The sequence below is a fragment of the Bufo bufo genome, chromosome 3, assembly GCF_905171765.1.
Source record: "Bufo bufo chromosome 3, aBufBuf1.1, whole genome shotgun sequence".
In the NCBI taxonomy this organism is placed as follows: Eukaryota; Metazoa; Chordata; class Amphibia; order Anura; family Bufonidae; genus Bufo; species Bufo bufo.
The window spans coordinates 100,571,591-100,643,679 of NC_053391.1; the positions used below are offsets into that span (position 1 = coordinate 100,571,591).

The 72,089-nt window shown below is 44.3% G+C and overlaps 1 protein-coding gene across 1 annotated transcript; it reads left to right on the forward strand.

Moving 5' to 3' along the window:
• The first annotated feature begins 3,673 nt into the window (after positions 1 to 3,673).
• Positions 3,674 to 40,575, forward strand: TRAF4 (TNF receptor associated factor 4). The gene is made up of 7 exons (XM_040423404.1): positions 3,674 to 4,073; positions 30,197 to 30,248; positions 32,659 to 32,763; positions 34,593 to 34,754; positions 36,571 to 36,732; positions 38,332 to 38,487; positions 38,821 to 40,575. The coding sequence occupies exons 1-7, from the start codon at positions 3,931 to 3,933 to the stop codon at positions 39,451 to 39,453; spliced, it is 1,413 nt and encodes a 470-aa protein (XP_040279338.1). The 5' UTR covers positions 3,674 to 3,930; the 3' UTR covers positions 39,454 to 40,575.
• Positions 40,576 to 72,089: the final 31,514 nt, after the last annotated feature.

A 72,089-nucleotide genomic window follows, 5' to 3' on the forward strand; every position in this document is an offset into this window, starting at 1 on the left:
TTCACTGGTAATTCCTATTATCAGGTAGTGGCAGTTGTCAATAGAGGGATTCTTCTAATGCTGATACTTTACAGGCAAGGATCCTGGTGGTAAGCCTAAATTCACTCTTTATAACACTCTGGCACTAAAGATGCTATTATCTATTTATTTAGGAGTTATCCTATAAGGGCGTTCCCCTCACGGCAGGCCAACACATCTGCTTCATTCTTTGGCAGGAAACTCTTCTAGAAAGGGTTTTGGTTTTCACTACTACCCAGAAGGTTTAGTTAGTGATAAAGACAATTCTGCGCACTAACTGTCCATTTGTGTCCAGGCACTCGGAAAGCTACTCCTGGTCACTTGTGCTGATGAGGTCCATAAGCCATAGTTAGCTGTTACCCTCGCTAGGCTCTCTGCATCTTGGTGTATAGACTTACTGTCTGGTGCTTGGTTTCTATAGTTATCTTCTCCAGGCTTGATCAGGGCCCAGAGGAAAGGAACACAGCTGCATGGTGACTTTAGCTTGTCTCTCTCCTCCATGAACTTGCTTCTCCTCCTCTCACCAACTACTTCCTTCTCTACAGTCTACTCTACTCTGCTCTAAGCTAGACACACCCCACTATATATATTACATGGTGCCAGCACCACCTAGAGGCGAATGGATGTAAATGAAATTGCCAGCCAGATAATAGAGAATGCCATAAAAATGCAAATAAACACATGTGTATACATTAAGATGTTTGAAGTGTCCCATTTACACACATATGTGGGACGCTGCACTATGAGGCTACTGGGGGCTGCTATAAGGCTACTGGGGGCTGCTATAAGGCTACTGGGGGCTGATGAAAGGCATGGGGCTCTTATCTGAGGTCTGATTAGGGGTCTGATCTGAGGTCTTATTGGGGTCTTATTAACATTGGGGATCTTATTAGGGCTGTCAGCTGAGGTCTGATTAACATTGGGGGTCTGATTGGTGGTCTGACCTGAGGTGTAATGAAAAATTTTTTTTTCTTATTCTTCCCCTCTAAAACCTAGGTGACTGGTGCGTCTTATAGGACGAAAAATACGGTACTTGCTTGCTCCTCCTCTCGACCTCCCCTGCCCTTTGCGTACGCCGCACGCCGTGACGTCACGTGGAGGTACTGCAACGCTAGGGTGAGCCGAGCCCTGGTCCCCTTCCTGAACTGGAGAGCGTGATTGCATGTTAGGGTGTGGGAAGGCAGGATCCAGGGGGCCCAAGTAAATTCTTGGCCAGGGTCCAATCAATATTAAAGATGGCCCTGCCATCAGGTATTCTCTCTTGAGGAGGAAATCAGACAGTCTGGATTTTATTTAATTGATTAGCAGTTCTGGGGCCTGCTGAAATCCATGCTGCAGAAGGAACCCCTATTCACATCACTGTCAGATCCAGGGGGGGAGGCAACGGGGCAAGCGCTCATCTCCATAGTCATCTGTATTGCCGTTCTCAGGACAGCGATACAGATGGCTGTGTTGTTGCGGCAGGGGAGGGAGAGGCGTGTCCCTTCCCTGTTCCTCTGATAGCCTGCCGTCACTAGGCCGGCAGGCTATCAGAGGCCGGTACAGGTGGCGCGATGACGTCATCGCGCCGCCTGAGCCGTACAGCGCGGGACACAGGCCGGAAGAAGAGGTCTGCATCGCATCGCTTACATGGAGGTAAGTAGAACGGTGTTTTTTTTTTTTTTTTTAATATGTACAATAATTTTACTGGCACATGATGGGGGGGGGGGCTCTTGTTACTGGCACATGATTGGGGGGCATCTATGGTGGCACATCTTACTGGCACATGATTGGGGGGCACATTTTACTGGCACATTATTGAGGGGCATCTATGGGGGCACTTATTACTGGCAAATTATTGGGGGCACTTATTATTGGCACATTATTAGGGGCACTTTTTACTGGCACATTATTGGGTGGCACTATGGGGGCATTTCTTACTGGCACATTATTGGTGGGCACTATAGGGGCATCTACTGAGGCCACAAAGAAGGGATATTTTATATGGGGGGCTCTGTACACTAGCATTTTATACTGGGACACATTATGGAGGGTACTATGGGGAAGGGGGGAGAGGAGTACTATAGGGTCATCTACGGGTGGCACTAAGAAGGGGTATTTTATACTTGCAAATTATGGGGGACACTGAGGGCATCTACTGGGGCACTATATATGGGGCATTTTATACTGTTACATTATGGGGGCACTAGGAGGAAGAGGGAGAGGAGCACTATGGGGGCACTATATAGGGGTATTTTATACTGGCACATTATGGGGACATAAGCTCAACTGGGGGCATTACAAGGGGGTATTTTTTGCACTGTCACATTATAAGGAGAATTATTTCTATTGGGGGGGGGGGGGGGCATTATGGTGGGCTTTATTACTCTCCCATGGTATGACCCCCTAGTAGCAGCACCAGCCTCTCCCTGCTCTGCTATCCCTCTGCCCCTTCTCCAAATCCTTATTCTGAAATCTTTCTCATTAGGATAAAACAATATACAGTATACCTCTACACTGTGCCCCACAATATACAGTATACCTCTACACTGTGCACCACAATATACAGTATACCTCTACACTGTGCACCACAATATACAGTATACCTCTACACTGTGCACCACAATATACAGTATACCTCTACACTGTGCCACACAATATACAGTATACCGCTACACTGTGCCACACAATATACAGTATACCTCTACACTGTGCCACACAATATACAGTACACCTCTACACTGTGCCACACAATATACAGTATACCTCTACACTGTGCCACACAATATACAGTATACCTCTACACTGTGTAGTCTGTTCTATAAGCACCATTATTTTGTGGCGGTGGACAGAAAATAATCTGGAAGTGCCCCTCCCGAGACCAGGCTCTTGATCCGCCACTGATTCACATGGAAGTTGTGGATTTTTCATTCCTAGTAAGGCTACTTTCACACTAGCGTTTGTACTGGATCTGGCAGGGTTCAGCAAAAACGCTTCCGTTACTGATCATACAACCATCTGCATCCGTTATGGACGGATCCGGTTGTATTATCTGTAACATAGCCAAGACGGATCCGTCATGAACTCCATTGATAGTCAATGGGGACGGATCCGTTTTCTATTGTGTCAGAGAAAACGGATCCGTCCCCGTTGACCTGCATTGTGGGTCATGACAGATCCGTCTTGCTCTGCATCCCAGGACGGAAAGCAAACCGCAGCATGCTGCAAACCGCTCTCCGGTACGAGAACGGAATGGAATGCATTTTGGAGCATTCCGTTCTGTTCAGTTACGTTTTGCCTCCATTGACAATGAATGGGGACAAAACGGAAGCATTTTTTTCCGGTATTGAGACCCTATGACGGATCCCAATGCCGGAAAATATTAATGCTAGTGTGAAAGTAGCCTAATTTCTGCGACAAAACTGACGTGTGTGAACATGTCCTTGCACCTTTTGTACCTTGAATAGTTTCTAATTTACATGAATACTAAAAGAGGGAGCCTGGAGGTCTGCACTGACTGCAGCAAGATGCCACAGATGGGAGGATGGGTGTAGTAACAGCAGTAGTAGTGTACGGCTGTGGTGGTGTGCTGCAGCGCCACCTGGCGGGCGGCGGGTAGAGCGCCGGGCTGAGTCTCCTCCCTGCAGCCGGGCGGAGGAGGGGCGGCAGGCAGGGCTGGATGTACCTTGAGCAGCTGAGCTGGAGCAGACAGAGCTGGAGAGACAGCTGGAAGGAGAGCCGTGTCTGGGGGAGAGCACCCGGTCCTGCCCCCGCTCTGCTGCTGCTTGGATACCCTGCGCTCTACTCTTGGAGGGGACCTCTACTTTCTAGATGCCCCCAGGTGTAGGGCAGCCGGCCAGTGACACAGGCGACCTTGGACGTGCCAGCCGCCTCCCTCCCCTCCTCTGATCGTCGTGCTCCTGCTGATCCAAGATGCCAGGCTATGACTACAAGTTCCTGGAGAAGCTCAGGCGCAAGTTCCAGTGCCCACTATGTGGCAAGGCTATGAGGGAGCCGGTGCAGGTGTCCACCTGTGGGCACCGCTTCTGTGACACCTGCCTGCAGGAGTTCCTCAGGTAAGCAGGAGGGGGAGGTGCAGAATGAGCCTTTCACTGGGTCCATGCCAGCCTGCCCCTTATTATGCCCACCCAATGTTACAGGCATGGTGCTGCCAAGGCGACACTTTGCGACAACTTTGCTTATGTGACATGAAGGTTGTTGTCGTGCTGCGACTAACTGTGACACAACTGTCACCAAATATCCAAACCTGACTTTTTTTGGCCGTAGGCTGCAAATCAAATGCGACTTTGCCATCGTAGACCGCAACGTAAATCATACGTTCTTGCATCTTGTCTGCCTTTAAGGCTGGGGCTACACGGCGACTTTTTGTCACTATGTAGCAGCGCAGCCTGGAACAGGACAGGGTTCCAGCACGACACGTAAATGGCCACGAAAAAAATCCAACACCTGATTCTAGATTTGTTGCAACTTGTGGCAGCGCTGCCGCCCCATGATGCCACGAGGCAGCGCCGTAGAGCCTCAGCCTTACAGGGTCCGACCAATGGAACCCTCCATCCAGCGCAACCAGTAATGAACCCTGACAAGGGGAATTGTTGCATCCAGCAGAATGCAAATCTTCATGGAAATTCATAGAAAGGCTCAAAAATACTGGATTTATTTCAGTTTTTATGGAAATGTTCTGTGTGCTTGGGATGAAGACCCGGATATTTGAAAAGATAGGAGTGGTGATTTTCATGCAGGGGATTGTTCTTTCCACTGGTAATATCCTTCTTGTGCATTGCTTATATCCTTCTTGTGCATTGCTTATATCCTTCTTGTGCATTGCTTATATCCTTCTTGTGCATTGCTTATATCCTTCTTGTGCATTGCTTATATCTTTCTTGTGCATTGCTTATATTTTTCTTGTGCATTGCTTATATTTTTCTTGTGCATTGCTTATATCCTTCTTGTGCATTGCTTATATCCTTCTTGTGCATTGCTTATATCCTTCTTGTGCATTGCTTATATCCTCCTTGTGCATTGCTTATATCCTCCTTGTGCATTGCTTATATCCTTCTTTCTCGTGCATTGCTTGCATCCTTCTTGTGCATTGCTTGCATCCTTCTTGTGCATTGCTTGCATCCTTCTTGTGCATTGCTTGCATCCTTCTTGTGCATTGCTTGCATCCTTCTTGTGCCCTAGTTCTAACTCTAGCATAGTAGCATTATAACCAGTAATGACCAAGAAAACTTCCGTCCAGTAGAGGACTCGACCATAAACCCAATGTCTTTCTCACCGTAGTCGATGATCATGTCTGTGGGCAGATTTCCACCTGCCGGTTTTGTATGGAAATATTTTCAAGTAAACTCTTCCTGGGCTGTAGTCAGGGGATGTGAATGTCAATGGAGCCACAGGAAGTTCATTGTGTGACATTGTTGCTGGTTGTCACCAAACACAAGGCTTCTGGAAGGGCCATGTGTTGTGATGTGAGCATGGGAAACGCACATCAATGCGCAGAACAAGGTGCTCCTGCTCCCTTCACCTTGATCCTTTGTTCACGTTCCTGCTTCCTCTTCCAGTCTCCTCGGCTCTTCTGCTGCTTGTAGAACTGCCAAAATGTGTGGTACCAGAGCTATCCCCCGGGTGCTCTCCTACCCTGCAGCCAGTGGGATTCCTCTTATTCATTTTTCCTAATCGGCTTTGATTGCAAGCTCTTGTCATTCCGCTCCGCTTACATGATATCACGAGGGCGAGTATTAGTATAGATTGGGTGAACCTTGTTTGTCGTGTGCTCTTGGCATGGAAAGTTGGGAGAGTCAATGACTAATGGTTGGTGGGTGATCGGGTAAATGTGATCACTCCTCACTGCTTGGTCATTGACCAAAGCCATTAAAATGGGCTCCAAAAGTATTTATGGTACAAGTTGTGCCTCTATCGAGCAGTGACATGGGTACAACTTGTACCATAAATCTTAACCTATCTGGCAGCCATTCATGTCATTTAACCCTATAAGTGGAGTACCCCTTTAATTCGCCTTATTCTTCTGTATTGGCAGCAGCATTTCCTGAGTTAATGGGTATGATACTGTTATGTAATTCCCGATCATGGCGCCTGTCTTGTCCTCATAACTTTTCGAGCTGACCTAGATGCCTGCGCTGCGTCATAGTTATGTAATGTGCCTTTGGACCAGGGAAGAAAGGTTTACGTAGCTCTGACGTCTTTAGCAGTCGCGTCACCTGCTGGTCTGTCAGTTTTTACTAGGATATAGCAGAGGTCAGTCTGGGAGGTATGTACCCCTGTTGTAAGCAGCCATTCATTAGTGGCAGGATTTACAAGGTGTGTACGTCGCGAGGGATGGTGACCCGCCAGTGCATTGATCTTGTGGAGTTACAGGTACGTTATGAGTGAGTAACGCCACAATCGTCTCCTCTAATGGCCGGGATCCACCCGAATGCCCCCCAGACATACACCTCATTAGGGAGGAGGAGAGCACTTTCCTGCTTTACTTTGGCTCTGGGAAGTAGTTACCCCATGTAATCCTTTAATATGAGGAAATGAGTCTTTTCAGAAACCGTCTAATGACAGTAGAACATTTGACATCAATTCTCTTTCCTTTTGATGCAAGGAAAAAAAAAATCAATGACATCTTCACATAGTAAATTCCAATGATGGCGACCAGAGACAAAACGTGTGGTGCCTTGTAGGGGAACCGCTGAAATCTGCACGTATTAACCAGAGACGAAACGCGTGGTGCCTTGTAGGGGAACCGCTGAAATCTGCACGTATTAACCAGAGACGAAACGCGTGGTGCCTTGTAGGGAAACCGCCGAAATCTGCACGTATTAACCAGAGACGAAACGCGTGGTGCCTTGTAGGGAAACCGCCGAAATCTGCACGTATTAACCAGAGACGAAACGCGTGGTGCCTTGTAGGGGAACCGCCGAAATCTGCACGTATTAACCAGAGATGAAACGCGTGGTGCCTTGTAGGGGAACCACTGAAATCTGCACGTATTAACCAGAGACGAAACGTGTGGTGCCTTGTAGGGGAACCGCCAAAATCTGCACGTACTAACCTGTGGCTTCAGATTGTACCCTAAGGCCACCTGCACACGTTGCAAATAAATGCATTTTTTCCACGTGGATTCCCATGCGAAAAAACCCACAGCGTAGTGCAGTACCATCAAAGTGTATGTGATTCCAAAAATCTCATGTAAACTTAGTGGATTTTTTTTCTGTGCGGATGGACCCACGGGGCGGATTTCCAAATCTGCTGCATGTCAATTATGTTTGAGGTTTTAGCTGCGGATTTCACACTTTTTCAATGAAGGGCGAGATCTGCGGCAAAACCGCATCCTAATCCGCTCCAAAAGACGCTGTTAGAAATTGCGGAAAGTCGTGTAGATCTTCTGCAGGTAGACCTGCACCCGTGTGCAGATACCCTTACAGTACAGTAGGTGAATGCCGTCCTCTTTCTGTGCCAAAAACATCAGGCTATGGATTATATGTAGCGTTTACTATATAGTGCATGGACATGAGATTTGTGGCCGGACCTGTCAGTAATCTTCTAAGAGGACCCGTCCCCTCTCCTGACATGTCTCTTTAAGCAACGATTTGCATTCCCCATGTAATAACAATTTGGGAAAAAGTATTTTTATGACTTTGTCGTAGCAATCCTTTATTATTACTGCTAGAAGTTATGAATGAATTGCCAACAGTCTGTAATGAAGGTCCAGATGGGTGTTACCAGTTGGGGGTTTGTCTCTGCATATTCTGACTGATTGAATATTGTCAGACTGTGCAGGGACCCCCTTCCCCCCCCCCCCCCCCCCTTCCCAAACTGGTAAAACCCAGTTGAACCTTCATTACAGACTGTTGGCAATTAATTCATAACTTCTAGCAGTAATAATAAAGGGTTGGTATGACATAAAGTCATAAAAATACTTTTTCCCGAATTCTTATTATATGGGGAATGCAAGTAGTTACTGAAACAGACCTGTCAGGAGAGGTGACGGCTCCTCTTTAAACTGGATCCTTTGTTTCTACTAGAGATAAGCACCACCAGAGATGTCCGGCAGCCACTTATCACTCTACACCTATGGGAATAAATCTAAATGCTCTGTCAGTCCTGGGGGAGTTGGGCAGGATAGCCATTGAGCCAGCAGTTCTCTTAAGGCCTCTTTCACACGACCTCGTGTCCCCCATGGCCGTATTGCGGCCCGCAATACACAGGACGCAAATCTGGAGATGCGGTGCGGAACGGAAGCACTACGGAGTGCTTTCATGGGGTTCCGTTCCGTGCTTCCATTCCGCAAAAAGATAGAACTTAGCCTATCTTTTTGCGGAACTGGACGGATCGCGGGCCCCATTCAAGTGAATTGGGTCGCGATCTTCATGCGGCTTGCCCACGGTCGGTGCCCATGCATTGCGGACCGCAGCACGGGCTCGTCCAGCACACGTTCGTGTGCAAGAGGCCTAAGTGTATTTTCTAGTCCCTGAGCTCTGAGGGTGAAGAGTCATGGCTGCAGTGGTGACATACGTCCATATATGCTCAGGGGGACGGAGGGGATTTTTGTATTTTTGTCTGTCTATGTGGATGAATGTTTGTAAAGAAGTGATCGCCACCCCCCTCCCTGCTAGAAACCTAAGGTTCTCGTACCCTTTAGATACATGTCAGACAAACCCGGTGATTTTGTTGGGACTGGGCGACCATCTGACATGTAGGGGGGTGTTCTGACTTGCCCAGGATGGCAGATATCTGGGGAAAGACGGAACGGGTATGTTTCATTTCACCATGCCCAATTCCTTAGGACTAGTGTTGAGTGAACTTGTGTTTTAAGTTCGGCGTCGGGTTATCGAAGTATCCCGTTATGGATTCTAAATTCCGTTCTAAGTTCGCTCAACACTACTTAGGACACCTTCACACTCCGTAGATTTTGTTGCAGAAACTTCCGCAAGTAAACATCAGTTCAGCTCCCCAGAATGGGGCTGTGTTTGCCGCCCCGTTCAAATGAATGGAACTGATTTTCAGTCACAGAAATTTCTGCAACAAAATCCGCAGTGTGTGAAGGCCTCCTTATTCACATGGGAGATTTGGTTGTAGATGGTCAGGTATGACCCCTTCCATTCTCAGCCCTCAACCTTCAACTGCAATCACCGATGCCAGACAATAGTCCCATTCAGAATGCCAGCCTCCAAGTCCAGTCCTACACCCCCAAGCTGGACCTATAGACACCCCTGAAATGTTTTGGCTCCTTTTGAGGCATTCACTTGGTAGCCACTTGTAACCACGAGTGGTCAGAGCTAAATTAGATGGACGCTGTTGGATGTAACGGGGCGCCGACCACTAATGACCCAGGATTCCTCATCTAAAACCTGAGCGCCGGTCCTTTCAGAGACGGATGCCTGACATTCTTCACTCCACATGGGATTATTAATAAGGCAGAGTACAGAGATGATGAATATGTAGTTGCCGGTGAGCCGGCCACCTCTTTATCTAAATGCAGGTTGTATAAATTAACCCTTTGGTGAACCTACAGACATATATATTTGAAATCTGTTTGGCATAAAATAGCAATTTCCTATTGTACATGCCGCAGCGTCACCCTGCAAATCCATCAGTGGTCACGGGCTGCCCTTGACTGATGGGGGAGCTGTGGAAGTTCTAGGCTAGGGTATATTCACATGTGGCAGATTTGGCGGTGAAATTTCTGCAACTGTCACATTTGTCTAAATGCTGCCAATTCAGATGCATAAAATGCAAATTTCTGCACCAAATCTGCCATGTCACTGGTGAAGAAAATGAGGTATCGGAGTGAGTGGAGTCATGATGGAGCCGGGTACAGCGCTCTACTAGCTCTGGCAGTCCCAGGTAGATAAATGGAGAGGCCGGGCGTTGTCCCAGCAGTCGGACCGCCACCAGTTAGATGCTTATCATGTGGATAGATAAGTTCTTAAGGTTGGACAACCCCTTTAAGGTTGTACTCGCATGTCACAGATTTGCCTTTGGCTGACCCATGGCTTTCTACCAGGATTGTGCAGTATTTATTCTGGCGGACCAACATCTTATATGGGTCGTTTATCAAGGGACTGGCGACTTTTTTACTCAGAAAAATAGACACAAGTCCCAGCAGGGCGATATTTTGTTGCTTGCCCGGTTTTACGCTGTGCTTGGGGTGTATTGGGGGTCACATAGCCCCTGGCCCCATCAAATTTACTCACATTTACGCCTGGAAACAGGCGTAAATGTTAGCGAAAAACTACTTTACACTTTGCGGACAGGCTGCCGTAGATGCGCCTAATTTAGGACGAAGTGCACACCTCATCATAAATTTGCCAACTTTTACGGCAGAGCAAGGGGGAACTAAAACCGACATAAAAAATGTCTTAAATGACCCCCAGTGGGTCTAATCCATGTAGGGAATATCTGCGGTCTCTCCAGGCTAAATCCGCAGGTTAGGGTAGGTTCACATCTGCGGCAACGAACTTGAGTAGTCTGTTCCGGCAGTATGTGTCTGTGGCTGAAAGGCAGCATTTATGCCAGAGAGGTATGAGGCTATGCCGGATACGGTAAACTCCTCTGCCGAGACAGACTACTGCAGTTGGTTTCTGCAGGTATGAACCTACCCTTACAAGTTCCTTTGGTGTGGAATCTGCACCAAATACCTCATCAAATTAGGAACTTGTGAACTGGGCCATATTCTAGTGGTGAGGAATTGTTGTTTAAGCGGTTCCATATTTGTGTCGATTCATCAAAGGTCAAGCAGCTCTTCAAAGCGCTCTTCTTCTTGAAATTATTCCTTGTTCTGTTTAAGTTATGTGAAACCGTTCAACCCGTGCAAATATTTGCAGATATCACCAGCGAGTTCATCCACAAGCGTCCTGCTCCGTGTTCTCAGAAGAACCCGCTCCCACCGTCCGGGCACACGCAACCTCTACGAAAGTGAAGCCGAAACTCTCTGGTTCTTAGGCCTCATGCACACGACCGTATGTATTTTGCGGTCCGCAAAAACGGATCCACAAAAAATACGGATGACGTCCATGTGCATTCCGTATTTTGCAGAACGGAACAGCTAGCCCCTGATAGAACAGTCCTATACTTGTCCGTAATGCGGAGAATAATAGGACATGTTCTATTTTTTTGCAGAACGGAAATAAGGAAACGGAATGCGTATGGACACGGAATGAAAATACGTTTGTGTGCATGAGGCCTTAATGTTTTAATTATCCTTTTCTCGGCTGGTGGGGCGGGAGGGATAATCGCTCATAATGATAAATCTGTCTGTCCAGGGATAAATTCATATTAAGAAGCTTGTACATCCTTGGTAAATATATTGAAGTCTGGCAGTGGCCTACTCCTCTCTCTCCACAGTGAGAATACATGCATGCTCGGCCAAGCCATGAGTTCAGTCGGCAGCTGTCTAATGTGTATGGGTCTCTGTCCCACATAAAGCTGTGTATTTGGGATCCACGAGATACAAGATTTCCGACGGTTGATTCTGACATGAACAGACAATCTCACAACGGTGAACCGTTGTCCTCTGACATTAGAGGCTCTCCATAGCTGGGAATATACCATTAATAATAAATCAGGTTGCCCTTTAAAGGGGTTGTCCGGAAAATCTGAAAAATATGACTGCTTTCTTCCAAAAACAAGACCACCCCTGTCCACAGGTTGTGTGCGGTATTGCAGCTCGGCCTCATTCACTTCAGTGGAGCCGAACTGCAATACCAGACACTGCCCATGGCCGGGTGTGGTGCTATTTCTGGAAGAATCCAGCCACTTAATCCTGGACAACCCTTATAACACTTAAGACTATTCAAACTAGCATCATGGCTTTCGTTATCGTTGGGATGGATTCTCCCTAAGGGTACACGTACGGCTTTCAAAATAGAAATTCCATGCAGATTTTGGTTGGTTTCCGAACTGCATGTCTTGCTGTGAAATTCTAAATCTGCACGGCAGGTCAATATCCCCAGGTCAAACATATACTTTGTCTGTACTGTCTGTATTATGTTGCAGTTTTTCCATACGAAACTCTGCATGGGAAAACCGCAAGTGTGCAGGTACCCTGAGTATCCCATTGACATTGGTCAGCTTTCCAATAATTTGGATAGCATAAAGAGCGTTTCAGACAGCCTGACAGAACCCCCGGTGCTAGTGTGAATACGGCCTTAGAAGATGTAGACAGAACCTGATCAGAGATGAAGTGGAGGTTGATTATTATACATTTATTATGGCTCCATTGTCATGTGGCCTTTTAAACTTTGGCGTGCTCCATTGGATTCTGTACGCCATGAGGCTCCATACTCCGCCATACAGGCTTGGTGTACACAGCTGTGTCTTGTATAAGAGGTGCACAAGTAATGTGTATTGTTCCTCTGTAGCTAGCTGGCCTTTCCTTGAGCATAAAGGGGTTGTCCGGATTCAGAGCAGAACCCGGACATATCCCCATTTTCACCCAGGCACTTCATGCTCCGATGCTCTCCCTTGCCCTGCGCTGAATCGCACAGGACAAAGGCATTTTTTGGAGATCTGGTGACGTACCGGGCTCTCCATAGGGGCTTCTGCACCAGCTGTGAGCCCGGGGACGTCACCGGCACTAATGGGCGGGCTTTAACGTAGCCCTAGCCTGTAAAACGTATAGGGCATAGCTAAAGCCCGCCCATCAGAGCCGGTGGTGTCACCGAGAATATTGCTAGGCGGAAGCCTCCGCCTAAGGGTCCATTCACACGTCTGCAAAATGCGTCCGCACCCGTTCCGCAAAATTTTAATAGGAGCTGCAAAAGATGTGGACAGCACACTGTGTGCTGTCCGCATCCGCACTTCCGTTCCGCGGCCCCGCAATTAAATAGAACATGTCCTATTCTTGTCCGCAGAACCGGACCACAAAACAGTTGCGAACGTGTGAATAGACCCTAAAAGTGTGAAAACATAAAGAAGCCCTTGCCCTGCGCAATCCAGGGGGGCCGGAGAGGTGAAGATGGGGTTATGTCCGGGTTCTGCTCTGAACCCGGACAACCCCTTTAAGTTGTATAGTTATGAAGACGCCCTTTTTATTTTGCGCAATGCTATAGGCCAATCTGGTGTCTTATGGTCATTATTTTCAAGTTAAAACGAGCTACAGGAAGAGATTTGCAAGATCTTGTCCCATAGAAATGCAGAGATAATTGATCCTGGTTGTGCTGGGGTTGCATGATGACGAAACTGCTGAATTTTGCTAATTAAGAGGTCCTAAGCCCTAAGTCTTTAATTGCATGCATCAAATCTATTAGGTCATGCCGTACATTTCCAAAACAAGCCACAGCGTGAGGCCACAATCCTTTTCTTTCTTTTTTGTTTTTTTAATATATTATATTGTTTTTTTGTTCTTTTAGTATTGAAAATACTTTCCTTTTACGATTTTATAATTTTCTTACGACTGCACGTTACACACGTGAGGGGGGGGCGTTTTGGCCCTTGAGAAATTCCACCATTTGAGCAAGGCTTAATAATAATGAGGTGTTCTCTGGATAAGCAGAGGGCTGAGCATAAGAGCTGCCTAACCATTTATTGAATACCCTCCCCCACCTTTGTCTAGGGCCTGATGAACATCCCCTCTCAATCCCTGACTTCATTAAGTGCCACTTGGCTGACACACAATGGCTGCGGCGCGGTGACTGACGCGGGGAGGAGTTGGATATATACATGGAAGGGAGGGGGGGAAGCTTATTTAGCAGCTGCTACTCATATTGCTCCCTGCACACGTGGGCACTAATGCCCCCAGCTCACCCGTAGGCTCTTTCTACACACTTGTCAGTCTGATTAATGCATTTCCGCACAGTTGTCTAAGATTGTGCATCAGGGTGGGAGTATTATATTCTGCTGGTTCAGCACACACTCTTGTGTCTGTTCACACTTGACTACTGGGGGGGGGGGGGGGGTGTATTTCAGATTGATGTGAACACCTCTACCAAATATGATGAAGCTACAAAAAAAATATGCCTACTTACGCAGTGCCGCATCGTTGGCCTCTTGAGGGGTCTAGGAAAGCTGGATGACCATCCTTATAACCCTTTGTTCTCTACCGAATTGGGTTTTAGGTTGAAAATTTGGTCATACATCATGGCACACAAGCTAATTCTCGTGGGCCATGTGTCTACGGTTATCACGTGACTGCGATAACCTTGGTCAGATATCCTGTGAGCACATGAGAACCACCAGAGAAAGAAGCTGGCCACATTCAGCTCTGCAAGGGTCTCTCGTTGAACGTGGAAGCTTTTTTTTTTTCCTAATCCGTTTTGTTGATGGAGAATTTTCTGCCCGAAAGGTAAAGTATGGGCTAATTTTTGGTTCTGGTTATTCATGGTAGTGTAAATTCTTGCTATAATTTAACATATAGGGTCACCTCAGGGAAACACAAAGGAGATATTTTACTAGAAAGAAACCATTTCTTTAGAGCAGGTTAGGGAGTGAGGAACACAATGTTTAGATAACAAGCCACAGCCTTCAAGCCGTAGCTTCTGAAAATGACGCCCTGGCCTATGGGGAGAACTGCCTGGCCCTGATTTATATTAATCCCACACGGCACATCTCTCAAGCCCTCCTCCTCTATTCTCTGGCTGTATGCACCAAGTGTGGGGAGCAGGCCCTGTCTTGTGGAAGCCTCAAGTGTTGAATGAAAGCGTGAGGAGCATAGAGGAGGCCTGCTTGTACCTGCCCCGATATCGCCAAGGAACTTGACAGCGATACACATGGATGCACGTTATGCTTCTGAATATCTACTGAGAAGAAACCAAGGGGATTTCATGTTCTCCCTGACATTGTCTGCAGTCTCGCGAGGACAATGCTGTTCCTCAGTCTTTTGGCTGAGGACTTCATAGTTCCTCAATTCCAAACTCCCCATAACCTTAGTAGTCTTCCTGTCTTGTTCATTGCCGTCTTATTTTTGGTTTATTCAGCATTCACGGTCTTTGTTGTATCTTATAAACAAGGGAGGATAGATGTGTGAAAGCATCCATTGACGCCGAGCAATGATGACATATGCAGGGGAATGGCGGTGTCTCCAGTAACTCATGCCTTCGCAGATATTGAAAATATACTAGAGTATGACAGCCCTGGTTGGTGGATCTTGTAGGTCTTGTTGGGGTTTCGTCCCGTACTTCCGTTCCGCAAAAAGATAGGACATGTCCTATCTTTTTGCGGAACGGCCGGATTGTGGACCCATTAAAGTGCATAGGTCTACGATCCGCTTCGGCTGGCCCACGGTCGGTGTTCGTGCATCACGTCCACGGGGAGCACACGTTTGTGTGCAGAAGGCCTTCTTGTGGGCGTTGTTTTTTTTTTTTGTGGAATTAAAAGCCAGTGTACTTTACCAAAAACCTCACGTACTTATTGCACTAAAACTTGGGACTATCCTAAACCCCTGCGTGAACCCAGCATCGATGGAAAAGATCCAGGTTAATTGCAGAACAACAAACTCCCAAGGTATGCTAATGGCTGCCTCCTGGTTAGGTTTGCATAGGTTGCAGTTCCTGGCCATGAACGGGTTCTGCCTAGCAACAGATGGTGTAGCTGTGCTGACATCTGTCTGCTCGGAGTAGGTGTGAGGAAGCAGACCTAGGCTTTGTTCCGAAAGCCTATGCTCAAACAAAGGACATTACGGGGCTTTTTTTTTTTTTTAATTATACACACAAATAGCAGTTATTATCATTCGATTTTTATTAAATTTGCGGTATATAATGTTACAGTCCGGTAACTGGTATATCGTATCTATATTTGGTGTTACTTCTGCATCCTGTTAATTCAAGGAGGATGCGCGGCTCAAGTTCAGCCTCCCCAGAGTGAAGACATCAGGGGAAGATGCAGGACGTGTAAAGTGATCCTCAGTATCATGTTAATTTCGCTGAGAGATCTTGAAGGTCTGTGTTCTTGCAATATGTCGCCTCCTTCTGTGTCTGTGCCGAGGTCAAAGGGGCAGTATCACTGAAACTCGCACTAATGGCAGATAGGCACCATGTGTCCCCAGCAGCACTTTTTGGTACTGCTCACAGATTTATTATCTAAGCAAGGCCAATTCAGACAAGACCTTGTACTTGCTAAACGTATTTTAAAAAATAAAATAAATGGCCTTGTGACCACTAGCAACCAATCAGAGTTTAGGTTTTATTTTCTAAGGTTACTTGCACACTAGCGTTTACATTTTCCGGTATTGAGATCCGTCATAGGGTCTGAATACCGGAAAAGGAGAATAGCTCTTCCGTTTTGTCCCCATTCATTGTCAATGGGGCACAAAACGTAACTGAACACCTACGGAATGCTCCAAAAAGCATTCCGTTCCGTTTGGTTGCCTTCCCATACCGGAGAGCAAACCACAGCAAGCTGCAGTTTTCTTTCCCTCCTGGGATGCGGAGCAAAATGGATCAGGCATGACCCCCGATGCAAAACGCGCATGACCCAAGATGCAGACACAATAGAAAACGGACCCGTCCCCCATTGACTTTTAGTGGAGTTCATGAAGGATCCGTCTTGGCAATGTTAAAGATAATACAACCGGATTCGGTTATAACGGATGCAGACGGTTGTATTATCAGTAACGGAAGCGTTTTTTGATGATCTCTGCCGGATCCAGCAAAATCGCAAGTGTGAAAGTAGCCTAAACTGCATCGGATACATCTTTAGGGGGTGTACTCGTTCGCTAGGAGACCTAGCAGGTGTATTGAGTCTTACTTACAGACTTTGCACCATGGGTAAAAAGAAAAAATATGCTAATTACTTCCTTTCCAGAAAGAAGAAAATCATAAAAACCAGACTAGACACCCATCTGCATGTGGCTTTTTGGGGTTCTTGACACAGGATAGGCCATCAATATCTGATTGGTGGGGGTCTGACTCCCAGCACCCCCACTGTTGTTTGAAGAGGCCGCGGTGCTTGGCTGAGCGCTGTGGCCTCTTCCTGGTCCTGTGACGGCACCGTCCTTGGTCACATGACCTAGGCGCAGCTAGGACTGAGCTGCAATATCATCATAGCCGCTATCCAGTGGACTGCGCTGTGCAAGCCCCGAGGAGGCCTCGGTTGGGGTGCCGGCAGCCCAACGCCAGACGATCTGATATTGATCAATATTAAACTCTCAGGCATCTCCTTTGATAATAATAATAATTTATCATAAATAATATGTAAATGCTGTTTTCATGCATCCGCAATTTTGTCCCATCCGTCCAGTAGCCATAACATGCTATTTTGCACTGCGACAAGTGGAGGATAAAAGGAGTCCTTCACGCCGTTCCCATCGCGACAAGTCTACAGTACCGGTTATATCCGTGTACACATAACTTTACCAAGGGTGGAATTGCTGTGTCAAATATTCACATGAGACCGCAGAGATATTTACTCGCTCACAAAGGATACTCTGTTTCATTCACATGCACTAAGGTTCTGAGTCTCTTCTCTATTAACCAGCACATCTGTGATAACAAAGCAATTGTTCTGGTCGGTGGAAATCTGCTCCATCACTATGGGGGGAAATCTTTACTCTGTGGATGGTTATTATACGGAACTTGTGCCCAGTGAATAGTAATTGAACCAGTTATGTCTTATTATCATTCTATTAATAACTCCACAGATATAATGAAGACTCCTTTCATATAACTTTCCCAGTAGCCTCACATCTACCGGTCACCTCTCCCGACATGTCGTTTACTCCTGCTAGAAAATATGAATTGATTACTAGCACTTTAGAATGCAGTTCCAGTTGGGGGGGGTGTCCCTGCAGAGTCTGACACTATCCAATCAGTGCTGCCAGTGTGGGTAACACCCATCTGGACCTTAGTTGCAAACCGCTAGGAATTAATTTATAACTTCTAGCTGGAATAAAAAAGGAATGGCAGTCAAAATAATAGATGTTCTAGAATTGTTATTACATGGGGGATGCTAGTAGTTACTACAACAGAAATATGAGGAGAGGACTTTATAGACCCATTCTTAGATAAATTCTGCCGCCGCTTTTTGGGATTGGTTTCCCATCCTTCTGAGCCTCTATGGCTGAAGGACCTGTCCTGTCCTGCATTGCAAAGACAACCGACTGATTTCAATAGCCAGGGTGTAATGCCTCATGTGACCTGTGGTGGTGCTGCAGGGAAATTAAACACTCAAGCTGGCCATACATGATGGTCTTTTGTTAGCCGAAGCCGTCGAGAACGGCAGGTTGGGCTGACACCCTAATGTGTGTGGGGAGCTCCCGACTCTTCCCCAACAGATTATGTTTGGAAGAGGGGGGGGGGGGGTATTTTCACCTGATTCTTTGGTTCTCCTGGGAGACAAGTCGGTGCCAGTAGTGCAGCGGCATTCTCTACTCTCCCCATAGAATACACATTCGGCCGAGCCAGACATGTATGTGTATGGAGGAGGGAATTCAGGAGTCATCGAAGCTGTTGAATGTGTATGGGCAGCAGATGTACTACAAGATTTCCCCTCCCATTGCTGGGGGTCTCAGCGGGGCTGCACTTTATAATCTGCTGGTTGGTAAGGGACCTTCTAGCGGAGTAAACCTTCAATAAAAGCCCAGTCTGGATGAGGATGGCAGCAGTCTTTTGTAGGAACCACTCTTATGTCAAACACAATATGTGCCTTATCAGCGAGGTTTAATGGCTCCATTCACTACCCCAGTCCAGATATGGTCTGTGAACAATAGCATTCTGACTTGTGGATAAAACGCTTTTTATCCTAATGCAGTATAACTCCCTTTCAAAGCAAAGCACTGCTGTCGCCTGTGACCGCAAATATCCTGGCCAAATCTTCAAGATAGGAGCTGTCAGATGTTGGCAGGTAGTGACATTCTTAGATTCTCCTCCGCTTCTAGAGAACAGAATCTCCTTATTGTTCTAGTGCCCCCAAATAACCCTGACCATGGGAAATACTGTCTGCTGGAAACGCGGAGGTGAAGAGGAAGGAAATGTGCACGTTTCATCTGCCACACAACAATAGCGCACTTTCTCCAGAGGGAGCGTGCCGAATGATGCCGCTTATCCTGCACGGCAGGACTGAAGTGTCGGTGTTGACCTTGCACTGGGCAGGTTTTTAGTTGCCATGATATTATGGGCAAGACCAGGCATGATGAAGAGGACAACACGTTCTTGGCATAAACAGACTTCATCATTTTTGCTTGAGTTTCCAGTGGCGCACTTTGTGCCAAATTTATCAAATGTCACCCGGTGGTTAATAAATTTGGCGCATCTTTAAAGGGACATGTCCATCAAATCGCCTATATGTGAATTCTGTTATTTTTGTATTAAAAAATTGATGTTTTACTGGATGCAGTTTTTAGAAGTCGCTCCGTATCTTGCATCCTGTCCTGGCTCTTTAACTCCCTCTTTGTTTGGACTTTCTCAGTCAGACCATCACTGTGACCAGAGAGGAAAGGGGGGATGAGTGACTCCATTAGGGCATCACACTAAATAATGCAGAGCACTTCTGTGGACATCTTTATCTATCAAGAAAACAATAGAGCTGTCATTGAGTAATAAAACCACTTTCCGATGGAAGTGTCCCTTTGAACCTAACACTTAGGGTACTTTCACACTAGCGTTAAAGTTTTCCGGTATTGAGTTCCGTCCTAGGGGCTCAATACCGGAAAAAAAACGCTTCAGTTTTATCCTAATGCATTCTGAATGGAAAGCAATCTGTTCAGGATGCATCAGGATGTCTTCCGTTCCATCCCTTTTACGGTATTTGGCCGGAGAAAATACTGGCCAAAATTCCAGAACACTTGCCAGAATGCCGGAGCCATTGAAATGTATTAATGCCGGATCCGGTACCAAATTGTTCTGGAAAAACGGATCCGGTTTCCCGGTCTGCGCATGTGCAGACCTTTTAAAAATGTGAAAAAATAAATACCGGAACCATTTTTCTGATTGACACCGGAGAGACGGATCCGGTATTTCAATGCATTTGTCAGACGGATCCGGAAACAAATGATCTCCGTTTGCATGTGGATTTCCGGATCCGGCAGGCAGTTCCGGCAACGGAACTGCCTTCCGGATTCTTCTAACGCTAGTGTGAAAGTAGCCTTATCTTAGAACTGCCGCCCCATTTTATATCGCTATACAAAGAAGTGTCCATACTCCTATAGTCTCTGCAGATCCACCACAGGGGGAAGTCGTCGTACAAGCCGTCTATATCAGCAAAACTGCGATCTGAATAGATCTAAATGTAAAGCTTCCACCCTCCTAATTGCTGTGTAAATGTCGCGTGCTTACATTACACCACATCATAATGATTGGCAAATATGGCAGCCGGGCGGCTCTTGCATCAGAAGAAGTGGAGGCGCTGCAGGCCATGGCAAGAATGGAACAATAGGACAATACATGTCTATTAAAGGGCTATTTATACACATTTGAGCTGACAAATGAAAGTTTTTTTTTTTTTTCTGGGTTGGTAAAGAAACCTTCATTCATTGTTTGCACCTTTCTGGTATAATTCACCAAACAATATACCCAATATTACAATATTGTTCCCTGGAGGAAGCTGAAGGGCGAAGCGTACGTCGGGGAAGCGGTGGCGGTTCGATAGCACTGCGGCCTGGATTTATTTGAATTGCCTCCTGTGATGTATTCAATGCTCTGACATACCTGCCATCTGACTATTGCATTTGTGGCTTATATATACAGGATTGACTCTTGTCTACATGTGGATTAAATGAGGTGGTGGGGGGCTTTTATCTTAGCACCCCCATAACCATTTTGACTACTTTGATGGCATGTGTATTGGAGACATGAGGTTGCAGTCCCTCCGACTGATATTCATCATGTATTTGAACCCATGTGGACTTTCTTATCTTATGTTCGCTTGACCATGTGATCTGGGCCGCTATTGTTCCGCCACCTACTGCCACATCGGGATCCAATTGTTATTGAGTATTATTATTATTATCATGTCGTGTGTATCATTGTAATATTTTACAGATGTATTTTGAATAAAGATGTCATTTAATATTTATTAGTGGTGTTACATTTCTGATATACTTTATTCATCTATATCTAACCATTTTCAGTATCTCTGCTTGATGTCTGTGAATGGAAGTATTCTGGCTTGCGTCCAGAGGCATAATTCCCAACCAGAGTATAAGGCCTCTTGCAGACGAGCGAGTATTCCGTGCGGGTGAAATGCGTGATGCGAACGCATTGCGCCCGCACGGAATCCGGACCCATTCATTTAAATGGGTCTGTGTACATGAGCGGTGTTTTTCACGCATCACTATTGCTTTGCGTGAAAATCGCAGCATGTTCTATAATCTGAGATTTCCACGCAACGCTGGCCCCATAGAAGTGAATGGGGCTGTGTGAAAATCGCATCCGCAAGCAAGTGCAGATGCGATGCAATTTTCACAGATGGTTGCTAAGAGATGTTTGTAAACATTCAGTTTTTTATCACGTGCGTGCAAAACGCAATAAATCGCATTGCACCCGCGCGATAAAAACGGAACAACTGAACATGATCGCAAACAAAACTAAATGTACTTGCTTGCGAAATCGCGCATTTTTCACTGAACCCATCCGCAATGCATCCGGACCTAATCCGCTCATGCTCGTCTGCAAGGGGCCTAAGTCTTATCACCCCCAACTAATCCTGAGAACAGGTGTCCCATGTCTCCATGGGCATGCAGGAGGTAGCATAGCCAAATACAGCACTCAGCTATTTCCGGTAGTTCCATAGAGAATGAATAGAGCGGCAGGGAGCATGCTCGGCCTGCTGCTCCATCAGGACAGGGAATGGGACCCCCATTCTAGGATCGACAGGGGACAGACCCCCCAGCGATCACTTAGTTCTGTGGATAGGGGCTAACGTTAATACTTGGCACAACCCATTTAGCATAGCATTGAAGCTCGGCTCTGATAGTGCAAGGGTTACTTCTGAAGCAGCTGTATACATGGAACATGCTCCTCTGTGGCAGTGTGTTTCGCCAGTACATGATGGGATGAGGTAATCACTTGGAAGACTTTGGGCTGGAAAGGTCACTATTATTTCTGGGCTCATTAAATGGATCCTCTGTCTCTGCGCTCTGGATAGTCTCTGCTCTGACACAAGTAATTGGCGCTCGGCGTTGCTGAGGCCTGTTCTGGCTGAGGCCGTCCGCGTGACACCGGGATCTGGCTGCTGTGCTGAGGTAGTGGTTATTGGTCCAAGGGTCTCACTGGCTTTAGTAAAGGAAAAGAAGACGATGGGTTATGCGTTATAAGGGCTCAAGCACACAAACGTTTCGTTTTTTTCCGTGTACGTTCCTTTTTTTTTTACGATATGCGGAATCATTCACTTCAATAGAGCCATAAATAAAACAGAAATGGCTCTGTGTGCATTCCGTGTACGCATCGCCATTCCACAAAAAAATACAACATGTCCTATAATTGGCAGCATTACGGACAAGGATAGGGACCGATCTATTAGGGGCCGGCACTTCCATTCTGCAAAATTATCTCCTATATCAAATTTACAATATGCAAGGGGGTCATCACCCTTACAGTTCACTCTCTATAACAGGTTAAGGGTTTTCTGGACCCATATTTCTTAGGTCCTAAACCTGTGGTGTATGTGGTGCTAATTTCTGAGTTGCCTGCAGGAAACACCCTCCCAACATCATGTGTCGTGAATTGTACTGACATAATGCTGTCAGTACAAATCATTCCATCTGATGTTGGCAGGGACACACAGCATTATAAATCATTATAATGCTGTGAAGTCGCACACGAAACATGTTTCCCACATGCAGCTCATTGGTCTGAAACGTGGGTTTACAGGCCATGCCTAAAGTGGTCACTCGTACTCTCCTGCTGATGTGATTTTAATAGATACAGTGCGAGTATGATCGTAACCTTCGGGTACTTTGACATCATTTATTTCAGAAATGGATAGTTGCCTTAAAGAGGTCCTGAGAATGGTGGGGCTACAGAGGTAGTGGAGTTGGGAATGGGTTAATTATAAAACTCCAAAAAGCAGAAAAACCTCTTCTGCTTAGAATTCCGCTCGTCTTCGAGTGCATCCTGGTAATGTGTGCGGGACTTTGTGAGCCTAGCCATTTTGTCAGCATTTGACTTGCAAAGTGGAATTAATATAAACTCAATATGATCGTCCCCTGGGATCCGGGCATCTGCAGACACATGTGGACCTACGTTCTCCGTTACCTGGATAACTGAGGGGTAACTGCAAATTACGTGGTCTGCTTATTGTCTAGCCTTTAGCAAAACGGTTTAAGACTGGAGATGCTTGTATTAAAAAGGGAGGAGTACTGAAGAGCAGAGGTGTTAGCGGGCACCCAAACCGTGCTGCTATACTGTGCCTGAATATTGCATCTGTACACGTACCGGCCCATACAGACAGCTCCTTCTGCACCGTATTTAGAGCAGTATGTATTTTGCGACTGATGGCTTGCTTCTATTAGATTCCTGTGAATTGCGTGACGGCCCTTCATAGGACAGGTGCCTGAGTATTGACTTATGTAATGTTTCCACTGGGGTTCCCCCCCCCCCCCCCCCACCCCCCGTTATACAGCAGGTGATTGGCAGGAAGAAGATTTGGCCCTTCTTAGCGAAAGTGGAGATTCCAAAAAAGAATTCCCACGGCATTCTTGGGTGTGGAGACGAACAGCTGCCTGGCACAGATTTTTTTAGGACTTTGAAGAGTGTGTTACATCTGCTGTGTTCGTCTCGGAGCCTCTCGACGGTAACAGTTTACTGGGTTAACGGGTCAACTGTTCGTCCATCTTTAAAGAAGTCACGCCATGATTGTATACCTTGCTGAATCAGCTACAATGTGTCACGTACGCATAATTTCTTTGTTGGATAGTCCTTTATCTGTCCAGGGCAGTTTTCATAATATATCATATCAGAGATCTATATTGCATCATGTTATAGTCTGTGAGGAACTTCATATGTCCACCAACCCACTGACTAGGATTCGATTCTTGGCCCCCCCCTTGAGGCCATTTAGCACAGATAAGGGAGAGTCATATGACACCTATCCTTGCAGCCTTAAAGGGATTATCCAATCCTATAAAAAGCCCCCCGATATGCCGGGTCCCTCCACACTGAATATACTTACCCCGCTCCCTGCGCTGCTGCTTCTCCCCGTGCGCGGATGAAAACATCCGGTGTCGGGGTGGGGGGGGGAGCAGCCAATGGTAGGCGATGGTGATGAGCCTCCTTAGTGTCACCCACGATGCTAGTGTCCCCGCCTGCCATTGGCTGCTTCACCACCCCCGACACTGGATGTTTTCATCTGCGCACGGGGTGAAGCAGCGGTGGTGTGGGGACCAGGAGCGGCGCAGGGAGCCAGGTAAGTATATTCAGTGTGAGGGGCCTTTTATTGGATTGGGTAACCCCTTTAACTCCAAGTAAACAAGAACGGTACAGGTTTCTCCTGACTTGATTTGCTCTTCCGGGGGGTCATAAAGTAGATGCAACTGTGCCCACTAGGTTAACTATGATGGTCATTGTATTGATGATGTCTTATTCTTAATCTGGTGACAGGTTCCCATTCATAAATTTAAAGAATTAGGCTGGTATTACACTACCTGATCTTCGGGCAGTGCAAGCGCCAATGGATGATAACACAGCCATCAGCATTTGTTGGCAGCGGCCTGATTACAAAGGCTGATGCAAACTGAATGTGGGAATGTGTGTTCTGTTCATTATCGGCAGAACATTCTTGATGAGACAACAATGTGCTGCTGATAATCGGTCATCTTTCATCCTCCTGAAGGATGCCCATCAGCTAATGAACAAGCGACTAATCGACTGCTGAATTATACGAGCCAATTATCGGGACCTATTAACACTTGTTCCTGATAATTCACCTGATTATTGTGCAGTCTGATAAGGCATTTATAGGCTTCATTGAACTCCAGAACACTGGTTCTCCTTATGGCGGTCAAGCTGGTGTAGGGTGGCTTACAGGCAATTAACTCCAGCAAGAACTATGCAAATTAGCTCTCCTCCAGAAGGAAGAAACTGCCTGTCTAGTGCTACCTATAAAGAGCCTTCAAACACGACTGGGAATATCAGCCAAAACCAGGCCAGCTGGATCAGCGTAAGGAGAACCAGTAGCCCCAAGATGTCAAGGACCTCTCACTCAAAACAGTACCCTACTCTGTACTGATGAGGAGCAGGGACACCAAAACGGCCATCTACAGTATCTCTTCTTTGACCGATATACCTAGTTAGGTTTTAGGACTCTTTAATGAGTCGGACATTGACTTACAGGATAATTACCTATAGGTGGCACTAGTGAGGCAGTTTTCTTGATACAAGTTTTGTTGAATATTCAAGAAAGTCGAATTTAAAAAGATCCGTCTATAAAGTGGCACTATTTACCCGCTAGTTTCTCATCAGACACTTGACTTCTAGATGTAGTCTACCTTGTTTGCCCTTTTGTACTGGGTGTGCTATGCTAGCTGCATTCTTATGTGTCATATCTAGAAAGTGACATACTCGGGGAGGGCCCTATTCCCCTGACAGAAGACAGGAGATGTGAAGGTATGTGCAGCACAGTAATGCCGGGGGTTCTGACTGTTACACCGCGCTGGCCGCAGCTCATTTTTACAGCCGGTCTTTCTGGTCCCGGTGCTGTCACCACTGTGGTTTTCTAGTCTCGGCTTCTGATCTCTGAGGTGGGTAGAAGGATTCTTACTAAGCGCTGAACTCTGTTCCAGTTCAAGAGGAAAAAAGAATGCTAATGTTTGCTTTAAAGTTACAGTAACCTGGGTGTCCTTGTATTTGGCCATTCACATGGCGGTAGGTTAGTGCAATTATTTATTTTCTCTGCAAGGGATAAAGTTAAATATTAGCTTGGTGGGGCTATTGTAACCAGCAGGAGAGACATTGAGGCTGACCGCCAGCTCTCCATGCACATGACTATCTCAAGAGCTTCTGTATTATTCTAGAACGGATCGCACATTTCTCTTTTAGCTTTTATTTTCTTTGTATTTTGTTTTTATAATCAGATATCTCTGTCTAGTTTTATTCCATCATTTTACGCCTCTGTGTGTAATTCTGTGGCTGGTTATTTGGCCCACCCCAGGTTTGGCTACTTATGTGAACCCCTTATTATTACACTGATAGAAACTAAGGAGTCATGTGCTTTTTTTAAAATTATTATTATTTTTTATTTATTTTATTTTTTATATGTTATATCTGCGGCAAGCTGATCCGGCACAAATGCCAGCTGTCGGCCTGGCTAATAACCGTTGCATGCACCGTATTTTGTCCAGGTGAAATGCGGCATTTATGCCAGAAAGAGCCAGATCACCGCTGGACCTCATTACAGTCAATGCCGGAGATGTGAACTTGTCCTCGGACTACAGGCTGTAATACATTTTTGTATACTTACAGGGTTTGTCTGGTTTCGACAGCCACATTTCAGATTGTGGCTTAGGGGATTTTCTGTGCTTATTCCGTCCTGATTTTGCGAACAGAAAATTCCCAGCTTAATACAGAACCACCATTTTACCAAATCTCCTCTACATGCTGCAGAAAATGTGCATGAAATTGGTGAGGAAATGATTGGAGGTGCCTGTGCGTCTTTTCTGTGTGGACCTACCCTGGGAAGGTAGGGGGTAAGCAGCATTGTAGAACACCTATTAAAATCAATTGTCTCGGGTATGGGTAGTGGAAGGGATTAACAAGTTTGGCTTCATACTTATGATGACCGTATTTTGCATCCGTGTCTGATCCGCATTTTTTACGGATTACGCACAGACCCCTTCATTTCTATAGGTCTACAAAAAAACAGACAGCACACAGATGTCATCCGTGTGCTTTCTGCATCCGTATGTCCGTTCCGCAAATTATAGAACATGTCCTATTCTTTTCCGTTTTGCAGACAAGAATAGTCATTTTTAGGCGTGAAAAAATGCAGAGTGTACATGGAAGGCATCCATATTTCTGAGCTCCTTGGTTTGTGGACCGCAGTACAGACGCGGTCGTGTGAGCTGAACTCACAGGATCATAGTGATCCGTGTTGCTGTGAGTTCCTGGCCAACCGCGGGTCCAAATGATGCTGTGAGTATGGGAGGAACTCACAGCATCATAGGTCACATGAGCCATAGTCGGTCTGGGAAACTTGGACCACATCTGACGGACCACATACGGCCGACTGAAGGCAGCCTAAGAGAAATATCTATGCAGTGTTCAAATGTAACATCAATGTAAAAAAAAAGCTATCCGAAGTACTATGGAGAACAGCAAATAAGTACAGTGAGAAGAATGCTATTTACAACACCCTGTTTTTACAATGAGTGCTCTTCAGCCGTAATGTCCACTTGGGGCTTGTGATTTGCATGATGCACTCGGGAGGAGAAGCTAAGTACACGTAGCCCATTGTATAAAGCAAACAAGCACAGTGGTGCAGTGTGGACAGTATTTGCTTATGGAGGGAGGAAGTTACAAGAAAGGGGGGAGAGTTCAGAACAAAAGCCTTTAGCTGCCAGCTGGCAACGTAGATCACAGCAGCATCTGCAAGCTAGTCCAGATGTGCTCTGTAATTGGGATCACATTGTGAGGAACTTGTGTCTTGTAAGAAAGTTCAGCTCTTGCACATCCTCCCTTCGATGTCTACATGACCCTGTGTGTAAAGATGGATGGAAGGTATCTTCACGATCTGTTGAGTTTTCTGAAAGTCTTGATTATGGCACCCACATTTCCTGTGGAAAACCATTAGTATCCAAGTTCCTTTTGATGGAACTGACTGAGCAAAACCATAATGTGATCACATACACGTGAATGTTATCACTGCAGTTATACCTTCTCAATCCAGGCGGTAGATGTCAAACTGTGGTGGCCACATAGTGGGGTCTCCATCTTCTGGTAGACTTCAGATCAGGGACAAGTAGGTGTTGATGTTGGGCCACCATGCTGCTCTGGATCTAAGACTGGGCTCACACTTATCAATTTATTAGTAGACCTCTACAACATGGGATCATAAGACTAGATGCTCTGGAAGGATTATTTAGTTTTTGGATGCAATTATTTAGTAAATTAAAAAAAAAAAGTGTTGAGTTATGACTAGTGTTGAGCTAACTTGTGTTTTAAGTTTGGCGTCTAAAGTTCGGGGTCGGGTTATCTAAGTATCCCGTTATGGATTCCGCTACCATGGACCATAATGGAATTTAGAATCCATAACGGAATTTAGAATCCATAATGGGATACTTCGATAACCTGAACTCGAACTTTAGACGCCGAACTTAAAACACAAGTTCGCTCAACACTAGTTATGACAGGTCTTCTTTAAATAACTAAGACACCAGGAGATATCTTAAAAAAAAAAAAATGTAAATGTTATAAATTGCAATATTGCCATTAGGGTGGCGCGTAGCCTTTCTGCTGCCTGAGGAAAAAACTAGAACGCCCCCCCCCCCCCCCCTCCCCAATGCCAATTTCTTAACCTATCCCCTGTCACAATGAAAGCGCTCATTCCCCATGGCCCTACCACTGTCCCCCACTTGCCCTGGTGCTGCCTGAGGAGATCGCCTCACCTGGCCTCATTGGTGGTGCACCCCTGATTGACTTCCATACCCCAGGTATGCCTGTTCCTGATTATTTTAGGTAAAGTACACAAACTACCTTTCCATCTTTTGTAAATCCTGTGTACAGCCAGTGACGGACTAGGACACTGGATGACAACCCCTGTGGTAGCTGTACTGGTGGCCATACTGGTTATCATCCGGCTCTATAGAAGGGGGTTCTTTGGCACAAATCCATCCCATTATAAAACTTCCATGGCTATGTGTCTTGTCTGTGCCTAAAACTTTGGGAGTAATTTTGAAGGAGCAGCATTCAGTTTTATAACGGCAGGAGTTAATCTGCTTTCACGCGCTCGTGTAATGACTGTGGTGGTGTCACGTAACCTCCCCTGAAGTGCGTCGTAGCCCGAGTTCAGGGTTGTGCCATGCCAAATTGCTTTTCATGCACTATTTATTTGACATAACTTCCAATAATATCATTTCTTGATACTGTAATTATCCTCCAGTAACGTCTCATTCAATACAGTTGCGTGTGATACACATTAATTATACTTTATTACATTATAGAAAAAGCCTAAGGGCCAACTGTCTGGTGGAGTTAGTGCTGTATGTTCTCCGCGCGTTCCCCTCATTAAGTAGAGCAAGTACACCCAAGCCAGGGAGTCATTTCTTTGATGAAAGAGATGAAAACCAAACTCATTTGCTTGAAGGGAAGCAGGATTATGACTAGAGGTTATTTCAAAGCAGATTTTTGGCCACTAAAGATTATCTGCCCTATAAATACAGTATATTCTTCCAACTTGTGCATTTTTGGAAAACGTTCAAAAGCTTGAGTTGTGTCTCTAAATTCAGATCAGCACATGAAGGGGGAACATTAACAATGCGTGGCCTGTAATTTATGCTTAAATCGGTTTTAGGTGCAGTAAACGTATAAAAGACTCCTTCCATTATGTACATCATATAGTTACGTGTAGAGATTTTATGGTCTGTTTCATGCTGCATAAAGACAAATTAAATCGCGCTTAAAAATATTCAGAAATTTTGGTCATTTTTGTTTTAATTTTCCATGTCACACTAATATATATATCCTAACATCGTGCAGGTTTCGCACTGGTTAAAGGTTAAAGTAAAGACTTTTCAGTAGCCCTCTCATTATCATCATAGGCAGGATTAAAATGACTGATATCACCGCTGTATAGGTAACCCAGGATCCACATGTCTGTTTTAGTAACTACTTGCATAACAGCTCTGGAGCATCAATTCCTACGACTCTCTGTTGTCATTCTTTTATTATTTCTGCTAGAAGTTATACGTTAATTGATAGCACTTTGCAATATGTCTCCAGATGGGTGTTGCCAGCGGGTTGGGGGGGGGGGGGGTGTATCCCTGCAAAGTCTGACACTATCCAATCGGTGCTGCCAATGTCAGACTATGCAGGGACACCCCCCCCCCTTCCCCCAACTGGTAACATCCATCTGGACCTTCATTGCAAATTGCAAGTAATTAGATTGTAGAGTGATTACAGCCTGTGTACAGCCCCGTGCACTGTGTGTCAGCACTATGTGAGCTATGAGAAATACCGTATATCTCTCTGGGTCATAAATGTCATGTACTGTACCGGCTTATAGCATGTAATGTACAATGTGTGATAATTCAGTCTGCAGGGGCAGGTTTAAAGGGACAGTGTCTCTAACTTTCTTTTCTCTTGGTTTTCAGTGAAGGTGTTTTCAAGTGTCCAGAAGACCAGCTACCACTGGACTACGCAAAGGTAAAGACGCTTGAAAGGCTTATAACCTCAAGAACTATTTGTGCACTTGAAAGGGAAGTGCACTCATTTCCCTCCTTAATGGTTACGCTCCAGTTCACCTTGCAGTTTATGTCGCAGCAAATCAGGCAGAACATCATGGTCGCCATCTTATCTACCAGTGTGCTGGAGCGTTCAGTCAAATTCCTAAGTGCTTTTGTCAAAATCAAAATTACCAGTAAAGAGAAGTCCTTGTGTTTTCGTGCCGTCCGTGCTGAACATAGTTTATCAGTATCTGATGGTTGAGGTCTGACACCCGGGACCCCCGCCGATCAGCTGTTTGAGTAGGCACCGGGGCTCACAGTAGCGCCGTAGCCTTCTCCAGCTTTGCCTAGGCCAGTGACATCACATTCATCCTTTATGTGGCCAAGGCACAGTTCGGCCCCATTGACGTGAATGGGGCTGAGCGCAGTTCCAAGCACAGACGCTGTACATGGCGCCACCGGTGTCTTCTCAAACAGCTAATCAGCGGGGCTCAGGGTATTGGACCACCACAGATCAGATAATGATGACCTATCCAGAAGATAGGTCATTAGTAGAAAATTCTCAGAAAACCCCTTTAATCACCAAGCTTTCCTCAACAGTAAGGCTGGGGCTGCGTGGTGACCTGTGTTGCATGACTACAAGTCTCTGAAAAGTTGCACAACCCAAAAAAACTTTTTTGCAAATTGTCGTCGCACAACTATTTTCCAGCTGTGATCTGGCTGTAAAAACCCAAACAATTTGACGGCAAGTCGCGATGGCAAGCGTCTTGCATCGTGTTCTGTGATGGCAAAGTGGCGTGCGACTTTCTACGTGCAGCCAAAAATACAACAGTGTTGGGTTTTCTGTGACGGTCACCCTTGCAGCGTGTTGCACGTCGCATTACAACTCTATTGAGATCTTCAAGACGAGTGATACATCACCGTGTAGCGTCAGCCTAAAGCTGGGTTTACACGGGGCGATGCAGCGGCTGAATGTCGGGAAGGAAGCGTTTCTTTCTGACAGTCGGCTGCTCGGTAAAGGAGACCGCGCGTTTACGTGCAGCGATCTCCTTCACAGTATGAGGATGAGTGATGGCTATTGCGATCCCTCAACCTCATACAGAATCATGGCTTCCGAGCAGCAGATCGCTGTTTAGACCACACGATCTGCTGCCCAGAAGCCGTCATCGGTGGTGTCCGCATGAGCGACAGGATCAAGGGTTTCACTCATTCATCGGGTGATCGGCGGCACATTCACATGGGCAGATTGTCGGGGACGACCGTTTGCAGGAACGGCGTCCCCAATAATTGGTGCATCTAAATGCACCTTAAATCTACTTATTCCTGCCCTAAGGGGGAATGTATTACTGTTTAATTTGGGGGGTTTGCCTTTTAGACATCTGGGAAAGCTGGGTAATGACCCTTGCAGCAGGTTGCTTGTCACCTAGCATTTCCTTAGAGATGCAGCTAAGAAATGGCTCATATTTGACTGATGACTCCTTTTTTGCATAAAAAGTGACCATACCACCTCCTAAATGAGCAGATTATTACTAAAAGCCCAACATTTCACTCTTCTCTAAAGGGAGCAGATGTGTTTTCTGTCCCTGGAAGATTTAGTTGGTTTGGAAGGGGAACACGCATAATAGCAGTCATTTGTGTTCTACTTAAGGATCCGTCTACCAAAATAGCCCCTATCCGTGCCGGCCAATGTTGCGCTTGCCAAAGAAAACTTCTCCAGAACCACTGTGCTGAGCCCGGGAGACTTTTCGCCCCACAACAATGCCCGTCTGTTCCAGGCGCCTTTTTAAATGCAGCCCCATCAGGAGCATAAACCATGCTTTTGTGTCTTGCGTCCAAGCCAAACCCAGCACAGGCTGTAGATAAAGCGACGTCAGTACAGTCCCGAGACGCACTGGAGAAAAGGGCCTTTGTGGTGGCTGCGTTAGGAGAGAGCCTATGCTTGTATGTACCAGTTCTCAGGTTGAATGGCAGATTTAAATATATTCCATCACTCCAGCCTACCATTGTCTGTGCCGAACAAAGCTGCCCCCTTTTTTTTTTTTCTGCTCAATGTATACCCCTCCTGTCGCACGTGCTCCATACGGGAAGTTGGAATGTGTCCGCACAATGTAACTTTCTTTCTTTTCTCCCGGCGACATTCCATGACAAATGCCCTGTTGAGTGACTGAGGCACAGCTGAGCCGGCAGCTGTCATGTATGTCTTATTACACATGGTCAAGGACAATTGCCCATGGCATTGCTCATGGTGGCCACACTTGGCAGAGAGCAGGTGCAACCGTGATGAAAATGTAGCTATTGTGCTCGGAGAATGTATTCACTGGTTAAAACACGCCGCTTTGTTCACTTCATCTTACGAGTTTTCTTTTTTCCCCTTCATGTCTCTGGAATAGATTTACCCGGATCGAGAGCTGGAAACTCAAGTCCTCTGTCTGTCCATTCGATGTATACATAGCGAGGAGGGGTGCCGCTGGAGTGGGCAAATAAAACAACTCCAGGTAAGGTGATGGATGACCCAAGGAATTAGTCACCGTCCTATAAAAGTATTGACGCAAATGTTTGGTAGAAATATTCTTACTTTACGTTGATTTTCTTTTATTCTCTAATAATCGGACCTCAAGTTGTTAAAAAAAAAAAAAAAAATCACGTGTCCTGCTTTCCGGGCTCCTGAGGGAAGCAGTTTGGACAAACCCTTTTTTGTTAGAGGGGTCACTAGGCTGATGGCAGAGGATCCAGCCTAGCCTGCGAGTCCTTGGACGGGATACTGATGCAGAATTATCTGTATTTGTCTGCAAATAAGAATATCATACGCTCAAGCCGATGACTTAATTTACCCTGTGACATTCAGCATAGTGTGCCTTTAGCTTTATGCTCTGCTAGCTAAAGGGGCCAAACTCGTGGATTTTGGCAGGACTGGTTGACTGTCATATGAGTATGGAGGAATCCCGATTCTTCCCATGATGTCATGGAATAGAAAGGCTGGAAAAGGGGGTTGAAAGAATTTCAGTTTGCCCAACCCTTGTTTCTTAGGGAGATAAGGTGCGCCCTTAAGATTCCCGGCGGGTTAGAACTAGTACCATAAAGGGCCTCTCTGTTTTAAAGGGGTTGTGCACTAATGTCCAGACCTCTCAGATTGGTGAGACCCGTGTTCGTGATCAACGTCATATTTACCTGATCCCCAGCGCTGGCTACCAACTCATTCACTCCCTGGCCTCCGGCGCTTGTCTTGGTTCCCTCCATGTAAACTTCCTGTTTGATGCTGGTGATCTACTTCCCTTGTGTCATGTGACCATTTGACATAATGCAAGGTGAGCAGCTGCCAGTGATTGGCTGCAGCGGCGTTAAACAAACAGTTTACATAGAGGGACCCAAGACAAGCAGCGGAGCCCAGGAAGCGAATGAGCCAGGACCCAGCGCTTCTAGGGATCAGGTAAGCATGATTACCAATGCGGATCCTGCCAGTCTTCGAGGTCTGGACTCTGGAAATCAGTGCACAACCCCTTTAAGGCTACTGTCACACTTGCGTTTTTGCCTGATCCGGCAGGGATCAGCTAAACGCTTCAGTTACTGATAAAAACAACGGCGCTCTGTACAGTATTAGAATGTATTGGCTCCTATGAGACAAAGTTATTACTTCGCGAAATCTTGCGAGACTTCGCATATTAACTTCATGAATTTATTTCTACTGTAAAAACCGAGTTTGGGAAATGTTTTTTTTTACAGTAGAAATTCATTTATGAAGTTATGCAAAGTCTCGCGAGACTTCGTGAAGTAATAATTTCGGCTCATAGGAGCCAATACATTCTAATACTGTACGGAGCGCTTTCTCCTTACAGTATTCAAATGAAGTATTATGCGAATCAACTTCACATGTTTCATCCGAAGTCGATTCGCTCATCCCTAATCCTTAACACAGCAAGGACGGATCCGTCATGAACACCATTGATAGTCTATGGGAAACGGATCCGCTTTCTATCGTATCTGCGAAAACAGATCCGTCTTGCTCCTCATCCCATGACGGAAAGAAAACCACAGCATTCTGCAGTTTGCTCTCCGGTATGGGAACGCAACCAAACGGAATGGAATGCATTTTGGAGCACTCCGTTCTGTTCAGTTCTGTTTTGTCCCCATTGACCATGAATAGGGACAAAACGGAAGCGGAAAAGAGAAACACTAGTGTGAAAGTAGCTTAGTTTACATCATTCTAACTTGTAGAACTTGATCATATGGGCAATATCCTTTTATCTGTTTCATTGGAATCACATTGTCTGTGAAATCTGCAAAACAGCCTGTGGTTATTTACTTTCTAATTATTCTCACTCTTTAGACTCATCTCAACACTTGTGCCTTCAATGTGATCCCCTGTCCCAACCGATGCAGCACCAAACTGATACGCAGGGATTTGCCAGATCATATGCAGCATGATTGCCCGAAACGCAAGGTCCGCTGTGAATTTTGTGGTAATGACTTCACGGGAGAGGCCTTTGAGGTGAGAGTTGCCTAGATTACAAATGTTTGGTTATGTAGCATTCTGGGACCTCTGCTTTAGACCTTAAATTGTCATATGCACAATAGTTCCACTCTTCAATGATGGCATCTTCATATTCTTTAGACCTGTCCCATCAGTGGGCATATGTGAGCTAGAAACTTCACTGATGTTCTAATCCAGAAGGCTCCTATTTTTACATGTTACCACCTTCCTGATGAAAATGTAGAGAGTCAACCATTTGGTCAAGATATTAATGGTGGTCCCAGCCACCATGGATATGATCTTCTGATATCTCTATTGTTTGTCCATGCTTCGGATGCCTCCTTCATACTAAGGAATGCTTGGATAGAAAAGTACCACAAACGTCATTAATATACTACTACACTTTAGCTGGCTAACCCTAGGTGATGCCTCCAGACTCCACCAACGTGTGTGTTTCAGAGGGAATCTCCAATGAGAGAACTGATGGACATGTTAAAATCCAGCTTCCCTTGTCCCTATTTTCCCTATCATGTGCCAATGGTGGAGAGTCAAGAAGCTCCCATGTACACAATAAGAAAGACAATTGGCACAATGTTTTTCATGTGTCTAGCCAGCTTAAAAATAATTATGCAATATTAGTTGGCAGATCCATCCAATTTTGATAGAATCGGCAGAAGATGGAATGCCTTTGGCGAGCTATACTCATTAGATAGCTGGGAGGTCCAACCAAAATGGCCTGGACAAATGGTTCAGAACTGTGGTCAGCTACTTTCACATTTGCGTTGTGGGCAGATCTGTCATGGATCTGCAAAAACTGATCCATTACAATAATACAACCGCATGCATCCATCATGAACGAATCAGTTTGTATTATCTGTAACATAGCCAAGACGGATCGTCATGAACTCCATTGAAAGTCAATGGGAGACGGATCCATTTTCTATTGTGCCAGAGAAAACTGATCCGTCCCCATTGACTTACATTGTGTGCCAGGACTGATCCGTTTGGCTCAGTTTCGTCAAAGCGGACAGCAAAACGCTGGTGTCCGCCTACAAAGCGGAATGGAGACTGACCGGAGGCAAACTGATGCATTCTGAGCGGATCCTTTTCCATTCAGAATGCATTAGGGCAAAACTGATCAGTTTTGGACCGCTTGTGAGAGTCTCTAACGGATCTCACAAACGGAAAGCCAAAACGGGAGTTTGGAAGAAGCCTTAAACATATGTAATCAAAAGGTGGCCATTAACACTCTTTCCTTGCAGGCAATGTGCCATCATTTTATATTCAGATAATGAAATTATGACTTTCAAAATCAAGAGTCTGAATAGCCACGTGATAAGATGTGGCCTAAACCGCAAATCCATCGCTTGGTCTCCATAAGTTCTAGAAATATCTCTTGTCTATACTGGTATACAGTTTACACCGTGACCTATATAGTATAATTCTTAACACCGATTTAATTGTCACTTTACCCGGTGGTGTCTGTTTTCTGAACGTTTCCCTTTCCACTTCATTTTACCACATTTACATCTTCTTCCATGCAATCTGCTTATAAGGTAATTTTCTAAATCCTCTTAAAAAAGCCCCTGCTCATCATAGCAGCCCCATTGCCTGAGCGAAGCATTCAGCCTCATATTTCACATATTAAGCTAATGACTTACACATTTACAATTTAGAGCGATAATCTTTGATGTATTAGCTGTGTCAAACATTTAAATGCCTCTCCTCTTTCTCACGCCGAGTACGTCTTACTCATTTGTCTAATCGCAGGATATGGGGGAAGCTTTTCTTCTTTTCTTGACATTAACCCCTTCTGTTCTCTATGTTGAACTAGGATCACCAGGGCTCCTGTCCACAAGAAAGTGTGTATTGTGAGAACAAGTGTGGCGCTCGAATGATGAGGCGCGTACTGTCACAGCATTCGCTGGCCGAGTGCCCCAAGCGTACTCAGCCATGCCCTTACTGCAGCAAGGAGTTTGTGTTTGACACTATCCAGGTACGGATGGGTATATGGTATCGTTGGGGAGCTGCTTTATTTTTGTTCAATTGGTCAAAGTTTATGCTGAAATTAAAATCTACACGTATCATTAATTTGTCTTCTGAACCCAGTTTAGCATTAAAATAACCACAGGCTGCATGGGCATGGCTACCAGGATGAGGTGCAGTTAGCGATGACTTTGAATGATTTAAGCAGAACATAAAAAATGATGACCTGATAACTGGAAGACCAAGGGAAAAAATTAGCCTTGCATTGTGGCATCACTATGTGTATTATGGGGGTCATTTATCAAACTGGTGTTAAGTAGAACTGGCTTAGTTGCCCCTAGCAACCAATCAGATTCCACCTTTCATTTTTCACAGTTGGATTGGAAAATGAAAGGTTGAATCTGATTGGTTGCTATGGGCAACTAAGCCAGTTCTACTTTACACCAGTTTGATAGATCTCCCCCTACCTTTGTAATGTGAAATCCATATGTGCTGTGGTATGACTGTGTGCCTTTATCCTTGTGCTGTGACATCCACTTGTGTGTTATTCCTGCGCCGTGACATCACTTGTGCATTGTTCCTGGGCTGTGACATCATAGCACGTGGCTAATATATACTGGAATATCACTTTGTGCATTGTTTGTGTAGTGATATCACTGTGTGCATTATTCCTGGTCTGCAAGATCACTTGTGTATTATTCCCGGGCTGTGATTTCACTGCCCAGGGATAATGCACACACTGATGTAATGGCACAGGTCTAATGTCCACAGCGATATTGCTTTGTGCATAATGTCGGTGTATACCAGCACATTGGAAATGTCAAAGATGTACCGTATTTTGCAGTGCAGTCCCCGCATCGTCTTAGGGTTACTTACATTAAAATCGGACATATACTTATATATACACGTGTGTCTTATTTTCCTGCTACCATATATTCTAAATTGCACTTTATCCTTAAAGGGAACCTGTCACCGGGATTTTGGGTATAGAGCTGAGGACATGGGTTGCTAGATGGCCGCTAGCACATCCGCAATACCCAGTCCCCATAGCTCTGTGTGCTTTTATTGTGTAAAAAAAACGATTTGATACATATGCAAATTAACCTGAGATGAGTCAGAGCTTGAAAATATGACTCTTCTCTGGTCACACAAGTAAGATATGACTCTTTTATGTTAATTTGCATAAAAGGCGGGAAGTACAAAAATGCATAATACTTATTGAATTCGTCTGCAAATGAAATTAAAAGTGTAATTTATATGTTTAGGGGAACACAATGAACATTTAGAAACGCTCAGTGAGGGTTACATAGTAGAGGTGACAGGTTCCCTTTAAATAAGTATGGATCTCATTTTATTGACTATGTTCAGGAGACCTAGAGCAAGGTTGTCAAACTCACGGCCTTTCGGCTGTTGCAAAACTACAACTCCCAGCATGCTATAATAACTGGAGGCTGTCCGGGCATGATGGAAGGTGTAGTTTTCCAATAGCTGGAGGGCCACGAGTTCGACATCCCTGACGGAGAGTATAGCCATACATCATATTTGCTTACTCGCTTTGCAGCAATTACATTTAGTATTGTACTTAATCGGCTGTATTTTATTTTTGCAGAGTCACCAGTTTCAGTGTCCACGGTACCCTATCTCCTGTCCTAACCAGTGTGGCATTGCCAGCATTGCCAGAGAAGATCTGAGTGGGCATTTAAAGGACAGCTGTAGTTCTGCTTTGGTACTTTGTCCGTTTAAGGAGTCTGGTTGCAAACACAGGGTAAGTTTTCAATGTCATGCTCAGTTTAGTGACAGCGACTCTCCCTTTTGTCTGAATGGCGCTTGCACAAATCCATGCACATGCTGCCAAAATAACCCCTTGCAGAAATCTCTCCATACATCTCAATGGGGTTATTTTGGCAGCACGTGCATGGATTTCTACAAGCACCATTCAGACAAATGGGAGAGTTGCAGATCTTAAGGAGAAATGGAAGTAAATTGAGCCAGTAAATTTCAGTAAAAAACATTCAGTACTGTTGTGCAAAAATAATATGGCGTAAGTAGTAAATAATGCAGATTTTTTATTTTATTTTTTTGTATTTCCTCCTACTAGTGCCCTAAGATTGGAATGAGCAGACATCTAGAAGAGAATATGAGAGCCCACCTCAGTATGATGTCCGCTTTGGTTAGCCGACAGAGGCAGGAGATTGTAGAGTTGCGGAAGCAGGTGGAGGAACTGTCTGTAAGCAGTGAAGGAATACTTATATGGAAGATCAGCGACTATTCCCGCAAAATTCAAGAAGCCAAGGTCCGGGGCAACTTTGAGTCATTTAGCCCACCCTTTTATACACACCGATATGGCTACAAGCTCCAAGTATCTGTATTCTTAAATGGTAATGGCAGTGGTGAAGGCAGCTACCTTTCAGTTTATATAAGAGTCCTCCCTGGAGAGTATGACAGCCTGCTAGAATGGCCTTTCTCATATCGTGTCACATTTTCATTACTTGACCAAAGTGATCCTTCCTTGTCCAAACCCCAACACATCACAGAAACCTTTAACCCTGACCCAAACTGGAAGAACTTCCAAAAACCAAGTGGCTCTCGAAATTCCCTGGATGAAAGCACCCTTGGCTTTGGCTATCCTAAGTTTATTTCTCATGAGGACATCAGAAAACGCAACTATGTACGTGATAATGCTATATTTCTTAGAGCATCCGTGGATATTCCTCAGAAAATCATTGCATAACTGGAATGTTTGGACCTTTCAGGGAGATTTGTTTTCGCACTATAACCAGTAGTGTTATCTCCAGTTTCAGTTCGTGAGTTGTATCACTACCTAAGATGGTCTAGCTTGAAGGAGGAGGATGGTTACAAAAGAGGTACAGATGTTTTGTCCTCCAGTTAGTGTAAATTTGCATTTATATGACCAGGTCAACTGTGAAGCCTTGGAGATAGGAAGATGGTTTTCTAAGCCATTCCTACATTTTTGGAGATGATGTTCCAAAAGAAACTTCAACAGTCTAAGTGACCAAAAGTTCACCTTTGTTCTTCTCTTTTGGCAACTACAGCTGCTGCTAAACTGAGACAAAATTTGTCACCTGGCATCTTTCCATGGCAGCAAACGGAGAGCCTGTATAGAGCATCTTTTTTTTGCATCTCACAATACTAGATTTTGGACTGTGAGAACCTACAGTGCAATAGACTGCTGAACATTGTAGAGGAAAGGGAGACTTGGATCAATGTTCTCCGAGCTGCAAAAGAAATCCTTTTTGGTCTTTTGAGGTGTTTGTGAGGTCAGCACCTAAGAAGCTTGTCACTCAGAGAGCAAAACTAAAGTCCGGGTGCTAACATAAAGCCAAAGTGTCCAACCAAGGAGAGAGGACTGCGAGGTGTACCCCAGGCAATACAACAGAGACGGGTCTACCTCAGGAGTGTTTGTGGTGCTGGCATCATGTTCGAGGAAGCTTGTGTAACTCTTAGCCTAAGCGAGTACTTTGGCTACAAATGGTTCAAGGGTTTTCAAAAGGACACTGGCCTGGAAGTGTGCCGATGACATGCACATCACACGACAAATGGAGGAGTGTCTTCGGGCCCTTTGTCACCCAAGGTGGCCGCCAGGTTGGGTGCATTTGTATTCCGCGCAGCAGCATTTTCTACTATTTTGTAGCCTTTTTACTCATTTTGTAATTGACAGTTTGATAATGATATGTATTTGGACAGCTTTGGGAATTGATTCTAATGATTTCTTAGCTGGGGTATTCGGTTACTGATTCTTGTATAATGAGAATGATCTGTTTGATGTGACTTCTCTAACGTGAATACTGCAGCTCTGTACAATTTGGTGAATAAAATCCTATAGTGAATTAACCGTCTGAGACACGTGCACAGCACTGAGTTATGGGCCTCTCCTGCCGTAAACGAAGGTAATCTTGTATGTAAAATATCCCAAGAGCAAGCCATCTCCCAGTAGTGACCCATATTTTGTATTTCAATTTGTTTCTCTAATAATCTGATGTATAATCAGAAAACGTCTTGCAAAATAAGTGATTTTGGTATCATTAATGTGGACATGTGACCTACGCACTGAATGCTACATTTATACTTGACTCCTTCATTCTTCAGACCGTTCACTAGGACAGTTTGTTTGCAAACTCTAAGCACAAATTAATTTAAAAATATCATTTTTGGCTACTGACACAAGAAGTAAAATGTAGATGATGTAGCGCCGATGTGCCAGCAGAAGGCTATAATGTGACATGTATGCCCAGCATGCCATTGCAAAAAGTTACTGGATGTCTATATAAATAAATCTCAAACATTGTGACTGAATACACTCCATACACTTCTCACTATATTGCAGAGATATATTCAGACTATTCACTGGCAGCAGGTTATTTCCATGAGAACAAAAGGATCGGGAAGTTTAAATCCGGGAGAGTCCTGGAGTCCCTTATAAACATTAGATGGTCGGCCAGCCCTGCCAAAACCAGAAGGTTCAGATGACATTTATATTGGGGCGCATTCACACGATCGTAGTGTTTTGCGGTCCGCACATGGCCAGCATTATTATAGAAAATTGCGGACAAGAATAGGAAATGCTCTGTTTTTTGCGGGGCCACGGTGTGCTGTCCACATCTTTTGCAGCCCCATTGAAGTGAATGGGTCCTCACCTGTTCTGCAAAATTGAGGAATGAATGCAAATTCATTCATACTGTCATGTGAATGAGCCCTTAGTCTGTGCCTCGTCTATTAATCAGGATGCTCCAGAGTTTCCACTACATTTCCAGTGAATGGCTGATTTTTACATTCTCGCACTGGACCACAGCTTATAATTGTGCATAGACAACAAGAACCCCTTCAAGGGCTTCTGCATAGTACCGATGTTTTAATTCAGTCATCCCAAAATTAAAAGTGTCATTTTTCACACTTTTTTTACGCATTGCCACCACGTCTGTTTTATTATTTTCCAGCATGTGATAAGCAAATGGCCAAGATATAAGAAGTGTGATTCCAGTGCTTCAGATTTCTAAGGCTGGATTGACGGGAGAATATACTGGACATATCATCTATCCGTTTTTATCGAGTGCGTCATGGCCCAACCACGGGTTTAAACCACCAGCACTCACCGCATCATCGATGCAGTCAGGCCATTACACATGCAAGTGTAACAGATGAATAATGCATCCGGTATACGTTTGCTAAATACCCATGACTTAGGATGGATTCACACATTGTTAGAAGCGTCATGTACCAGAAAACCCCCAAACTGCACACTTAGAGATGCACACCAGCATTTTGGACAGACATAACCAGATTTTTTGCTCTGTTGGTGTGAAAACTTTGTTAATACAAAATTCCTGAAAAATATTGAACTAAAAATAGATGACCCACCAGGAACTCATTCCATGTTTATTAATGTACCTACCAAGTGCCAATAGTTATTAGGATCCCTCGTGTGCTGTCAGAATACGGTAGGGCTGACGGACGAGCCATACCTGGAGTGATGGTGCTATGTGGCAATGATCTGTGTATCTCAGCTATCTGGATCCTGTTAGGAATTGCAGATCGTGCAACACTGAGATGGCTCTGATAACCGCATCATCCGTGTTATGTAGCGTGTCCTGAATTATTCCTTTTTTTGTTGTTAATTATTTATTGTCTACAATCTGTTGAATGAAGAATTAATGTATTGAATGGGAGGGGCAGCTGATTGCCTTTATACTTTTGTATAATAAATCCTCTCCATGATGAAAATTCTGGTCTTTTTTTGTGATGATTTTATATGTAATTGATTATTTTTCATCTTATTTCCTTGTCGCGCCAGTTTATTTAGCTGTACAGTACGTGTCATTCTCTGCTAGGGAGAGTCAATTTTCCTATTTAGATACTAACTGATTACATTTATAGAAAACCAATTAACCTAGCTGTAGTGTGTGCTTGGACCGTGGGAGTATATTAGGTGTGTAATGGAAGTCTAAAAAGAACATAGTGAAAACATACAAACTTTAGAAAGCTAACCAATGATATTTACAAAAGTTCACAGAAATAAGGAATAGTGTTGATGCTTGTGCGGGCTAGAAAATGGTCATCAAAATTATAACTTTGGTACTGAATACACTGTGCTTATTATACTGTACATAATTCTCTGGAAATCCCATGCAACTGTAGTTTAAAAATCATTTGTGCCCATCCACCACGGCAAAGTGACCTCAATCTGGATGGGAACCTGCTCTATGATATCTCTCTCTGTGCCAATCGGCCTCCTAATTCTGGGTAAGCAGGCTCCTCATGTGCAACACATACTACAAAGATAGAAATTAGTCATCACCTCCTGCAAAATGAAGCAGATGCGCAGGTGCTTGGCCCCTTGGCTGAAACTACAAAAGCAAACACCGTGCAACAACACTCTGCAAACATAGAGGATATGGTATTAGTCCATATGTTCTATGTAAAATGGATGTGAGATACTTAGCAAATTTTGTCTTTGCAGGATGCATTTGGAGATGTGGCTGTATCCATTTTTGTTGAGCACTCCTAACTAACCCATCCTTTCCATAGGCTGTTTTTAATTAGGGCAGTATATAGAGCTGTAGTCTGCTATCCCTGCATTTACTTGAGGCTTGCTGACACAGAGAGAGGTAACAAGTAGAGCAGAGACTGGTGGATCAATAAGTACATTGTCCTCTTCTAGAAATTAGCCTTAGGTGTCATGCACAGCTCCATACCATAAATATGGCTACCATAGAAGTCAATGAGACCATACTATGGCGCCGTAAGCATCCATTGCCATTTTTCTCTCTTATTCATACAGAATACAAGATATGGTAAAATAAAGATGTCTTGTGTTCTATCTGATGCTATATAATGGAGATATACTTTCTAAGTAACATTTTCGTCTCCTCTACATCATTACCCCTGTTGGAGTGCCCCTGCTGTTAGGCACTTGATGCTACAATGTAGAAACCACACTGTGATGGAGACTATACAGTATATATGGGGGCAAATTTATCCAGCTTTTGTATGCACCAGTTTTATGGGGTAAAAAAGTCACAAATTATGAAAAGCATCATATTTGAGCAAGAATTTCTGACTTTCCCTGTCTGTTACCAAATTTTGAAAAGTAAGAGTGGGGAGGGTTGAGAGGCCAACAGCATGGTCTTCATTGGTCTGACAAATTTATTACGTTTTGTTTAAAGAGGACCTTTCATGTATTTTTTGTTTGTTTATTTGTTTAATTAAGTGCATTTACTTGCAGGATACTGATGATGCTGCCATCATTTGTTCTTTTTTTCGAATACCCTTCCCTTGCCCAGATGTGCCCCCCTGCAGTTTTTACGCCCAGTTATACTGAGAATTGGTACAGAGAGGAGGAAAGGCCAGGGTTTCTCAGTGGGCGTCTCCTTCTCCCCGCCTGCCATTTCCAAGACCTATTAATACATTTTGTGCATTTTAATGGCAGTCTACCAGTCCAAAACCAGTCTTAATAAATTCCCCCATAGATTTAACTATATCTAGGTAATGGACAAATACAGTTGCAAGAAGAAGTAAGTGAACCCCTTTGGAATTACCTGGATTTCTGCATTGATTACAAAATGTGGGTTGATTCTTATCAATCATAGAAATACACTATGGGGGTCATTTATTAAGATCGGCGGTCTTAACATAACCAGCGCATCCACCGCCGGTCCAAATCCATAGTAGATTTTCTACTCCTAAAACAGGTATAGAAAATTATAAGTGAGACGGGATGGCCGCCCTTCCCACACCCTCTTTTTTAGACTTGGTATAGCAGTTCGTAAATGACCCCCTCTGTAACTAAACTAATAATATAAAACATTTTAGTGCTCGTTATTTTCGTAACTCCTATAGTTGTGAATAGATGGTGACTACGCATTTGCAGCTGCTCTCTGTTTACTTCATTACTTCATGGGTCCTGTGCTAGAGATCTGACATTGATGGTTTATCCTAGCAATATGCCATCAATGTCCCAGATGGGAATACCCCTTTAACTAAAGGCACACAAAGTCTGGTTACTGACAAATCTATTCTCTTCAAGAAATAACAATAACTTTCATACCTCCAAAGACGTTATGGAGATACATGAAGCTGGAAAAGGCTACAAGAACATTGCTAAAGACTTAGGTGTAAATATCATTATAGGGACAGATAAATTGTCTACAAATGGATAACGATTCAGGATTGTTGCTGCTCCCACTAGGAGTGGGTGTCCTAGTAAGATCACTCCAGTAGGACCATGAGCAATCCTGCTAGAAGTGAGAAAGAACCCAAGAATAATGGTAAAAGACCTACAGAGTACTCTGCAAATAACAAAAGCTCTGTTAGAAAAACACTGAACAAGAATGGTGTTCATGGATAGGCATCACAAAAGAAACCGCTGTCCTTTAAAAAAAAGTTTGCCTTAGACCATCTGGATGGTTCACAGTGCTCTTGGGAAAATATCTTATGGACAGATAAAAGTAGAATTTTTTTAGCTTAAATGTGCAACACCATGTTTGGAGGAATAAAGAACATTGCACTTCAGCACTAAAACCAGATGGAAGGAGCATCATGGTGTGGGGCTGTTTTGCTGCCTCAGGACCTGGACACCTTATGATCATTGAGGGAACAATAAATTCTAAGGTGTATGACATTTTGCAGGGGAATGACCTCTAGCTGAAGACATTGGGTGATGCAACAAGACAATGACCTAAAGCACACAAGTAAATCAACAAAATAATAGAAAATGTATGTTTTAGAATAACCAAGTCAGAGTCCTGACCTCAATCTTAGGCCTTCTGCCGTGTGCCGGCCGGGCCCGTGCTGCAATCCGCAACGCACGGGCCCTGACCTTGGGGCCGCCGCACGTGGATCGCAGACCCATTCACTTGAAAGGAGTCCGTGATCGGCATCCAACTGTCCTCACCGCAAAAAAGTAGTGCATGCATGCACTACTTTTTTGCGGTGCGGAGGCACAGACAGAAAACCCACGTAAGCACTCTGTAGTGCTTCCGTGGACTTCCGATCCGTGCCTCTGTTCCGCAGCGCATCTCCCGGATTGCAAACTCATTCAAGTGAATGGGTCCGCATCCGCGATGCAGGGTGCACACGGCCGGTGCCCGTGTATTGCGGATGCATTGTTTGCGCGCCGCAATACGGCCATGGCCAGGCAACGACCATGTGCATGAGCCCTTATCTAGATGCTGTGGCATGACCTGAAGTAGGATGTGCATGCAAAGTATCCAGAAATATTGACGAAAGCATTTGTAGAGAGGAATGGTCCAAAACTCCTCCTCAGCATTGTGCAACACTTATTCGCAGCCACAGGAAATGTTTGGCGGAGTTGATTGCTTTCACCCTACACTCTGGGTGTTTACTCAATGTGCTAAGTAAAAGACATAAAGGGGTAAACTCATTGTATGTTAGTAGTTTAGCTACATTGTGTTTGTCCATTATTGTGTCTTACCTAACAATGAGACGACATTCTATTAATAATCAATAAAGAAATCCAGTGAACAAATGGTTCACTTACTTTCCCTGCAACTGTACAAATGCTAAATGATCACCCCCATTATTTTTTTTTCTTAATGGTCTCTGTCCTTTAAATTTCTTGTCTCTACTATTCTGCTATCTCTTCACCATGGCTCTCACCAGGAAATGTCCTGTACATAGAAGTAATTATTGTTACAGGTCAGTAAACACCATGATTGTAGTTTCTCCATGAAGAACAGCGTTGTGTACATATCCTATATAGGATCTGGAAACATTTTGTTCCCTGGAAGCCGTGAACATAGTCATTACATGTGTCATGGCAACTTTTCTAAATACAGACGTTCACTTTAATATTGAAGTGTGTGATAATGACTCTTTGGGAAATTAACACCTTTCTTTCATCAGTAATTCATTACAGCTGCTTTGTGTCCAGTCTTATCTATGGAAGGTGTGAAGAGATAGTGGAAGTGGAATATCTGCCTCATTGGGGTCTATCTAGATCATACATTTAAAGACGGATACACAAAAGGCTTAATAAAACATACAGAACCACATGACATTTTTACTTTGTAATGAAGTGATAATAAGGTAGTTTTTTTCTTTTTCTTTTTTTATCAATTCTCTTTTTATTGAAGAAGTAATATTGTACATAGCTCAGCTATACATTCTTGAACAATAACACAGCATGACAAAACAGTGAGAATGGACACTTTTTCACGCAACATAACACATAACCTCTAAGAATATTGCATCAGAAAACTGAAAGAGGAAGAATTTTGTCACCTAATATCTGGGAATATCAGGTGAATGGGTAAAGTGAGTAGAACAAAAATATAGGATGGGGTAGATCAATGGGTTAAAAAGAGGAGGGAGCAAGGTATAAGGGTTGGGGGAGGAGGACTAGATACGCTACAACCATTAAAGCGATTTATGATGCAGTAATGAGGAGGTTCGAGGTATGGACATATATAAGGTGAGTTAGAGTCAGTAACCTACCTCGTCAGCCAGGCCTTTGTAAAGGTAGATTTGACCCTATTAGGCCTCATTCACACATATGTGGATTTTGGGGTGGATGTCTGATTAATAACAAACATACATATCTAAATGGCGGGGGGGGGGGGGGGCACACTTAGGCAGCTCAGCCTCTGTTGGTGGTGGACCTTGTCCCAGCCCTGCCTGAGTGACATGTCTGCCTGCTGGGATACTCAGCAGCATGTTATATATGTAGGACTACAAGTCCCAGCTGTACAATTACACTGCTGATACACACAGGATCTTCCCCCTACCTGTTCTTTTGCAATGCTCTGCAGAACTCCTCTAGTCTGTCAGCTCCTGTTTCCAGCATTTGTCTCCTCACTGCCTGCAGCTACTCGGTAAAGCCTTCAGCCCTGAGTCTGTGATACTGCTACTGAAGGGCTTAAAGTTTTCCCTAAAGAATCCAGGGAGAGAGCAGACGGCAGTGCAGGGGGGGCGTGGCCAGCACAGTGACTTCTAGTGTACAGACACATATCTGCTCTCAGGCTTGTGCACCAGGCATAATCAGAGCAGGGAGAGAAGCTGACATAGCAGTCATGTGACCCTCAGTGAAATCTAAGAAAGCAGCAACTGCAGATGCAGTAAGTGCACGGTAAAGCCTTTCAATTTGATTAGTTAGAAACCTACAAAGAACAAAAAAATAACTCGGACAACCCCTTTAACTTTAAAAAAATATATATATTTTATTTATTTTTTGTGGTATTGTGCAGACCGGTCTCTATTTCTTTAATGATTTGGATTATAAATCCTGTAGATTGGAAGCCCCCAGAAAAACAAATAAGCCTGTTTCAGATGGCTGTATTACCAAAACACCTGCAACCCTATCAAACCAAATTCTGACCACTGTAGAGCAATCTGTTATGGGACATAATGTGCAGCAGTGCTAATAAATAGATTTTTGAAGATTTTACTTAGTCCTAACACATCCATGATGACACCCAGGACAAGATGCTTAGAGGTTCATCCGATATTTGTGAAGGATCTGGCTTGGTACGTGTGTCTGCCTTATGCCTTCTATGTGTCACTGCTAATTAGTTTCCAGAGCATCTCCTTGAAAATCGGACCAAACATGGATGTCATAATGTGCGTAATCACGTACAAAACAGGGCCATTCTTCTGTGGTGTCACCATGGACCCCTGGTCAGTTTAAAACCACTGATATGTGAATACTCATGAAAATCAGTGGATACGTGGGCGGTCTGTGATGGTGCTCATCCGTAATTCACTGACGTGTGAAAGGGGTTTTCTGTCAAGTTTGCAATGTGTGAAGCAAACGCATAGCATCCGGACTGAATCCTGACCCATTCATTTCAATGGGTCTGTGCACGCATCATTTCTGCGTTCAGGAAACATTGCACCATGTTCTATATTCTGCGTTTTTCACACAGCTCTGGTTCCATAGAAGTGAGTGCATTTTTCACTGATGGTGCCTAGGAGATGTTGATTGTTATTCTTCAGTTTTTTTTCCACGCGCATGAAAAACGCATCAAAAACGGATTCACCCGCGTGGAAAAAACTGAAACACTGAACGCAATCGCAGACAAAACTGACTGAATTTGTGTGCAAAACCATCAGTTTTTTCCTGAACAGACCCTGAGAGAATCTGTAACGCTCGTGTGAAAGAGGCCTTAGGGCTCATGCACTCGGCCGTTCTGTGCATTGGGGGCCGCAATTTGCGGTCCCCAATGCACGGGCACCATCCGTGCGGGTTTCCGCAGATGGATGCAGACCCATTCAACTTGAATGGGTCTGTGATCCATCCGCACTGCGAAAAAATAGAACAAGCTGTCTTTTTGTGGTGCGGAGGCACGGAGTTATTGGGTCCGTATCCATGATGCGGTGCTCAAACGGCCGGTGCCCGTATATTGCAGACCCGCTGTTTGCATTAATTATGTTTTAGGTGAATTGTGGCTTGTAGGGGATTATGAAACCCTAACCATATGGAAATATTTTGACAGAATGTAATGGGCCATTGTATAAAAGAGGAACTACATCCTGAACCTTTCTAGAGCCACCTGCTTTCTTCATGCAAGGGCACAAGATATTCACCAGTCAGCTGCTTATACTACATGCTGTAGAATTTACCATGTTACGGAGCGAACATGTAACGTATTAGGGATATGGTCACTTGACCATTTTGGACTTGTGCATTTGCGGCGATGATTGGCACATGGGCTTAAATATATGTCTGATACGGATTTCTTCCCTCTGGGGAGCAAAAGGTTTCTGCCATAGATGACTCGTCAGGGTTAACCCGGTGATCATATGCAAATCTAGAGGAGGAGGGGGCATGTGTGGGCTCAATGCTTTCATTGGCATCGTTCTACTGGAAGCCAAAATAACTTAATAACTATATCGACCTAACCCCTCAAAGGTGGCGGAAATAATTGATCTAAGAACATCGCTGTCAGCCTGATGCACACAACTACTGATGACGCCGTGACTGACAGATCCATGCGTTCTTGCTGCCTTTACTCATGGACCTATGAGAAATATAGTCCGCAGACATGGAAGCTGCTGGTCGGTTGTGCACAGTACTGTATGATGGCTCAACGTGAATAATGGCCAGATGTCATTTAGATTACTTCGGCTTTTTGCTGCTGAAGTAAAATACAGATGTTGCACTTTTTCCCCCCCAGAATTTTTGGACTGTGTACAGATATAAGAGAAATGGCCGGGAAACTGATTCATGCAGTTTTGTTCTTACTTTTATGTGCAAGTCTACTTTGGTGTCACTTCACTCATCTCCTTAAAGGGGTTGTGCAGATTTTTTTTTTTATTCATCCCGTCCTCAGCAGCAGCTGGGAAGAGATCTGTACTTGCCATGGAGTCTGGGCTGTTTTTACTGCACTTCTGGTCGTGGCCTTCAGCGCAGATGGGAACACGTGTGCCGCTGCAGAAAATGACTGACCTCAGTGGTGACGTGCCCTCAAGCAGCACATGACCGAGCAGTGACATGTCGTTTGGGGACAACTCACCACTGAAGCCCGTCATTGGCTGCAGCGGCAAACGTGACCCTGTCCGTGTGGACTAGAAGTGCTGTGAAGATAGCCATGGACTCGGAACAGAGCAGTGAGAAGCAGGTTAGTATCGATCTCTCCAGAGGTAGAGGGAGGAATAAAATAAAAAAAGATCCTAGTCAACCCCTTTAAAGAGGACCTGTCACCTCTACTGCCATGTCTGTTTTAGTAAAAACGTACTTTTCCCATACAAGAGCAATACTGGAACATCTGAATATAATGCATTGTGCCATTCCTCTGTTATTCCTGCTGGAAATCTATGTATAAATTGACATCTGGACAAAACCATTCCCCTTCTCAGTAGGAAATGTCTGATCCAATCACTGCTGACAGGGTCAGTGTGTAGGACAGGGATCAGCAACCTTCGGCACTCCAGCTGCTGTGAAACTACAACTCCCAGCATGCAAACTTTCTTGGCTGTTCTTGTAACTCCCATTGAAGTGAAAGGAGGATTCTGGGGGTTGTAGTTTTAGAACAGCTGGAGGCCGGAGGTTGCTGATCCCTGGTGTAGGAACTCACTCTATTGACAAGGAGAATGGTGATTTCCCACCCCATACATTTCCAAGAGGAACAACAGATGGACAGAACAATGCCCCTTTCAAAGAAATGAAGGCCCAGAATTGTTGTTTCATGAGGATTACAAGTATTTACAATCAACTCCACTGAAATAAAATGGCTTCCTCCATGGTTTCTTTAGTTTTGAGGGCGAGAACAGAGCTGTGTGCTGTGCTACTATGGCTATCGTGTAATGGAACGGATGATGGATGCAAAGAACGGAAACGTCAGTCTGACCAGAGGCCAAGGGAACGTGGGAAAGACAAGAGGCTAAACAGGTGCAAACTGTCTTTAGTCATGAAGGGAAGCGGAAGGACTTCTTATTCCTAATGTGGATGTATGTGAAACGTATGAGTCCATCTCCACGCACAGGAGACGTATACAGAACTGTCACATGAAGTCCTAAGAGAGGAGACGCAGGTACGGTAATGGGCCACTTTGATGTTTGTTCCTCTGGTAAACTGCCTCTTGTAACCACAAACTCTGAGCGTGGCATCCATAGTACAATGCCACCATTGTGGGCAAACGTACGCTCCCCTCCCCCTCTTTCCTGCCTTCCTCCGGCGCACAGTGTAGCTTGCATATATACGATAGCAGTAAAATGCCTCTCTGTTATAAACCCTTCCACAAGAATGACACATCCTTAACCACTGCTATTTTTTTGTTTATGCGAATTTCATTTGAAATCAGTTGAAATGATCAGTTCATGAAATTATTATAGTATCCTAAAATGGCGCAAATTCCACTTTATGATAAGGTGGAGCCATAAGTAATATGCAGCTGGGACAAGTAATATCACTCATCTTTACGGTTCCTGAATGGTAGCTCTGCCTACTTATACAGAGATAGTGATGCCCCCATGCTCATGTCAGGGGGGCTGCCGGGGTGAAAATGGAGGTATGTCCGGGTTCAGAGCTGAACCTGGACATATCCCCTTCTTCACCCAGGCAGCCCCTCTGAGATGAGCATCGGCGCAGGCTCTTCCTTGCCCTGTGCTGTATCCCGCAGGATAAGAGCTTTTTAGTTTTTTACACTGCTAGGCTAGAGGCTTCTGCCTAGCAGTGTTGTCAGTAACGTCACTGGCACTAATGGGTGGGCTTTAGTGCTGGCATTTTTACAGGCTAGGGCAGTGCCGAAGGCCACCCATTACTGCCGGTGATGTCCCCGGCAACACTGCTAGGCGGAGGCTTCCGCCTAACAGAGACCCAGTATGTAATCGGATCTGCAGAAAAAAACTTTGCTCATCTCTGAGAAGCTGCCTGGGTGAAGAAGGGAATATGTCCGGGTTCAGCTCTGAACCACGACAACCCCTTTAACTAAAAAACTGCTGAATAGTACTTTTATAACATTTTTAATTACTAATTTAATACTGTATATATATATATATATATATATATATATATACAGTACAGACCAAAAGTTTGGACACACCTTCTCATTCAAAGAGTTTTCTTTATTTTCATGACTATGAAGGCATCGAAACTATGAATTAACACATGTGGAATTATATACATAACAAACAAGTGTGACACAACTGAAAATATGTCATATTCTAGGTTCTTCAAAGTAGCCACCTTTTGCTTTGATTACTGCTTTGCACACTCTTGGCATTCTCTTGATGAGCTTCAAGAGGTAGTCCCCTGAAATGGTCTTCCAACAGTCTTGAAGGAGTTCCCAGAGATGCTTAGCACTTGTTGGCCCTTTTGCCTTCACTCTGCGGTCCAGCTCACCCCAAACCATCTCGATTGGGTTCAGGTCCGGTGACTGTGGAGGCCAGGTCATCTGGCGCAGCACCCAATCACTCTCCTTCATGGTCAAATAGCCGTTACTTTCAAAGTTTTCCCAATTTTTCGGGTGACTGACTGACCTTCATTTCTTAAAGTAATGATGGCCACTCGTTTTTCTTTACTTAGCTGCTTTTTTCTTGCCATAATACAAATTCTAACAGTCTATTCAGTAGGACTATCAGCTGTGTATCCACCTGACTTCTCCTCAACGCAACTGATGGTCCCAACCCCATTTATAAGGCAAGAAATCCCACTTATTAAACCTGACAGGGCACACCTGTGAAGTGAAAACCATTTCAGGGGACTACCTCTTGAAGCTCATCAAGAGAATGCCAAGAGTGTGCAAAGCAGTAATCAAAGCAAAAGGTGGCTACTTTGAAGAACCTAGAATATGACATATTTTCAGTTGTTTCACACTTGTTTGTTATGTATATAAGTCCACATGTGTTAATTCATAGTTTTGATGCCTTCAGTGTGAATCTACAATTTTCATAGTCATGAAAATAAAGAAAACTCTTTGAATGAGAAGGTGTGTCCAAACTTTTGGTCTGTACTGTATATATATATATATATACAGTGTATATATATATATATATATATATATATACATATATATATATATATATATATATATACATACACACACAAAGTTGATCATGCTCTGATCAAGGTAATATTCTTGTATATTTGGGGACACAGGGATTTTTGGCCTGCGTGTCAGGCTAGGTTCACACCAGCATAGGAGCAGAAAACTGAAATCACTGGATCTAGCTAAGGGCTCTTTCACACTTGCGTTGTTGGGATCCGGTGGCACTTCCGTTGCCGGAGGTGCCCGCCGGATCCGTAACACCGCAAGTGAACTGAAAGCATTTGAAGACTGATCAGTCTTCAAAATGCGTTCAGTGTTACTATGGCAGCCAGGACGCTATTAAAGTCCTGGTTGCCATGGTAGTGGTGGGGAGCGGGGGAGCAGTGTGCTTGCTGCCCGTGCGGCTCCCGGGGCGCTCCAGGGTGGCGTCGGGGCGCCCCCATGCGCATGGATCGCGTGATCCATGCGCGTGGGGCGCCCCGTGGGCCGCGCGGACGGTGGGTGTACTGCTCCCCCGCTCCCCACTACACTCCCCGACTTTAGCATCCTGGCAGCCATGGTAATCATTCAGAAAAAACTGAACGTCGGATCCGGTAATGCGCCGAAACGACGTTTAGCTTAAGGCCGAATCCGGATTAATGTCTTTCAATGGGCATTAATTCCGGATCTGGCCTTGCGGCAAGTGTTCAGGATTTTTGGCCGGAGCAAAAAGTGCAGCATGCTGCAGTATTTTCTCCGGCCAAAAAATGTTCCGGTCCGGAACTGAAGACATCCTGATGCATCCTGAACGGATTTCTCTCCATTCGGAACTCTATGCCGGAAAAGAACAACGCAAGTGTGAAAGAGCCCTTATCCAGGACACCGCCGGTGGGCCCCTGGTCTCCCACCCCCTTCATATGCACTACATACATATAATCAGTGTACAGCACCTCAACCAGCCTATGTTTATATAAGATTATTAAAGAGACTCCCTAGATTATTATTATAGACGCAATCAGAGCTGAGATGACTTTTAGGTATAGAGGAAGGATAGCCAGTACCTTCTTCTCCCCAGGACCTCCCCAGGCTTCAGGGACTCCAATATTCAATCATCTGGTAGTATCTTGCTGCTGTGTGAGCAGGTAATATTTGAATGTATCCGTACAGTGGGCCCCCAAAATAATTTTTTCTGGTGGGCCTTAGGCACCCCAGTCCGACACTGCCGCCGGCGCCCAAAGGATCCCATTGGCTATAATGGGATCAGTCAGGTTTCCAGCATTTTAACATGCAGCAGTATTTTGTCCTTTTTTTCCAGTATTTGTGATGAAAGCTTCTGCTGAAACCTCCACTGTAGATGAAAATCTGGCCTAACACAATAATTGATTTCCTCTGCTGCCCTATACTTGGAGGGGATGTCATGGGACCCTCACATTCATGTGAAATACAGAATGTAGGTCATCACCAGGGACAGTCCCCTCAGGCAATGAAGCATTCTTATTCTATTAGGTACTCACACTGGAAGACCCATGAGCAGGACATTTTATATAGTTATTTAGTAATGTCATTTAAACGCATAGAAGATAAAGGATAATGTGTGATGATGCATAATGATAATCATGAAGAGGAACCATGCATTCACTTTACACTCGGGCAAGAGAAATAGAAGCAAATAACTGCTTTGATTTAAAGTTCTCTATGTGAAAAATGGAATTGTACTGATTTTCATAAATGTCACTACAATAGGCTCCAGCCTTCATTTGTCAAAACTGGGCCATAGCATAGCAACCAATCACATGGCAGCTTTCATTTTATCAAAGCAGATTAAAAAATGAAAGCTTAGATCTGATTGGTTGCTAGGAGTTAAGGCCCTATTGCACCTAGGAACCTTCATTTCCCATAAATGGCCCAAATAATTGTGCCGTCGATCAGTCGTTCGTTTGAAGGCTGATTGCATCTTTCATTAAGAATGAAAGATGCACGATAATCGTCAGCACATCCCCCTGTGTAATCAGGAATGTGCTGTCGATAATCAATAGAACTGAATGGGGACAGAACGACTGAGGTAGTAATTGTTCCTCTAGTTTGATAGTAAGATGGCTCACTCCCTATAATCACCGCTCGGTGCCTGTGTCTAATATGAATCACCCTTTCAAAATGGTGGAAATATTTTTAAAAAATATAGACCGGCACTCAAACATGTGGAATCACGTAAGAGACTCAGGAGATATGTGGTAATATAATACAATTTAATAACTAAATACACTGTAAAATGTAATAAAATACAACATAAAATGCAGCCTAGACGTGGGATAATATTAGGTACGCAGTCCCATATAAGAATCCGCAATACCGCGTGCTGATATTTATAGCTGGAAAATCCGTAGGTTGTTACAGCTGTTTAGATCAATATGCCAATTTGGCATGCAACTGTGGAATCACCGTCCCGTTATAATGGTAGCTTCAGTTCCTGTTTCATAAGGTTTGTAGTATTAAGTAACAATATATGGCTCTTTAGTGCTCACTGTTCGGTAGTGCGCGTACTTGTGGCGTCCCACGTGTAGAAGCGCTTACCTCGATGCAGAGTGGGTCGGATACATACGGCAGAGTGTAGTGTCTCGCTGGTAGAATAAGTCGGAATCTCGGTGACTTGTTCCTATTCTCGCGAGATAGACGGTTGCCTTTCTTTTTTGTGGTACTCTGAATGGCTTCAATTCACGATTGATCTTTGTTCGTATTATCGCAAACGTGGGAGGATACCTTTCTTTCGTATAATGCCGTAAATAACTTCGATCCACAGTGAGTCTTCGCTCGTTTTATTGCGAAGTAATTCCTTAACACCACAACGATCTTTTAGTGGGTATTCTTTCAGGAGTGCATGGCCATGCTAATGTACTGGACTCTTTATGAATAAACCTTAGTCCCATTAGAGCCATATATTGTTACTTAATACTACAAACCTTATGAAACAGGAACTGAAGCTACCATTATAACGGGACGGTGATTCCACAGTTGCATGCCAAATTGGCATATTGATCTAAACAGCTGTAACAACAGCACGCGGTATTGCGGATTCTTATATGGGACTGCGTACCTAATATTATCCCACGTCTATGCTGCATTTTATGTTGTATTTTATTAGATTTTACTGTGTATTTAGTTATTAAATTGTATTATATTACCACATATCTCCTGAGTCTCTTACGTGATTCCACATGTTTGAGTGCCGGTCTATATTTTTTTAAGTAATTGCTCCTCACCCATATACTTTGCATCAGCCTATATAATAGATGGTTGCAGTTGATCATTGACTGACGCGTCTATTGTCGATTGGCACTCATCCTGGCAAAAGTTTTTTCATTAGATGTTTCTGATAAATAAGACCCTAAGGAGGACATTGCCATGCGCTGGAGAGATTTCAATTGGCGCATGCGCAGTAGATTTCATTCGGCTGTTCCCACTCCTGAGATCCAAACCGTTTGAACTCTTGCTGGCACATGACCGAGATTTTAGGGTCAGGGAATGAAATTGTGATGATGGCTGGCCCTGTCAATCACTGGAAGAGAGGGAGTGACTAAGGCAGAAAGGCAGGGGTGAAGCGGCCCTACGAGGAGCTATGGCTGCCCCTTGGTGCCCCGAGCAACTCATTAGCATAAAAATAGTAGATTACTCAAAAAAAGACACATCAGATTGCTGTAAGAGAGAGGTCCATACACTTAGCATGATCTGCAGCAGCTTGGGTGGAGCCGGAGTGGAGGATGGGAGGGTTAGTGGCTCTGGCTATGGCAGTGGCTTTCCTCACACCGTTGCTCCCTAGAGCCATGCAGTGAAAGAAGGGCACACCCTTTCTTCCCCCAAGGCACGCCTTGGATCTGGGTCTCCTGTCTGATGGTAGTTGGGGTGCCCTTGATGTTAAGTGTATGTATAGGTGGAAGGCAGGGTGTGTAATGTCCAGCATATGGTGCAGGAGTCAAAAAACCTGGTTGAAGATAGAAGAATAAATGTCTCCGTTTACTCTGTCAGCAGAATCTATGGCTGACAGCAGTGCCTTGGCAATAATAGCTGTAGTGTCCACTGCAGGATACAGGGGTTTGATGGCACGTCTCACCAAGACATGTCCAGGTGTGAAGGGTATCTTAACAGTGTCCCTCACAACAGCAAAGTCTGAATAGCTGTAGTAGCAGTTTACCTTGCTGACTCCTATGCTTGGCCATGTAGATTGTTATCCAATTCTCTCCTTTGTCTTTTTCTCCTTCTTTTTCTGTAGATCTTGCATAGATCTGTCAGTCTGTGTAGTTTTCTGGGCCTAAGGAGAGGGAGCATGAGGCAACAGAACTCTCACTGTACACTCTCAAGCTAGGGGTAGAGCCAGCCACCACCTACCTTCCTACAAGGGCTAAGCCAGGATTATTAACCCTGGCTGTGCCATCCATACATAGCTATACTGGTTTTAAAACATAATATTACAATGTATGCTAAAACATTACATAACAGTATATAACAAACTATTTGAAGATACCCCATGCTCTGGGATACTGCAGATCAATCCTACCAGGCAGTATTCATGGCATATTAGGGTCGATCATGCTAACAGATGCTCTTTTAGCTACTAACTGTAAGCACCCAGTATTCCTCTGCAATATTTAATTTATGGGTTAATATATCTTCTGCAGTTTTTTCTATGGTGTACACGATTAACAATTGTATCTGCTATGTAGATTGGCATAATTTGCATTGCTAAGCAGCTTAAAAGGCAAGGAAGGCAATCAAAGAAGTGGATTGAGGATGCAAAATAGGGAGGACCGTGCAACCACACAGCGTGTCTGATAACGGCCCATGCCAACATCTGCAAGGGGATCATTACAATATCTTTAGAAGGGCCCATGCAGATGGCCAAGGAGCTTGTGCGCCAGCCACCGGTGCACAGAAGCTGTGCAGTCCTTTAGTACCCGGCCATACAGTTTTCAGGCATGGAAGTACAGGCTCTTTTGAGCACTATATTTATATTGGATAATACCGCCATACATGTTGAATGCGATGGAATATGCTACAGATTACTTTCTGGATTTGGTCTGAAATCCGTCAGAAAAAAAACCTCTGTAAAAACTGAAGCCGTAGAGGCCAAATAACATGTCTATGCCAGCACCATTATGAAGCCTGTGTGAATGAGCCCTATCCCATAAAAAAAAGATATGTCAGACCCATTAGTTATGTATTATCCATTATTTATAAGGCGCTCAGCACTCACACAGCTCCCTAATTATCTGTTTGAGGTTTAAAAGAGGAACATTAATCAATACAACTGGAAAAAGAAAGCAAAAAAAAGGGTGACCCGTTCAAATCAAAATCTCCTGTCCAAGACTGGAAACATGGCTTGTAGAGGGAGAAGGGGTTCTGTCTTCAAACCGCCGTGGTGTAAAGGTGTACTTGAGCTGGTGAGCGTAGGAAAATGTGCAGACTGGCAATGAATGAGTTAAAGATCATGTAGCTCAGCTGCAGCGAGGAGAGATCACATTTATAGAGGGCGACGCCATGGGGGAGGGGACATACATGTTCCCAGAGGGAATCCCATGTTTAACTCACTCAACTGACTGCGGGGCGTGCAGAACGATAGAGCGAGACGACAAGTTTATTTTCAAATGAACTAATGGGAGCTTGCCTGAGGGATTTCTCGAAACAACATCTCGCCCATAGCAAAAAGTCAGCGGCTATGTCAGGCACACATAATATGAAATGGATATTAACCGTACAGCACTCACGCCCGGACACGTGTATACAGCTGTTCTCCTCCTATTCCTTACTCATTACCAGAAGCCATATACATGGTAAAGTGTACAGAACAGTTTAGTGACACTGGGTGTAACCCACAATGTAGTGTTCACATAGCAGTGTAGACGAGTAGATTAAGGCCCCATTCACACGTCCGGAATTGCAGAGCCATTCATTTCTATGGGGCAGCACGATGTGTTGCCCGGATACGGAATTGCGGACCCGCACTTCCGGGTCCGCAATTCCGTTCCCGAAAAAAATAGAACATGTCCAATTCTTGTCCGCAAAATAGGCATTTTCTATTAGTGCCGGCAATGTGTGGTCCGCAAAATGCGGAACGCACATTGCCACTGTCCGTGTTTTGCGGATCCGCAAAACACGTTACGGACGTCTGAATGGAGCCTAAAGGAGTATTCCCATGTCAGACCCTGGTGGCCCATCACTATCAATGGAGTGTCGGACTGGGGTTCCTTGGGCCCACCAAAGGAAATTATTCTTGGGGCCCAAACCCTATGTCATCAATAGAGTCTAACAGGTTTTATTCAAATAAAAAGGCCCTACTGGCAAGTGATTGGCTCGAAAGGCAGCCACATTTTTTCTCTGGACCTTTGGGACACGCTATGGTATCAGAACCTTGGCCTACCAGAGAATCCTCTGGTACTCTAGGGGGCCAGTCTGACCCTGCACTAATGTCACCTTTGGGACCTGCACCTGTCTCCAGAACAGGCTCCCCAAAGTAAAGGAGAGCGCACCATGCAAGCGCGTCCACCCTCCATCCACTATAATGGATGTTTCAAAAATAGATGGGCACCAGCTTGGCTGTTTCCTGAACTCCCATAGAAGTGAATGGAGCACATGCACGCATGCTCGGTGTGTTCTCATTCACTTTGGGGAGCCCGTTCTGGGATAGGAGCGGGCCCCACAGGTGTTACACAGTAACAATTTTTATTACTTTGGACTTATTCACACAGCAATGCGTAGTATACAGTAGTGGCACACAGAGGCTATCGGGGTCATTTATTAAGACCGGCGTTTTAGCTGCCGGTCTTAACAACCCCTATAGCTGGCAGTAGATCTGCTGAAGTTATGAAGAGGCGCAGTCGGGATTTGCGCCACAATCTGCGCCAGAAATACACCTAATATAGGTCTGTTTTTGCATAGTAAATTAACCCCTATGGATCTAAAATGCTGACCTGTGGACACTCCCTGCACTGCTGTATGTGCAGCGTCCCATTGCAATGCAGCTGTGTACTGAAAAGGGATTCAAAAAAGCATTTTTTTTTTATGTGGTAAGTGCATTCCTGTATTTTTATGTAAGGAGTTAATAAGCTATGTTTACATCCACCTCTAGATGGGGCTGATGTCACCCTCTCTATATATATACAGATCCGTCAGTGTCAGTATGTAAGGCCCCTTTCACACGGGCGTTGCGGGAAAATGTGCGGGTGCGTTACGGGAACACCCGCGATTTTTCCGCGCGAGTGCAAAACATTGTAATGCGTTTTGCACTCGCGTGAGAAAAATCGCGCGTGTTTGGTACCCAGACCCGAACTTCTTCACAGAAGTTCGGGCTTGGGATCGTGTTCTGTAGATTGTATTATTTTCCCTTATAACATGATTATAAGGGAAAATAATAGCATTCTGAATACAGAATGCATAGTAAAACATCGCTGGAAGGGTTAAAAAAAAATATAAAAAATTTAACTCGCCTTAGTCCACTTGATCGCGTAGCCCGGCATCTCCTTCTGTCTTCATCTGATCTCTGTGCAGCAACAGGACCTGTGGTGACGTCATTCCGGTCATCACATGATCCATCACCATGGTAAAAGATCATGTGATAGATCATGTGATGACCGGAGTGATGTCACCACAGGTCCTATTGCTGCACAGAGATCAGATGAAGACAGAAGGAGATGCCGGGCTACGCAATCAAGTGGACTAAGGTGAGTTAAATTATTTTTTATTATTTTTTAACCCCTCTAGCGCTATTTTACTATGCATTCTGTATCCAGAATGCTATTATTTTCCCTTATAACCATGTTATAAGGGAAAATAATAATGATCGGGTTTCCATCCCGATCGTCTCCTAGCAACCGTGCGTGAAAATTCCACCGCATCCGTACTTGCTTGCGGATGCATGCGATTTTCACGCAACCCCATTCATTTCTATGGGGCCTGCGTTACGTAAAAAAACGCACAAAGAGGAGCATGCTGCGATTTTTTCACGCAACGCACAAGTGATGTGTGAAAATCACCGCTCATGTGAACAGCCCCATAGAAATGAATGGGTCGGTATTCAGTGCGGGTGCAATGCATTCACCTCCCGCATCGCATCCGCGCGGAATACTCGCCCGTGTGAAAGGGGCCTAAGAGTCTAAGCATAGATAGAGAACAGAGCTCATGCTGACCATCAGAGCTGAGAGAAAAGTCAGACCTGGATTAGGTACCAGCCAGAGAAAGTTAAGTGTAAAATCACAAAAGGCACAAAAAGCACGCCAGACATAAAAGAAGAGGTGTGGAGAGAAGTTCTATGGAGGAATACTGTCGGAAAAATACTACTAAGGCCTCTTTCACACGAGCATTAAGTGAAATGCGTTTTGATGCGTTTTTCACGCGCGTGATAAAAAACGGAAGGTTTACAAACAACATCTCCTAGCAACCATCAGTGAAAAACGCATCACACCCGCACTTGCTTGCGGATGCAATGCGTTTTTCACGCAGCCCCATTCACTTCTATGAATATAGAAGATGCTGCGATTTTCACGCAACGCAGAACTGATTAATTTCTATGGGGCTGTGCATATGAGTGGTGATTTTCACGCATCACTTGCGCAAATGTGTTGGACCGTGTGATGAGCGCAGTGATGTCGTCAAAGGTCCTTTTCCTACTGCACAGCAAAGATGAAGACAGAAGAGGTGTCGGCTGCGCGAACAAGTGGATTAAGGTGAGTTAAATTATTTTTTATTTTTTTAACCCCTCCAGCCCTATTTTACTAAGCATTCTGTATTAAGAATGCTATTATTTTCCCTTATAACCAAAATAATAAAGATCGGGTCCCCATCCCGATCGTCTCCTAGCAACCGTGCGTGAAAATCGCACCGCATTCGCACTTGTTTGCGGATGCTTGCAATTTTCACGCAGCCCCATTCACTTCTATGGGGCCTGCGTTGCGTGAAAAACGCACAAAGTAGAGCATGCTGTGATTTTCACGCAACGCAAAAGTGATGCGTGAAAATCACCGCTCATGTGCACAGCCTTATAGAAATGAATGTGTCCGGATTCAGTGTGGGTGCAATGCGTTCACCTCATGCATTGCACCCGGCCGGAATTCTCGCCCGTGTGAAAGAGGCCTTAGATTGCCGGGTATCATACTGCTAGAACCCCAACCGATCACAAGAACAAGGACCCCATAACCAACAGGGCCTCTCGAAATGAATGGAGCGACAGGTCGAGCATATGCAATGCCACACACTGGATGGGCGATCTGGAGATATCCAAGTGCAACGCCATTCTCCTTGTCCGGTTGTCTTTCTGCAGCAACTTTCTAGTGTATCTCATGCCTTAGAACAAATGAAGAAAAAGGTCTTAAAATTGGCAGAAAACCTACATGATTGGCACCACACTCGAAATTTCATCAGGGAGGCCAAAACTGTAATGTATAATGGGATATGGAATACTGTGAATTATAAGGGAATATATCTGGTACACCACATACTACTTATTACCATAGGGAAATGGAAAGAATCAGAAGCATTTCTTAATGGTAGTCAGATAATCCTCCTACATTCTCCAATTAGACTCTGCCACCATTGTATGACAAAGCTTCACCCACTCATCGATGAATGAAGTGATTAAATTATATACAGGACACTTGACGAACCTTGAGTCTCCTTTACCTAACTAGCTTGGAATTAATTTACAAGGTAACCCCCTGCTCCTTAAAGAGGAGGAATCCCACTTTATATAATTGGGAGTTTGCCCTGCTATAAGGAGATGCAGAGATAAAATAAAGGTTCCGATTTAGGTCAATCATTGTTAATTAAGATGCCATGGCTGCCCCTCTCTTCACCGCTGTGCTGCCTCTTCCTCATGGACTCGGCTCATTTACATTCTCCATTGCTTCTCCATCCTAAATCCCCATTTCCTCTGTTTCTCTGCCATTTCCTCCTGTTTATTAAAGATAAGGCAAGAATTTTCTGTAATTGCAAAACTGAGTTCAGCCCCTTTTGCTTTTTTCACAATTTCAATTTCCTTCCTTTTTTGCACTTCCATTTTAACATCATCTGACCCCCTGCAGGGACATGAGCCAAGACCCCCATGGACCCCCAGAATTCTTCTGAGATCTCTGAGCTCCTGTCATAGTCACCTCTCCTGACATATCTTTTTTTAGTAATTCATTGCATTCCACATGAAATGACAATTCTGGACCATCTATTCTTATGTCTCTGTGTTGTGCCATTCCTCTATTATCCCTCAGAGAAGTTTGCCAATAAATTGATAACTGGGTGTTACCAGTTTGGGGTCTCTGCGCAGTCTGACATTGTCCAGTGCTGGCAGTGGACACACCCCAGGGAAATACCCGGTGGGCAATTTATTCTTAGAGTTATAGTAGGAATAACAGAGGAATGGCACCGTGTAGAGTTATAAGACAACATATCTACATGAGGAATTAACCGAACAGCCATGTCAGAAGTGGTGACAGGTCCTCTGTTAATGGAATGTACCATGTATTTCATTTTATTAAACAGATGCAAATCAATAGAAGAGAAATAATGTGTTTGTTCAGTTGTTTTTGAAATGTTGTAGCTATTTATCTTTCATTTGAAAAACTTCTCTTGGGCGGCCATATTGAAGGCACATACTTCCTTCCTGTATTCATAGTGTAAGCAGTGCTGCAGTAACCAGCTCTGTCCACTACGCAATGCATCCTAACGATAGGCCATCAATATAAAAGCATTAGACAACCGCTTTAAAGGGGTCGGCCACCTTTGGAAGCTTTTTTGGCTGCAACTCCCCCCTTCCCCCTCTCCTCCTTGCCAGAACTGCAGCATGAAGCATACATACCTGCTCTTTCGGTCCACCACTGATGCCCTCTTGTCCTGCTCATCAACATCCGGTTTGATAAAGGTGTGCCGCTGCAGCCAATGACTGGCTGCAGTGGTGACGTGTCCCCCATGCACCACATGACCCATTGACATGACGCACGGGGGACACATCACTACTGCTGCCAGTTATTGGTTCTGGCTGACACCTTTAAGTAATGGGACTGTAATGGGAACAAAATAAAAAAAGGTCCAAATAATGGCCTGATCCAAGGAATCAGTCCAGGTCCTCTTTCACTATGGAGATGTGACTTATGTAACTCATGTTTATCACGTCTATATTGTGATTTGATGACTCAGTCCCCTGACTTATACTGCTGTGCCTAGAATAAGCCACTCACTACTACATAACATATGTTTACTCATTTCCTCTGTTCTCTACATTTAGCACGTTAACTATAAGACCTAACTACGAAATTCCTTTAAACGGCAGCTCCATTTGGCACACCTCAGGGGTAGGAGTGTCCGGGGTTAGGCCAGTGTTCCAGGGTGGAGAGTGTCACAGGCGGAAAGGAGGTAATTAGAAGATGGCGGAAGGGATCTCACTACTTAATAGCATGTAGTGAAACTGCTTTCATACTGTAATGGTTATAGCCATAGAGTATATGATTAGAAACGACCCACCTCTTCCCCCAAACCAGTAGCCCAACTACAGTAGTGCAGGCCACATACTGGGATAATTGCATATACTGCAGTAAAGTCATTATATGGTGGGTTGGTTAATGCCGCCTGTTCTACTACTCTTCTACCTCCCATATTATATCATATTATACAAGCCAGCAATAAAGATATTATGGGGAGATTTATCAAAACTGGAGCAAAGGGAAACTGGCTTAGTTGACCATAGCGACCAATCAAATTCCACCTTTCATGTTTCAGAGCTTCTTTGAAAATTGAAAGGTGGAATCTGATTGGTTGCTATGGTCAACTAAGCCAATTTCCCTTTGCTCCAGTTTTGATAAATCTCCTCCATTATCTGCCTTAGAAAAAATGTTAGCTGAACTACGCATTTCCGCTAGACTGGCCCACCTTCTAATGTATATTGGGGCCCCTCACCCTCCACTGGTGGAGGTAATGATTGGGCATGTTGGATATCAACTGCATGATCCTATGGTTCTCCCTGAGGGAGATACCCGTTGGCCAAAAGAGTGTTTGACCGGCAGCTATCTAATGCGTAAGCCCAGCTCCAGAGGCCTAAAGCTCAGCTTAGTCCAGGGATCAGCAACCTTCGGCACTCCAGCTGTTGTGAAACTACAACTCCCAGCATGCTACTTTAGAGAACAGCCAAGCAAGTGTGCATGTTGGGAGTTTCACAACACGTGGACTGCCGGAGGTTGCTGACCCCTGTCTTAGTCAACAGTAGTCACTAATAACCGTTACAATGAGAACTGCGATAATAATTACTCAATATTTTACTATAGCAAGGACCTGATCAACGATTTACCGACTACTTAAAGAGGACGTGTCAGTTCTCCGAACATGCACTTGTATTCCCCATGAAATAACATCTTCACGTCGTGCCAATCCTCTGTTATTCCTTGTTGAATTTTTTTTTAAAAGAACTACTGGGTGTTACCACTTGGGAGTGTGTCCCTCTGCAGTCTGACACGGTCTAATCAGTGCTACCAGCGCCAGATTGTGTAAGGACTCACCCCTCTTTGAGAAGGGGAACCGTAACATCCAGCTGTCAAATTAGGCATACATTTCTAGGAGGAATTACCGAGGAACAGCACAAAGTAGAGTTCAAAGAAAAGTTGCTCCATAGTTACTGTTTTATGGAGCATTCCTAAAGCAGACGTGTCAGGGGTGGCGGCTGGTTTTACATTTAGTTTTTTTGTGTGGCATATTTTGCACCAGCTTTTTTTTTGCACTAAAAACATCAGCTCCAGATATTAACTCAAGGTTAATATGATCTATGAAACGCGGGACAGACAAGTGTTTTTATAGTCTTATAGGCATTTTTGTTCATTAGGTGTCTTTTTTTTTTGTTTTTCCTGCTTCTGTTAAAACTGCAGCAGGCTTGAGTTCTTGGCGTTTTTTCTGGCATTTTCTGTTTCAATAGTTTTTATTGGTTTAGTATCAATAAAAGATAATAGAGGACAATAAAATGCAGTTCTACTGTCTCTATAGGGGAAAAATGCTATGAAGTCATCGTTAGTGGGGAAGATTTATCAAAACTGGTTTAACCCCTTAATGACTGGGTCATTTTGCACCTCTGTGACCAGGTTTAATTTTATAAATCTGACATGTATCACTTTATGTGGTAATAGTGTAACGTGGGGCCGGCGATGCGTGCTACCTTCGCAGCGCTGCCAGCGCCCTGCGCAAGGAGAGGGTCAAGAACGCAACCTGCGTTCTCGTCTCCATGGCAGCAGGCGAGCGGCAGAGGAGCTGAGCGCTGAGAATTATGATCGGTGCTCGGCTGTGTTGGGCTGTGTACTGTGAGTCACGTGACGCTGGCCACGTCATGTGACTCACCATCCAGGGCTATTTAAACAGGCAGCCTGCTGGCCACAGGTTGCCTGTGATTGGTCTTATTTCATTCACCAGCATATCGTCCGTTAGTGTTTGTTGTGTTTTGACCTCGGCTTCATATTTTGACCTCGCTCTTGCTACCTCCTGCGTTTGACGTGACCTCTTGGCTTTGAACCCGGTGTGAGTTTGACTTGATCTTGTTTTCCCTTTTGTATTGTTGTACCTCCTGGCTCCTGACCTCGGCTCGTATTGACTTTGATATTTGATTAACCCCTCAGTGCCTGCCTGTCATTTTGTTTGTTGTTTTCTCCTTTATTGTATTCTTACCTTTAAGGCCCTGCACGTACTCAGATTAGGGACTGCTGTCAAGTTGTACACAGTCGCCTAGGGCGGATCGTGCAAGTAGGCAGGGACAGAGGTGAGGGTGGAGCTCAGGGCAGCACACTCCTCCCTTACGTGACAAATAGCTTTGGAACACTTTTACTTATCCATGCCATTCTGAGATTGTTTTCTTGTGACACATTGTACTTCATGACAGTCATAAATTTGAGTCAATATATTTCACCTTTATTTACGAAAAAAATCCCAAATTTACCAAAAATTTCAATTTTTTTTCTAAATTTTAGTTTCTCTGCTTTTAAAACCTCATAAAATATACATCATAAAATATAACATTCCCCATATGTTCACTTTCTGCTGCCATCATTTTGTAAATATAATTTTATTTTCTTTGGGATGTTAGAAGGCTTAGAATTTTAGAAGAAATTCTTAAAATTTTTAAGAAAATTTCCAAAACCCACTTTTTAAGGACCCGTTCAGGTCTGAAGTCACTTTTTGTGGGGCTTACATAGTAGAAACCCCCCATAAATGATCAAATTTTGGAAACTACACCCCTCAAGTTACTCAAAACTGATTTTAGAACTTTGCTAACCCTTTAGGTATTCCACAAGAATTAAAGGAAAATGAAGATTACATTTCTAAATTTCACTTTTATGGCAGATTTTCCATTGTAATCAATTTTTTTCAAAACTCAATATTTTTTACCCTGATTCTGCGCTTTACAGAAACACCCCACATGTAGTGGTAAACTGCTGTATGGGCACACGGCAGGGCGCAGAAGAAAAGAAGCGCCGTATGGTTTTTGGAAGGCAGATTTTGCTGGACTGGTTTTTAGACACTATGTCCCATTTGAAGCCCCCCAGATGCACCCTACAGTAGAAACAATCAAAATGTGACCCCATTTTGGAAACTACGGGATTAGGTGACAGTTTTTTTTTACCCCAAAATGTACTATTTTGGGGTATGTATGATTTTTAATCGCTCTATATTATGTTTTTTTGTGAGGTAAGGTAACCAAGAATGGCACCGTTTTTATTTTAGTTTTTTTACAATGTTCATCTGACAAAATATCAAATATGTCTATTTTGTTTGTTTGTTTCAGTTTTACATAGTAAAGCATTTAAAAAAAAAAAAGTTTTTTGTCTCCATTTTCTAAACGCCATATTTTTATTTTTTTTCTGCCGATCGTCTTGTGCAGGGGCTCGTTTTTTGCAGGAAGAGTTGACATTTTTATTGGTACAATTTTTGGGTACATATGATTTTTTTGATCATTCATTATTACACTTTTTTTTCAGGCAAGGTAATTTTGGCACAGTATTTATTTCTTTTTTACGGCGATCCCGGTCATGTGATATTTTTATAAAGCAGGTCGATACGGACGTGGCAATACTTTATATGTACACTTTTTCTTATTTATTTAAGTTTTACACAATAATAAAAAAATTGAAACGAAAAAAATATTTTTGTGTCTCCATAGTCTGAGAGCCATAGGTTTTTTTTTTTATTTTTTGGCCGATTGTCTTATGTAGGGTCAAATTTTTTTGTGGGATGAGGTGACAGTTTGATTGGTACTTTTTTGGGGGGCATATGCCCTTTTGATCGCTTGGTGTTGCATTTTTTGTGGTGGTAGGTGACAAAAAATGGCTTTTTGGCATTGTTTTTATTTTTTGCGGTGTTAACCTGAGGGGTTAGATCGTGTGATATTTTTATAGAGCTGGTTGTTACGGACACGGCAATACCAAACATGTTTAGGGCATTTTATTTTCTTCATTTTTACCCAATTATAAATGTGCGTATATAGGAAAATGTTAGATTTTTTATTTTTATTTATTTACTTTTTTGACTCGGGCCCACTTAATTCTTGAAGATCCAGTGGGTCTGATGGCTCTACAATACACTGTATAGTGTACTGCAGTGTATTTTCATTCACAGAAAGCCTGATCAGGCTGCTGCCTCTCGCAGGACCCTGTCAGGCTTACATACCATGGCAAGCCTGGATGCCTGTGTAATGCGTCCAGTTGCCATGGTAACCATCAGGACGCTGCCACAGCAGAGCAGCAGCCCAATGGGAGGGGGGAAGGTGGGGTGATCAATACAGCAGCGCAGCCTCGATCTCCTTAACACTCACTGAGGAGATCGGAACTGCGCTGCTGAATGCTGCGATTGGTCAGTCAAATCTGACTGACCAATCACAGTGATTCAAAGGCAGGGAACACACTGATTGGTCCCTGCCGGGGGCCCAGACATCTCTGCTGTCCGTGACACCCGTTTACATGCTGGTCTCACTGCAAACTTGTGGTGACACTTTAATCTCATGACGTACTGTGTACGTCAAGATGCGGTAACTAACACCACATCATGACGTACACAGTACGTCATTGGTCATTAAGGGGGTTAAAGGAAAACGGGCTTAGTTTCCCATAGCAACCAATCAGATTCCACCTTTCATTTTTCAGAGCACCTTTGGAAAAAGAAAGGTGGAATCTGATTGGTTGCTATGGGAAACCAAGCCAGCTTTCCTTTACACCAGTTTTATTAAATCTTCCCCCTGTGTTAAAAAACCCCCTCCAAAAAAATTACACTAAATCCGCAGATGTCCAAAAAGGCCGGAAGCACTTACCTTAACAGGTAAAATAAACACCAGAGACAAATTTACGCGGGAGTACCCTAAGCCCTCTTTCACACGAGCGTGACGGATTGGCTCCGGATGCGTTTAGTGAAACTCGCATCATTTTGCAAGCAAGTTCAGTCTGTTTTGTCTGCGATTGCGTTCAGTTTTTTCTGCGTGGGTGCAATGCGTTTTGATGCGTTTTTCACACGCGTGATAAAAAAAATGAAGGTTTACAAACAACATCTCTTAGCAACAATCAGTGAAAAACGCATTGCATCCGCACTTGCTTGCGGATACAATGCGTTTTTTACTGACGCCCCATTCACTTCTCCGGGGCCAGGGCTGCGTGAAAAACGCAGAATATAGAACATGCTGCGTTTTTCACGCAACGCAGAACTGATGGGTTAAAAAAAAAATACTTGAAATGAATGGGTCAGAATTCAGTGCGGGTGCTATGTGTTCACGTCACGCATTGCACCCGTGCGGAAAACTCGCTCGTGTGAAAGGGGCCTAAAGGTTCTATTTAAAGGGGCTGTCCAGCTTGTACTAAGTGATAATCTCTCCTCAGGTTAGGCCTCCACTGATTAACTGCCTGGGTGTCAGCACCAGAACTACATGGTTCCATCGTTGGACAGAGCTCATCACTGAAGCGCTGCTTCCATTGACTAAGCCATCACTTTATAAAAGCTGGACAACCCCTGTAAAGTGTGAGTAGTTCTCAGTACTTACAGATCTATGGCGTGCAAACATAACCATCCTAATTAGTGATAATAATTATGCAATCTTCTCATAGCGGAGGCGGCAATTTCATGGATTGTCCCTTTCTTAACAATGCAGCATATCAATTTATGAGGAGACAGACAAACCAGTGAGACATGATGGACTGACATCTTATTCTTCAAAGCTATTATTCTTTAGTCTTTGTTCAGTCATTGAATGCAGCGGGGTTTGAGAAACGAATCTAATTTAAAAAGTCTGCTTTCATTTTTTTTTCTCCAGAAACAGCGCCACTCTTGCTCATGGGCTGTATCTGGTAATGCAGCTCAGCCCCAGTCACCTGAAAAAAAAAAAACTAAGCTGCAATACCAGACACAGTCTGGACGGCGGCTTCAATGCTGTTCTGAGGCAAAATGAGGTAAATGTAATCTGTACAAGAATACAAGAAGAGCCACGGCCTTCTCACAGCTCACCAAGCACAGCGCCATACATAGTATAGAGGCTTTACTTGGTATTGCAGCTCAGCCCCATTCACTTCTATCGGGCTGAGTTGCTCGATAGGATAGATCATTAGTACTGAAGTCTCGGAAAACCCCTTTAAGGGCTCATGCACATGAACGTGTACCTGCCATTCCGTGCATTGGGGACTGCAATTTGAGATCGCCAATGCACAGGCAACATCCAACCTGAATGGCCAGCACAAAGTGAAAGTACCAGTCACACAGCTAGAAAAACAAACAGTTAACCCTTTTTGACAGAACAGCTCAATATTTTTAATATAGGCCAATTGAAAAAATAATTTTTAGACAAAAATGAGTAACATGCAATCACAAAAAAGAATTGCCTCCGAAGGTGTACATAGCCTTTAAGTGCCTCCATATAGTATGATGCCCCACACAGTATGAGGCCCTTTTAAGTGTAAGATCCTTCTGGATCTGGGGTGGTTGGGAGGCCTGGATTTGCTGCAGATTTCGCCTTCTATTGCAAATCCGCAGCAGAAATTCACAAAACAAATAGACATGCTGCAGACGGATTTGACATAATATTAAATGATGTGTGTTTTCTTGCGGAAAATGTCTGCAGCGTGTAGATGAGATTCATGAAATCTCATCCTCTTTAGGGTACGGCCACACGGTCAGGTATCCTGCCGCAGTTTTAAAATCCAAAATCGGGAGCGGATCATAAAACAAGAGAAAATATAAAGGACAGATACGACTTATCCTCTTTTTTTTAATCCACTCCTGCTTTTGACTTCTAAAACTTCATACAGAAACCTGACCGCATAGCCGTAGCCTTACTGTTCCCATATGGAATTCCACAGCTTTTGCAATAATTATGGCCGCATGTTCACATGCCCCAGATTTGGGGCGTCAATCATCTGAGTGGGGGCTTGATGATGACATGGGACTGATAGGTGACCGTTTTACGGTCGTAGTCATTTCTACAACAAATCTGCCTCTTGTATTTGATGGACGTACAGGTTTGGAACTGATTATGTATGAAACGTGTGAATGTCAAAGGCCAAGCTGAATGTAATATGTCATGACGGGACATGGGAAAGGACAGAGCGGGGCTGGGGAGGGCACGCTCACATATGGTGTGCATTATGTGCAGCCATAAGAACAAATGGAATAAATAAACAGAGGCTATTAGTCCTGTAAGTTCTCTTACTGTGACCACCACATGGCCACTAATGCCGCTGACTGCCTAGTTTGTCATGAAATTGTCAGCAGATATTGGCAAGACGTTCCATGGGTGTGCCCCTCAGGATGCCTCCTGTAACTGAGCCAGGAATGACGGTGATGAATCAAGGTGACTACACGCATGACAAAGTCTTTGTGGATTTCCTAAGACTTTCATGTGTTGCAATTCTTCTAAAATGAAGGAGGTTTTCTATGAGAAGAAAGTATGGAGTGG

Bases quoted from the DNA above. Each gene is read 5' to 3' on its own strand.
- TRAF4 (XM_040423404.1), top strand. From the start codon at position 3,931: ATGCCAGGCTATGACTACAAGTTCCTGGAGAAGCTCAGGCGCAAGTTC. The intron at 4,074-30,196 runs GTAAGCAGGAGG...CTTGGTTTTCAG, and splicing joins TGCCTGCAGGAGTTCCTCAG to TGAAGGTGTTTTCAAGTGTC. The intron at 36,733-38,331 runs GTACGGATGGGT...TTATTTTTGCAG, and splicing joins TTGTGTTTGACACTATCCAG to AGTCACCAGTTTCAGTGTCC.